The 70,345-nt window shown below is 50.9% G+C and overlaps 1 protein-coding gene and 1 long non-coding RNA gene across 5 annotated transcripts; one reads left to right on the plus strand and one right to left on the minus strand.

Moving 5' to 3' along the window:
- Positions 1 to 3,339: 3,339 nt before the first annotated feature.
- Positions 3,340 to 13,910, minus strand: LOC125915771 (uncharacterized). 3 transcript variants are annotated; one of them, XR_007455737.1, is made up of 3 exons: positions 13,621 to 13,910; positions 8,516 to 8,582; positions 3,340 to 3,618 (listed from the first exon to the last, which is right to left on the minus strand). It is a non-coding gene; the product is annotated as an uncharacterized LOC125915771 (long non-coding RNA). The 3 variants fall into 3 exon arrangements; XR_007455739.1 differs by lacking the exon at positions 13,621 to 13,910 and adding an exon at positions 13,471 to 13,579; XR_007455738.1 differs by lacking the exon at positions 13,621 to 13,910 and adding an exon at positions 13,345 to 13,454.
- Positions 13,911 to 14,067: 157 nt separating this feature from the next.
- On the plus strand, positions 14,068 to 36,909 carry IRX5 (iroquois homeobox 5). 2 transcript variants are annotated; one of them, XM_049621773.1, is made up of 5 exons: positions 14,068 to 16,291; positions 17,358 to 17,763; positions 17,933 to 18,712; positions 35,150 to 35,233; positions 36,705 to 36,909. In XM_049621773.1, exons 1-4 carry the CDS (start codon positions 16,043 to 16,045, stop codon positions 35,212 to 35,214), a joined length of 1,500 nt encoding a protein of 499 aa, XP_049477730.1. In that variant the 5' UTR covers positions 14,068 to 16,042; the 3' UTR covers positions 35,215 to 35,233; positions 36,705 to 36,909. The 2 variants fall into 2 exon arrangements, with proteins under 2 accessions (XP_049477730.1, XP_049477731.1); XM_049621774.1 differs by lacking the exons at positions 35,150 to 35,233; positions 36,705 to 36,909 and having other exon boundaries at positions 17,933 to 18,797.
- Positions 36,910 to 70,345: the final 33,436 nt, after the last annotated feature.

The following is a 70,345-nucleotide window of genomic DNA, read 5'->3' on the forward strand; positions in this document are numbered from 1 at the left end:
CTTAAAAAAAAAAAAAAATGATGCACAGAAAGACTTGTATTTGCTTAGCTTACTCAAAAGAGTCCCTGGGTAAAGCCGTCATTTCTCTCTGCGTTACAAATCTTTTCTTTAGGTAATGTTTTATCTATATGTGATCTTGCAGTTTTCATTTTGGAACTCTTCCAAAAGAACTTTAAGTTCTTTTGTTATTTGAAGCCTAAAACAAACTAATACTCTAAGAAGTAGGATAGTTTTATAGATTACGCATTTCAGACACCGGAAAAGTATCAAACCTCTGATTCCTTATCAAACACAAAGGGAGGACAATAAAATATTGTTTTACACGTACACACCCACAAACAGATGGAGGCCTACACGCTAAAACGTAGGTCCAAGCCCATTTTAGGAGGAAGAGTATCCATTTGCTTTTCCCCTCAAACCCACATCTTTAAATTTAAATATTACTCTTTAAAAAAAAAGAAAAAGAAAAGCATGCCTCATTTCTGGCCAGTTCCTAAAACATAGGAAGCTGTTAAACAGACTTTTGGGCAGTGACGTACCCGTCCGATGCCCCGGGAAATTCTAGCCAGACCAGATTCCACCCCACGTTCAACAAACCACACAAGAGCTCATTTCCGTCTCCTTGCCGATACCCTCCTCCGCGTGTACAATACATGCGCCTTCGAAGTTCAAGTCCGCCATCTTCTGTGAGGCCCGCGCCAGCAGTTCCGGCGGTCTTGGGCCTTCTCCCGAGTTCCGAAGGTTCTGGATTTCTAGGCATGCACGGGCATGTTGGTCTTTTTACTTTTTCCTCTGTCCCCACCCCCTAATCGATGCACTATGAGAACCAGACTAAGAGAAGCGGGGGGAGGGGGGGCGGGGGGGGGGCGTTATATTGCCTTCTTTACTGTCAAGGTCCCAGTGCTAGAACGCGAGGCGTGTCATTAGCTGCTTGATGATGAGTGACTACTGGTATTTAAAGACTGCACGTGCGCATGCTCTCTTTTTTCCAGGTCATTTTTAAGGGCAAGGACTACTTTATTGTCTTAGGTCATTTATATCACTGTGGTCATGAACATGAGGGCTGAAGAGAGAAACTGTATTTAGAAGCATTGAAAGATTGGGGTCCCCTGAGCCTAGTGCCTCACTCGAAAAAGCTAAACATTTGTAATACTGACTTTCGTTAGCAGGATCATTGTAACCAGTGCGTGACCCCCAACGTTGCTACAGAAGGAAATGGAGCTCCGTCTTCGGTGACAGTTCTAAAGTCCACATGTATAATGGTGGCAAATCAGAGTAAGAATCGTCCTGGGAAACCTTCTCATTGGCTCACCCCCAAAACATAGCATCCGTGGTTTTGTACATGTCTCACTACGTCAAGGTAAGTATACTAGAACAGTGTAATTTCCACCAGCGCTGGGACGAGGGCGGTTTCTTCCAGTTAGCACCGTATAAAGTAGCTGGGATTTTTAGGGGTCGTGTATTAGGAAAGGGCACGTTTTGGTTTTCATTTCCTTCTTTTTCTTCCCACACCAGTCTTGGAGTTGAATTAAACGATCGTGAAATGCAATGCCAATGAATACAAACGGTTAAGATGATGAATTGATTCTACAACTAAAAACTGCAGGCAAGGTCGCAGTTTTTGCACAAAAGTTCAAGTGTATCAATTCGGAAGCTGTTACGACACATCCTCGAGCGCCAAGTTTCTGCTAACACTTGGAACCCCCCGCCCCGCAATTTCTCCAAATGACCCGTCAGCTTTGCGGCACCTTCTCTAGACTATATACTTATCTTCATCCCTTTACATATGAATTGTTCGCAAAAAAAAAAAAAAAAAAAAAAAAAAGGGGGGGGGGGGCAGCAACTTTTTTCGAAAGTATTTCTCTCAAAATAAGAGCAAAATCTAGGTTGTGGAAAAATGCTTTTGACATCTGGCTAAAGGTTATTCAAGAGAGTCTGCATATTTTTCAAGTCAGACGCAAACCCAGTTAAAGCAAAAACACCGCAAAAATGTCGATCTCTGCCTGGTCTCTCCTTCCACACACACACAAAATCAAGTCTAGTCACAAAAAGAAATGCTCTATGTAATTATCGTATGACCCACAATTGCACTACTGGGCATTTATCCCAGGAAAAATGAAAACTGATGTTCACACAAAAACCTGTACACGAATGTTTGTAGCGGTTTTATTCAAAAAGGTCAGAAACCGGAAACCACCCCGAAGTCCTGACTGGTGGTTAGACAATGTGCGGGACTGCCGCACCACGGAACACTACCCAACAATAAAACAGAACTACTGATTCGTGCGAGTTGAATCTCTAGGAAAAATGTGCTGAGTGAGAGAAGCCAGGCCCAGAGGGTAACATACTATATAATTCCACTTCTAGAACATTCTCGAACAGACAAAATTATAGGAACGGAGAACAGATGAGCGGTTGCTAGGGTTGAGAGGGGCAGGAGACGAGGAGATTGGATATGAAATGGTACCATGGTGGCTCCCTGTAGTGATGGAAATGTTAGGTACCTTGACTCTATCGATGTTAATGCCCACGTTGTGTGATGTTACGCTGCATGTTATAAATGTCACTATTGGGGAAAACGGGATAAAAAGTACAAGGGGCCCCTCCCTTAAGTAGGACACCCACATGTGACATCTATTATCTCATAAAATAAAGTTTTATTAAAAATTTGAGAAAAAGAAATTGTTCTAGCCTAATAAATTTACTTTGCGCTATCGAGAGCTCTGATTCTTGGTAAAAACTACGGAAAGTGGATGAAGTACGAACTGGGTCAGTTGCAAAAGAGTAACTGCCCACATTTCCACGGGGGTCACCGGCATCCGTGAATCTCCCCAGTTCCCCCCGCGGAGGACACTCTCTGATCAGACTACACCCTCACACACCGCAGAGGCCAGAGGAATCCTCCCACTGTCCTACCGCTGCCCCAGACCACAACAAGGAATTTCCCAATGGCAAGGCCACCCGTTATTATTTGGTCCACGCAGATACCTCTGAGAAAGCACCGGATGGCACCTTTCTTTACGTAAATCAAATATTCAAACAATGTAACAAATGATCTGCCAGTTAAGGCGGCATCTTCTGGTATCCGAGTTGAGCTAATTTATTTTGGAGGAGAATGTTCCATTCCAGGGGGACTAATATAGAGCAGTGAAATATATGTATGGATACCCTGCAAGCCTTTTTTTTTTTTTTCCTCCCCTCAGCGTAATAGAGTCACATTAGAAACTGATGTTGGACTGCTGGGAGAGTCGCTATGATGGAGACAGGGATTTTTCTTGGAACCTTCTTTTTCAAGTAGAAACATCCATTCAATCCAAGAAAGACATTTTGGAAAAGAAGTCAACGTACAGAATTGATTTTATTCTCTCTATGCTCGGATGAAAACAGAAACTGTTTGGTGATACTCTACAATACTAAGCATTTCAAGTAAAATGGATGGACCAAGAAGAGAATAACCTTCTTCTGCATGACAGCTGAAGGTCTTAACCGGAAAAATACCGCAGTCTATCAAGGGGAACACCCAAAACACGCTTGGACCTCTTGCGTACTTGACTGCTCCATGTCCTTTGCATCCAGGTTGAACAGACCACAGGAAATTTCAAAGACCGACAGCTGAATCTAAAAGAAAAAAAAAAAAAAATCCATTTAGTTGTCATGATCATTGTCCCTGTCAATGTCTAGTATCCCAAACTTCACCCACCGCACTGAACTTTGCCATACTGCTTTGTGCTTGGGAGAAGACAAATCGCTAATCAATTATGTATACTAGTTAAAAAACGCTACCTTTGGGGCGCCTGGGTGGCTCAGTCGGTTAAGCGTCTGACATCGGCTCAGGGCATGATCTCACAGTCCGTGAGTTCGAGCCCCGCGTCGGGCTCTGTGCTGACAGACAGCTCAGAGCCTGGAGCCTGCTTCGGATTCTGTGTCTCCCTCTCTCTCTCTGACCCTCCCTCGTGTTCTGTCGTTCTCTGTCTCAAAAATAAATAAAAACATTAAAAAATTTTTTTTTAAATATGCTACCTTTAGGAGGCGTTTTAATACCGTAGTAATAAGGGTGAGTATTTCCTCTAACTGCCAACTTTGACACTTTCGATATCACGTTAGCCAGGATGCGTTGGACATTTGCAAACACTTAATGCTACACTCCACGTATGCTATCGAATTGCCCTCCAAAAGTGGTGGTATGGTTCTGCAACTGGTTGAGGTCACATGGAAAATAGAATTATATGCTAATTTGTTCCTACATTAAGTTATCATAGAAGGTCAGACCAAACATGGCAAAATGAATTCTGGAAAAAAAAAAAAAATTAACTAAGTAGATTGGTATGCACCGTAGCAAAGTAAACTGTTTATCTTAATAGATACAAATACGAGAAAGATTTTTTTTTTAAATCTTTCAAAAAATAAAGGCTTTAGCCAACCCCAGGCAATGACTTGCATGATTTAAAAACACTCTACGGAAATAATTTTTCCCTAAAGAAGAACAACGGCAGGGTATTTTTTTTAAGGGAAATAAACATGGAGAAGGGCCTAGTATCCAGAAGAGAGTAATTTCCCCAGAAAAAGCTCCACTCTACCTACATATTTATCAGAACTTCATTCACGTAAGTAGCTATACCCACACACTGTAAGATGAACACAACGTTTAAACTACACGATGGGGTCAAGAGGTGCTGAATACAATACCTTTATTATTTAACTCCAAAATAAACTAACCAACAATATAGATGTTTTCCTTAGCCTCGATTTGTCCGAAAAAAATACGCTTTCTTTAAAAAAAATTACTGAGGGAAAAATAAAATCTATATTCATTTCTTTTTCTGGAAGGCATACCTACAGGCATCGCCTTGTCTATGGGTAAGTTGATCAGATGCTCCATCAACTTCAAAAAAAGTACAGAGCAAATTAGTGATTGAAGAATCTGGGCTACCAGTTTCATATATGATGATGGTGTAGCCCTCACATTTCTATTTTCAAAGGTCTGTTTATAGAAAGAGGGAAAGAATTGGGGGGCGGGGATGGAGAAATCCAATCTTACAGCATCCGAAACCATGGGGTGAGTATTTTCTAAAGCATCGCGTCTACTGTAGAGCATACTGAGACAGATGACAAAGATCATCTCTTTTCCACGCCCTTAGGTAAATTCTTGGGGCGGGGGGGGGGGGGGGGACGACGATAAATTTTTGTTCCAGAGTCTATCCTTTTTTCCATCGAAAGAGATGTTTATATTTTTCCTTTTATTGTAACGTTTCCAATGGCATCCTGCAAGAGAACTAGCAGTCCCCAAGAGCCATCTGAATTTTCTTTCAATCGGAACTCATTTCTACTTTTTAAAGGGACTTTGCCTACTGCTTTTAATAAGATTCTATTACTATTAATTCTCCCGAAAATACATTGGATTTCCATGAGTATCAGTTTGACGTCTTGTTCAAGTACTGACTTTTCCGCTATGTATTACCAGCAATGTTTACCCTATTTTCTCCTTACCAAGTTAGATATGAAGATACTTATTCAGGCACCCAGTCTTCAGGCTCCTTGATGGACTACAAAATACAGCTATATACTTCGCTACTATTATTGCTGATTTGAAAGACCTTATGTAATGGGATCTTCATCCATAAAAAGTTGAGAATTCCATTTAAAAAAAGGGGGGGGGGGAGTCGGACAAAAACGAAAATATGCACTGATGCCTGAGTAAATTAATCTTCATTCCCAATGAAAGCAAGCTGATGTCCAGGGACCGGGAATTATTCTACCATAAAATACGGCACATTAAATACTACAATAACCCATTTGAAATGTCTTAAGATAATTATTATGTCATCCACGAATGATTGTACACATAGTTATATTTTAATATTCGGTACTGGAGGTGCCCATGCAAAATTTGTCGCCATTGTGAAAATACGAAGTCGGGTAAAACAGAAGATCAAGCAAATCAAATTCCATGACTAAAGGTAAGACTCCAAATAAGATGTGAAAAACGGATCGATAAGAGGAAGGGCAAAATATTTGGCCCCTGGTTGTTATCACAAACAAACACTATCACTCCTGAAGGTTTGCATAGAAAACTCCTTATCTCCACGAGCTCGTTGAAAAGAATGGAAAGCTTCTTACAACCAGCTAAAAAGAAAGTCTTTACCAGGCTCCTGGAAAAAGCTCATTTTCACATTACTCAGGCTTCATTATGCTAAATCAATATTCGTTTAGTCACTGGGGTTATTGACATATTTTAAAATAAAAGTATACCCTTCAGCTACTGCACTCATTACAGGTAATTTGTCTTGTCAGAGAGCAGGGAATATTATCCCAGTCTTTCAAGGGCTGACAGCCCATGGAAATACCTCCCCATGGTTACAACTGTAAATAATTTTAAGGTAAAATATTGAAAAATCAATGACTGTTTCCTGCAATCTGTCACAAACAAATCAATCATAATCTGTACTGCCAGAGAGTATGATTTGAAGGAGATGGGAGCAGATGTAATTCTTGGCTGAAATCTCTCATTTCAAAATCACTTCACATAATGGTGTCATCATTTAAACACTTAACAGTCAGTGCAACTGCCACTGTAACATCTAGTTGGACAAAACCACAAGGAGGAGGAGGAGAAAACGCCATCGCTGTTATGTTAACAAACATTTAATTTAAATGGTTGCTGCATTAGTAAATTTCAGCTGAAAACACTTTCACCTGCCCTCTTTCACAGGCCTACATTAATCAAGGCGGCTTTTCTCCGTACTAATGCTTAATAAAAAATTAGCCTATGCCTCAAAATCTGACTCTCCCACCTACACCTTTTATTCCAAATGTCCGTTATGGAGAATAAAATTTAGCATTAATAAATAAGACATCTGGATTGATTGTAGAACATCCATAATTCTACCCATATAACAAAGACAAAAAATAGTGTCATAGATGTCAAGATTATACTTTTAAAGTAGGTTTAGAGGTCTCCGTTGCCCGGATATTAAATTTTATATTTTCGTTCTATTAATACATATTACATTTCAACTTTGTGATACTGTAGCTGATTTTAAGACGACCAGCACGACCTAGTCAATTCAAAAATACCCTTGCGTTCTGCACACAAGCTATAGACTGATATTTTAAAAATGGAAGGAATAACCCGAGTGTCTGAAGTGTAAAAGTTGGTCAAGGTCATAATAGTGAATCGCTTTGTAAATGTAAACTGCTTTCCAAGTAATCACTTTGATATCACCATTTTTTTCCAGGCGGCATTTTAACGGCTTCCTTGGCTTACAACCTCTACCTAGGCATCAATACAAGAATCTGAGATTGGTATACTTCCCTTTCTTGTTGTGTTAACCAAATACATCGTATGATTTAAAGATTAAAGAGCCTTCTTTCTGCAGGTTTTTTTTTTTTAAATGCACACTAGCCCCTTTCATGGAAGAACTTGATTTTAGCTACCACACTGCTTACGGATTTCCTAATTATATAATCGGACGGACACCATGAAACCCCTTATTGTCCCATTAATATCCTTCCATAGGTATAATTCAGGAAGTAGATATTTTTGGTGACTAGAAAAGTGTATCGTTTGTCTTAAGAAGGAAAGAAAACAGATAGAAATACCATTCCACAACTTAAGCCTATATAAACATTCTCAGACACAGTCACTGGTCTTTTATAAAGGGGTTTTACCCCGTTTTTAATTTCACCTGCATATTCCACATGGCAACCCAGCTCGAGAAGACAGAAGCTTTTCTTATTGATACAAACCGAGCACAAATTTTGTTCTTCGAGGATCTTAGATTCGTCCTTTAACCCTAACATTGGATGTTTGAGAATGACAAAAAAAACCACACGGGTCAATTATCAAAGATACCATCCAGAACACAACCCAGGCCTCCATTCCGTGTGAATTTCTGCAACAGCTGCAGAGGAAGCAGCAAGCCAACCTAGTGAGAGGAAAAGGAAAATGTGACCCGTAGCCCGGGATTACGAGGAAAATGCAAAGGGACGGAAAGCGGTGAACGAGGAACAGGACCCGTGTGCGTGTGTGCGTGTGTGTGTGTGCGCGCGCGCACCCCTGCACTGGAGCGGCCCAGGTTGGGCCCAGCTCGCTCCCTGGCAGAGCTCTGGAGCCACTTGTCAACCGCCAAGTCTCCCGCTCCGAGTTTGGTCGAGGCTGGCAGCATATCGCCCTGCAGAGAAGGCAACACGGAAGACGGCGAAGCAACACGCTGAACGCACGCACACCAGCCACAAACCAGAATGATGTCTGCTTGCGCTGGGGAGGCCACCATCACGGCTCTAATTCTCAGAAAGAAGCTATTTTAAGGGTGCTGAGTATGCCTGGCTGAGATTTCTCAGCTCTGCCGGCACAGCCCGCAGCCCTGGGAGCGGCAGCTCACAACTCAGCACGGGCAAATCAGATCCTTCCATACCCCGCATTTAAAGACTTTGCTGTCTGGTAGATAAAGTTCTTATATGTAATAAAGGCTCAGGATTACAGAGGAAAGTATTCTTTTAAAAGAGATAATATTACCTCCCTATCTTCAGAATCTCCTCCTTCCGACAGCCAGTACAGTTAGCTCCATTATGAACTGCGGATTCTTAAAAAGAAAAACAGCAATAGTTAGCTGCGTCTTTCCCGCCACTTCCTTCCTTCATGGAATTACAGTTTAATTACCAATACTTCAATTGATTTTGTTCCTGAATGACACATCTCTCAGAAAGCATACCCTCGCTATTTCCACTGGAGGTCACTTAGTACAACCTTCTCAATGAATCAACCAGAACTCATTACTGTTGAAAGGACGTGTTTTCTTCGTAGTTTTTTTTTTTTTAAACAGGGGATTCCCCCCCCCCCCCCACACCTATGTGATATAAAAGGGATACGAGTTTCAGGACATCTGGACAGCACTAATATACATGAAATACGAATCTTCATAATAAATCTTGGCTGGCAACAGAAAACAAAACCAATGTGCATATATGTTTAGATTTTTCCTATTTTAGGCTGGGGGCGGGGGGGAACTCGCCCAATCTCTGGCTTTTAAATTCAACAACTTTACACGTGGATAAAAACAACCACACAAAAGTTTAGGCTTTAAAGGCAAACAGAGAGGAGTAATCAGGCTGCCCACTGCTTAACATTTTCCTTACATATGGGTTGTGTATTTTCGAATTTGTTGTGACGCGTCCCCTTTTGGTCATACCTGACACCTCGTCTCTGTAAGACCCAATCAGAGATAGGGGAATGCACTGTGTTATTTAAAAATAATTGTATAGTGCTTTATCTTCTGTTAAAAGTCACTTTACCCTCTCTGAAAGTTTTCAGAGAAGCATTTGTTGTACTAAGTAGGGTTGCCTTCTGTTTAGTCTTTTTTTCTTTGGTCATACAACCATTTTTCTTACTTGATTAACAAAATGTTCTTTATCACTGAATCCAGTCCCTTGCTCTCCCCAACAGACGACACAAATATTCTGCAAAATAATTTTTTCCCCTACTTTTCTCATCTGCTTGTATTCAGCAGCCCCTATTTTGATGAGAAATGACAAGTTTTACACACACCTCGCATTAAAGGGGTTTAGTATTCATGCCTGGAGCTGATACTCCCATAAAATTTATTCTTAAAAGAGCTGGGTAATGAAAATAATCAAAAAACTCTAATTTGGCATAAACAGATCATTTCCTTTAAATAACGATTCCATTTCTATCAAATAGAAGCTCAGTCTTGACTTCCAAGAAAAGCACCGAGTTTATAAATGTCCCCATCCAATGACATCATTAAAAATAAATTACTCAGTGTATTTCCACGAACCAAACATTTTTCTATTTTACTGAATGTTTAATGCATTTAGTAAAATTTTAATAATCAAAGGCCTCAAGTGACATTCTTTGTATTCTGACTTAGTTCCTATTACCAATATAAATACTTTGGTAAAACCAACGCGGAGGCTATTTTGGGTTTACTTCACGCACACACTGTGTTGCAGACATTCACTTGCAGATGAGCTTGGGGATATGTAAGGAAAAAATTCAGCCAACATTTGGAGGAAACCCATAGTTCAGAAGTCAACTTGGCTGAAAACATCCGAATGTATTAGGGAAGCATCATACTTATAACCTGCACACAAAAATGGAAATGATTCTGTTTCAAGAAACACAGCAGGCTAGTTAAATACTTTGGGGATATTAGGTATGAATACCTAATCTAATTTCCTCCAAGGTATCACTCCATATTATGCCAAATAAACAAATAAAGGCTGTATCAAGGTGTGGAATATCATTAGCCCGAGAAAAGGCTGGAAAAAATGAATTACGTAAATGACAACTGCAGGAGAAAATTACATTTCCTTCTCCTGAACAAATGTTAAGTGCATCCTTACTAATAAAGATTTAAACCCAAACTACATTAGAATATACTGGTTTTCAATTTTGAAGCATCTAAGTTAATTTGCCAAGCTAAACTGGTGCTTAGGTATACTCTAGCTATAAAAATCCTGCACATTTATGTGGAAATAAGTTAGAAGTATCACACTTCAGAACTGTGTTGTGACAGCAAACCACAGTCATTACTGAACAAGCAAAAAACAATTCCGGGATTGTACGTCTTCCTGGAGGTACCTCGGTTGCATCTTTTAAGCAGAATTGTTCTCTACAAAACAGCTAATAATATACCAAAAAGGTGTTAGAAATAAAGGAGCCAATAAAATGTAGAAATTGTAGGGAAATACACACAGATAGTGAGCTGTTAACACCACAAAAAAGGCCACGCTATCTCAGAGTTAATTCGTATTTCTATTTTTAAAGGCCACATTTAATTTAATTCACTTACGACTACATGATTGCATTTACTTGCATGTTATCAACTTACATTTTTCCTAAGGTTTCTATAATGCAGAAATATGTGAGCAAGTATTTGGTGTTGTTCATTGCAACAGACAATAGGCAATTAGCTCCCACTTGTACTTGATTTCTTTTAATACAGCATATAAAATTTGAAAAGAATACACGGACAACAGCACAGGGATGCTGATCTGAGCTGCCAGAACAAAAATCTTCAGGGGGAGAGTTGGGGGATGAGGAAAGCAATTATGTCAAAATTAATGCTCTTGTTTTAGTTTTAGCAAACAAATCTAAATAAGCCTTTCTCTGATTTTAGTTTACCATGTAATTCTAGCCAGCTAATCATCCTTGGAGTCACGAAGGAGCTGTGACTCCACCTGGCTTCTCCGATCATATGCCTATGGCCTCCTCCACTGTCATTGCCTCTTTCCACATTGAGTTTGAATATTAAAGAAAAACACTCACACATCTTACATACACACTGATGGACAGCCAGCTTCCAGGAAATCATGAGCTACAAAGGGGGGGGGCGGGGATCTTAATGCAATACTTATGTTAAAGGGTATTAGGTGCTGGGTAAGCCAAGGGTAATATAATCAGCAGCATCCGTCTTGCTATTGTTTTTGCATTCAGAAATTGGAAGTAAAGGAGAGTAATATTATTTTAGTGGTCACCCAGGTTATGGTCCAGATCCTTAAGCTAATAAGAGGCTAAACGCACTATTTCCACTGGCTCATAATTCGAATTTGCGGACAACATTTTGGAAGAAACAAAACAGTTGTTTGTTTGTTTGTTTTTTCTATTTCTGGAAATTAAAAAAAAAAAGGCATTCCATAAACAACTAAGGTAAGTACTTGATAATATGAAGAGAGAAACTCTTTTACACCATGAAAACATTCTAGGAGACGGTTTTCCCCAAATATAAAGTGGCATGAATTTCTCATATATTTACAGTTCAATTAGATCCTTGATTGTGCACATTAAGCGCGCCTCCATCTATAGATTGATTCTGCACACTAATAAATGTGTGCTTCACACGAGGCTGTCCCATGTATGCTTTTCTTTCTAAATTAGCAACCATCACTCCACAAAGATGGAGCACAAAGAAAGCTGACAAAGGCACTGGCCAAAAAGCCACAAGTAGCACTGCCACATGCCAGAGCACTTAACACGAACCTACCCTTTCTCTCTAAAACTTCTGTTGCCAAAGTGCTCACAAAATCTGGAAGCTCAAAGACGGGTTTCAAGTGCAATTAAATTCTCCCAAAGCAAAACTGTACCAAAACATGCCGCCCTTCTTATGTCACCATTTTATAGACAACGTGTTCTCAGGATCTTAATGAAGATAACGATGCACACCTGTGTCAACATTCACTGGCAAGACAGCCTTATCAATCATAATCCCTTAAGTACACTCCAAAACAGCAAAGCGATATGACAGAAGCAATCTGTTGCCTTTCCTGGTGCCGGTGTCGTGTCTCTCCCCATAAGAATGATGAGATCTTTAAAATACAGCAGACCTACTTTTAGGAGTCTTTAAAGTTTTAACTGTAAACAGCTATTACACTAAATAAACAGGAATAACCTCTTTTGCACTTCATTTGCACAAGGACAACTGTATAGCCAAAACTCGAAAAACAAGGTCTGCGGCCACGTCCTGGCAATACAATTGTGGATCTTATTTTAAAAGCTTTAAATGTTAAGAGTGAGGCATAACTGGATCCGTGCGGACACGACAAACCAATAAACCTTTAGGGAGGCTTAAAGGCAGAATTTCTTTTAAGTCCTACGTCAAAAAAACAATCAGGGCATATCTACCCCTAGTGTGAGTTAAATGCTCAGGAAAGGTACAAACGCAAGAGTAATCCCCCCCACGCCCTGCCCCGTAAGAAAAAGAGTCATCTTGGTAATCTGAAATAAGAGGGAGATAGCTCCCACCTCTGCTGGGGGAGAAGGCTTCAGTGACCAGAGACTAGTGAAACTACAGCTAACAAGTAAGCAGGTTCCCAAACGGGAGAAGAAAGGGAGGGGAGAGGGGACCTTAACCGTCACCACGACCAAGATCAAAAGGTAAAAACCTCGTGTTTGTCAGCAAAAACGTGAAAACTTTCACATGAACTCCAAGAACACCCGCCAGATGCTATCTGAATCCCATCTGCCTGCTAATGATCAGTTCTTCCATTTCACGTATTAACACAAGTCTGAGACGCCGGGCCAGGCGGCTGTGGTCAGCCGAGCAGCAGAGCCATCAATGTGCAAATAAAGCAGAAAATAGAGACATCCTTAAAGAAATGAGTCTTAAATTTGACGCAGAGCGGAGGTGACAACCACAGCAACAGAACCATAAATTCCAAATGCTTCAAAATCTTTCAGGATTCTCTCCAGTCCTTGACACCAAAAACAAGACAGTAAAAGGAAAGGGGGGTGGGGGTGGGGGGGGCGGAGAGCCTAGCAGCCCAGAGTGGCAGAATGATGTAATGAGGTTGTCTGTGTGACAGACTCCGATTCTCGGTGGCACAAACCTTCAGAAAACGGCATCCTGGACGAGAGCCGAGAAGGGTGAAGGGGCCGCGCGTGGGTGAAGGGGATACGCCCACGCGCGCCCGCCCGCGGACCGGGACCTCAGGAGAGGCCAGCCCGACACTCACCCGGCCCATGCCCGCCGGGGGCCCGGCGGCGCGCGGGGCGCCGCCGCGTCCATCCGGTCCACGAAGGGACGCGGACGCCGCTCGAGGGGCAGGAGTCCCCGGCCGCGACCGGGGGCGGGCACTCGGCGGGATGGAGGACCCGGGACTCACCTCGCCTCCGCCGCGCGGGCGCGCGGGCCGCGGACGCTCCCTCGTGGCTGGCGCGAGCCCCCGGCGGGCGGCGCGCGCGGGCCGCTACCGACCGTTAGTTAGCGCGAGGGGCTGCGGCGGCGGCGGCGGCGGCGGGCGGAGTCGGGGGCGGGCGCTAAGGAGCACCAGAGCCGCGAGAGGCGGGAGCGAAGGGAGCGGGGCGGGGACGCTCCCCGCGACCACCCGGCCTAGTTGGAGCCCGAGAGGACAGCTCCCTTGCCTGCCCGCAAAGCCACCACTGGCCAGCTGCGCGCTCCCTCCCGATCGAGCGGGCCCGGCCGCTCGGCCTCAGTCTCAGCCGGCTCGCAGGCAACCGAGCCCGGGTGCGCCAGCCTCCGCCGCCGTCGGCTTCTCGTCTCCATGACAATAGGGAGCCGACGCCCCGCCCAACCCCACCCCCTCGGCGCTGTGACTCGGAGGGAAGCGGGACCGCGTCGCCGAGGGGAGGAGCCAATAGAGGCCAGCGTCCAATTAGGGATGGAGGCATGGAGGGATTGGGCGGGGCTGACCGAGAGATTCGCCGAATGTCCACTTGAGGGGCGGAGCCAGGGGGAGAGCTGACGGAGGGGAGGAGTTAGCGCGCGTGCGTGAAGTCCAGCCGCCAAGTGTGTCCGAGGGTACAGAGTGGGTTAGTGTGCGGGGACTGAAGCTCCGGAAATAAAGTGTATCCTACTTGTGAAAGTCATCGCGGGAAGCTGTGTAGTTGTGCTTCGGATTGCGTGTGGCCCAATTTTATATAAGGCCACGAAGTCCCTGACATACTGAGTTCCAGTGGGGTGCCCAACACTGTGCCTGCCCCTGTTTTAGTTCACCAGCGCCCCTGTCTGTCCCAGAGTTCGAGTGCGTCTGTGGCTTGTGGCGGCGCGGGGTGGAGAGACAGGCAGGGGGTCTGTTTTGTATTCTGTGTGGCCGTCGTGGGCAAGAATTCTGCCTGTGACTCAGTTGTGTGTGTTTGCCTTGCCAGCGCCTCGCTGAACAAACAGGGGTTGGGTTGGGCAATGCGGAGCGTTTACAATGGAGCGTGGGCGGGTGCTAAAGTGCGTGCTAAGAGTAAGGGGACCCGCACAGTCCACCACCACCACCGGCCTGGCAGGGGGGGCTGCGGATGGAAAGCCGGGAGAAGGAGGCGGCCATTCATGGCCGGGGGCGGGAAGGGGTGTAGTGGGGTCCGGAGACCGACTCCGGTATAGCTGCTTCTCCGTCTGGCAGCTCTCGCCCACTACCTCTGCTCTAGAGAAAGGCTACCCCCGTCGTCCCGCCTCCCCCTTCCCTCGCCGTTTGGCAGGGAGTTAGTTGGTGGAAGGGAGGCCGGGCCGGAGACGTGCAGATGTCCAAGGCCTGTCTCTCGCCCACCTGCTGCTGCTGGCGGAAAGGGACAATCATCTCGCACTCCCTGCGCCCTGGACGCGGGCATCCCTCCGTCTCTCCCGGGGACCTCCATTTCAGGTCTCCAAACTCGCTCTCTGGTTCCCTGGCTGGGGGGAGAAGCCAGGGGAGAGTAGGCGGCGATCCGCCTCGGAACCCAGCTTCTTGGCGAACAAGAAATCCGCTAACTTCGCGGCTTACTGTGGCAAGCACAGAGCAAAGCGTTCGCCGGCTCGCCTTCCGCCGCCTGGTCGCCTTTTGTGCTTCGGGGCGGCCGGACTGGCCCACCGGGGCCCGCCTTGTGTCGGAACTGCCACTCCACCCCGACTTAGCAGGGAAGGAAAGTTGGAAGAGATCGGCGCGCCTGGGATGTGATTGTCATCCTGGGGCCGGCGCTCGAGAGTCTGAGAAAGAGAGAGAGAGAGGGAGAGAGACCCGCGAGAGGAGGGGGGAGAAAAAGAGGAGGGGGGAGAGGAGGGCCGCGGTGGAGAGGCGGGCGCGAGGGAGGGGCGAGGGGAGCGCCAGCGAGCGGGAGAGGGAGCCGGGGAGGAAGAGGGAGAGGGCGAGGCGCGCCTGGCGGCCGGGTTGGCTGCGGCCGCCCAGAGGTTCCTGCCAGTCCTCCCACCGACTACACCCCGGGAAGGAGGAGCTTCAGGCGCGCACAAGGCGTCAGAATCCTCAATTTCCAACTTAGCATCTTGGCAGGACCTTTGCGAAGCCAAAAGCAGAGCCCCCCAGTGCAAAGAGCGAGGGGGAAAAAGAGAAAGCAGCAAGGGAGGGCGGGGGGGAAACCCAGCCGGGGCGAGCGAGGCGCGCAGAGGAGCGGGCTCGGCAGTCGCAGCCGGAGGCGCGCGGGAAGCCAGCGAGGAGGCGCCGCGGGCCGGAGCCCGGGAGCCGGGGCCCGAGAAGCGACAGCCGGGGGCAGCCGGAGGCCAGGTGCCCGCCCGCTCGCCCTCGCAGGGCGCCGCCCGGCTCGTTGGCGGCCGCGGCGCGGCGCGCCCCATGCCCGTGTGTGGCCATGTCCTACCCGCAGGGCTACTTGTACCAGCCGTCCGCCTCGCTGGCGCTCTACTCGTGCCCGGCGTACAGCACCAGCGTCATCTCGGGGCCCCGCACGGATGAGCTCGGCCGCTCGTCGTCGGGCTCCGCGTTCTCGCCCTACGCCGGCTCCACCGCCTTCACGGCGCCCTCGCCGGGCTACAACTCGCACCTCCAGTACGGTGCCGACCCCGCGGCAGCCGCCGCCGCCGCCTTCTCTTCGTACGTGGTGAGTGAGCGGGAGCCGCGGCGGGCAAGGGCAGCTGGGGCCGCGCGGGGCGGGCGGGGGCTGCGGGGGACACGGGCCTCGGCGCCACCGCGGACTGCCCCCGCCAAGCTTCGCGGCCCCTGCAAACTTGGGAGAGACTGTCTCGGTCGGCTTCGCCCGGGCCTCCGGCTCAGGAGTTGCTCGGAGAGCAGAGCCGCCTCCTGCTTGGGTCGCGGGGCTGGCGACGAGGGTTTTTCGGGGGAGAGGTCGCTGCAATTAAAGAGCAGCATTTGGTTCAAACGTGAGCTCCAGGCCGTCCTGCACATTTTATTTCATTTTGTGTTTTTGGTTTTGCCGTTTTGGAAAAGTAGTTCAAAAGAAATGGACCAGAAATCTGAGCAGAAGCGTGCTAAGTCTATGTAAATGTGTTTGGCCTCGCCTTTAATTAGTCCTCCAAAATGTTGCAAATCCGTAATCCTATCTTCGCAATCCGATTTGGAGGTATTAAATTTCTGAAAAGTCGGCCGAGCTGCGGTGCATCCGGGATTTTTCGGCCGGGTGCACTTTTCTGGAAAAGCGCCGTGGCTTCGGTTTGGGGTAACATTTTTGGAGGGGTGGGAGTGCCGGGGCAAGGCTTGGCTTTTCGTTTGCCTTTCTCTGTGGGGGTAAAAATGCCCTGACTTCCCGTGCTCTCCCTCTCTGCGCCTAGCGCGCAGCCACCCGGGCACGAAGTGGGGAGTCGCCACTGCTGCCCAGGCCTCTGGGTGGAGGGCCTGGCCACGGCGGCCGGCTCTGCGCCTGGGGGGCGGACTTGCCCCGGCAGACGGGGGCCTACAGGGTGCCACCGAGGCCAGGACGGCTTCAAGGGCTCCCTAAGGACCGGAGTCAGGAGTTGGCGCCCCCGCTGCCTTCCGAGGAGGAGGAGTTGCCCCTGGGTCTGAGCCCGCCAGCCCTACCCCAGGGAAAGCCCGGAGTTCGGGCCTCGCAGCTCGCGGACCCCTGGGCGCAGGGAGAGTGTGCTTCGGTCCTCTAGGTGGTACTGGGAACCAAGGCCCACTCTCACCTTCTCTCTGCCTGTTCCTCGCAGGGCTCTCCCTACGATCACACACCGGGCATGGCAGGCTCCTTGGGGTACCACCCATACGCGGCGCCGCTGGGCTCCTACCCGTATGGGGACCCCGCGTACCGGAAGAACGCCACGCGAGACGCCACCGCCACGCTCAAGGCCTGGCTGAACGAGCACCGCAAGAACCCCTACCCCACCAAGGGCGAGAAGATCATGCTGGCCATCATCACCAAGATGACCCTCACCCAGGTGTCCACCTGGTTCGCCAACGCGCGCCGGCGCCTCAAGAAGGAGAACAAGATGACGTGGACGCCGCGGAACCGCAGCGAGGACGAGGAGGAGGAGGAGAACATTGATCTGGAGAAGAACGACGAGGATGAGCCCCAGAAGCCGGAGGACAAGGGAGACTCCGAGGGCCCCGAAGCAGGTTGGTGGACGCGGGGAAGGATGTGTTGAGCTGGAGTAAGGAGGAAAGTGGGGGGGTGGGGGGGGAGCCTGGAGGTGGGGGGCAAGGGTCTCTCTGCCTTTGCGGCCGGGCACCTGGGCCCCGCCGCTGGGCCTCCGCGCCCCTTGACGGCCTGGGGTTTCTCCCGCAGGAGGAGCGGAGCAGAAGGCGGCTTCGGGCTGCGAGCGGCTGCAGGGGCCGCCCACCCCCGCCGGCAAGGAGACTGAGGGCAGCCTCAGCGACTCGGATTTTAAGGAGCCGCCATCCGAGGGCCGTCTCGACGCCCTGCCTGGGCCCCCCCGCGCCGGCGGGCCCTCCCCGGCCGGGCCAGCGGCAGCGCGGCTGGCGGAGGACCCGGCCCCTCACTACCCCTCGGGCGCGCCGGCTCCGGGCCCGCACCCGGCCGCGGGAGAGCTGCCCCCCGGTCCCGGCGGGCCCTCGGTCATACACTCTCCGCCACCGCCGCCGCCGCAGGCGGTGCTCGCCAAGCCCAAACTGTGGTCTCTGGCAGAGATCGCCACATCCTCGGACAAGGTCAAGGACGGGGGCGGCGGAAGCGAAGGCTCCCCATGCCCACCGTGCCCCGGGCCGGTAGCGGGGCAAGCCTTAGGAGGCAGCCGCGCGTCGCCGGCCCCGGCGCCATCGCGTTCCCCCTCGGCGCAGTGTCCCTTTCCAGGCGGGACGGTGCTGTCCCGGCCTCTCTACTACACGGCGCCCTTCTATCCCGGCTACACGAACTATGGCTCCTTCGGACACCTTCACGGCCACCCAGGGCCAGGGCCAGGCCCCACAACCGGTCCGGGCTCGCATTTCAATGGATTAAACCAGACCGTGTTGAACCGAGCGGACGCTTTGGCTAAAGACCCGAAAATGTTGCGGAGCCAGTCCCAGCTAGATCTGTGCAAAGACTCTCCCTATGAATTGAAGAAAGGTATGTCCGACATTTAACGCGGGCTGCGTCGGTCCCGGACTTTCCTAATTTATTAAGAAACATGGCCTTGGCAGTTATTTTTTTCCATCACCAAGAGAGAGAAACAAAACTACCCCTCCTATTAAAAAGTTTATAGTTCTTGGAGATGGGTAACATAAAAATGTAAACATCTCCACACACAAAAATGTCTTAACCAACCGAAAAGAAAAATTTAAAAAGGATTTGTATTAAATCTTATTCTGTATATTTAATGTAGCATTTTTGTATTTAAATTGATAATTCAATATCTTTGAAGTAAATTATGAAATTAAGACACCTGTACAGGCATTTAATGTTTTTTTTTGTAATATAAATATATACATTTGTGTTTCCCCTGAAACTGTTTCATAGTTTAAAAATACAAGTTTAATTTAATTTTTTACACCTATTGATTTTTCTGGATATGAGCTAAAGTATTATTACAGAAAGGAAACAGGTTATACTCTTAGATTTAAAAAAAGTAAAAGAAACTGCAGCCGCCTTTGTAAAATGCAAAATATTTAATTAAAAGAGATTTTAACATAATCAGAGCCACTCATTACTTTTTAGAAGCCTCAATAAACTGTCCATCGCCTTGGACAAAAGGTGGAGACTGCAACTTCCCCCCCCCCACCCCCCAAGTGGGCAATGAAAGGTTCCATAGAACTTCGGCGTGCCAGGGGGGAAACCGTAATTAGGCGGCAAGCCCCGGGGACCCTGGCCCTGAGGGGAATGCAGATTTGGATCACTGATGCGGGCGGTTTGGGGGAGATTGGACCCTGGAGGAAGGAGGAGAGCGACCCAAGTGTGTGCCCAGAAGGGAGAAAGGATCGCAAAGCCTGCTAGAGACACGCACCATCCGAGCTCCATCGCTTAACCTAATTACTTCCAATCAGTGTCGTGTTTTATGCAAAGCAATCAGCTGGTGAACTTTGCTAATGAGTTCGATTTTATGCCGGATTTAGCCCTTATTACTATTTCAAAGGTGCTATGGGCTAATGGCGGGAGGGGAGCGTAAGGGGATGCCAAGGAGAAGGCTTTCCCAAGTCACTCTTTTCCCTACCCCTTCAAGACTGGGCATTGATCTCTTCCTTGGATTTGATTAAATTAGTAAGTGTTCCAGCCGCGCCAGTGCGGGTGGGAGGCGGCCCCGTAGATCCCCGCGCAGCAGCGAGGCTGGGGCCGCGGGACCGTCTAGGGGACGGTTCCCCCCTTTCACAGGTAGGTGTCACACTTGTCCTGAATTACAAGCCTGCACTTTGCAGAGTCGGAGACTGGAAGAGAGTGGGCGGAGTGGGGGAGGGAGCACCACAGTCGCTTGGGGACAGTGAGGGGAGCCCCGAAGGGCCCGGAGGGCGTCCCTACTCCCCCCCTCCCCCCCTCCCGCACGAGCCCCCTTTCTGGACGAGTGGCCTTCAAAAGTTCGAGGACACTTGCCTAGATAATGAGGCTGTTGTGGACTCGATCGGGCTTGTCGCGTTAGCACTTTTCCTGTCGCTGATTCAAGAGTCCAAGTAGCTACAAAAGTATTTCTGAGGTTTTATTTTCTCGTTTGAATCCCGCATATTTCATCGCAAAATGAAACATCAGGATGAGTCTCAATCCCAAATGAGGAAGAGACACCGCCCTGTGCCCGAGGCCCGCCAACACTGTCGGTGTTATGGTCTCCGTTTTGCGAGGGAGAGTTGGAACCGCGGACGTGTTTTTACTTCGTGGGAAATTTTCGGTGGTCGGGGGAGGGGAGGGTTTATAGCAAAAACATACTCCAGCGAGGGGAATTAATTTGCTCTATTAAGCCCAAGCCTGAGTGTAGAGACAATGTGTTTGCACATAACACCGGTTTAATTAGGCTAAATCAGAATGCACATATTTGCATTTCTGCTCAAGATTACTTGAACCCTGCTTGTTTTTTTTTTTTTTTAACACACCCCAAACTTTCACCGGAGTTTTAACTTTTGCTATGTTTTTTTGGTTTTTTTGTTTTGTTTTGTTTTGTTTTAACGTGTGACGGGGCTCCATTAGCTTATTCGAATTTAAAACAAGTTTGAAAACTGCCTTGTCCAGATGTTTTTGCAAACAGCGGTCGACTTAGGAGTTTAAATTAGTGAGAAGATTCACGCAGGGAAAGTGGTTTCAAAGCTGGAAGTGTGAATGATTAAATATGCATGAGACGATCGTATTTTATTTTGTCCCTTTAATTATAAATGATTTTTTTTAAACAATCGAATTCCAGAGATGACTAGCCCCACGACCGCCACCCCCGCCCCCCGCGCCCCAGCCCCCTCCACCCACCCCGCCGACAGCCCGGTTCACAATCAGCTTTTCCCCCCTGTTGAATATGCAGCCCCAGGAGCCACCTTGTCTTCTAAAAAAGTCAGAAGAATAGGCCAGTCCCCTTCTCTTAAGAGAGAGTTTAAGGACGACATCAACTCTGCGGGGTTTTGGAAGCGCTGGCCCTAAACCCTGCCCAACGATTTTAAAAAGAAAATTACAGGCCTCCTTGTGTTCCCGGGAATATGCAAATGGCGCGGCGCGGGCCTCCCAAGTCTGATCGCGGAGGCTCGGGGCTGGGAGCCGAATGCCCGCGGGGCTGCCTGGGAACGGGAACCGCGCACCGGGGAGCCCGCGGCGTTTCTCCCCAACGAGGGGCGGTGCGAGGAGCCTCCCGGCCGGGGAGCGAAGCCACCAGCGGCTGGAAGGCTGGTGCCCGAGCCGTTGCCCCCGGTCCGTATCCCTCCTGCCCTTGGCCTCTGCAGGGTCCACGGGTGTCTTTGCGCCCTTCATCTTGAATACAAGCCTCCAATTAAAGTCTGGGGTTTTCTCCTTGCACAGCTGGGTTTCGTGGCCAGTGGTTTTTCTGGTGTCCGGAGACTTTCCAGGGTGGGGGAGCCTGCCCGGCAGTCCGAGGTTTAGGTATTTAGGAGCTGTCTCCCGCGCTTAATCCCCGAAGTCATTTCGTGTCTTTACTGTCCCACGTGCCTCCTCGAGCCCCGCTTGGCCGTCTCAAAGGCACAGAGTCTTGGAGGCGCTGGGGCGAGGGGGGAATTTCCGGCGTTGCAGTGGGGTCGAGGTTTGTTCGCAGGCTTGGACTGGGGCGCGGAAGTTGCGCGAGGCCGCACCAAAGACACCTGGGCGCTGGGGCCGCGCGGGCGTTTGCCACCTGCGCGGGACTGCGCTGGTTCTGGCCCCCTCGAGGAGCGTTTAGCTTGGCACTTAGGGGCTAGGAGGGCTGAACCCCAGGCGGCGAGGGCAGCGGGATCACCGCGTGGGGTCTAGGCAGTCAGCCCCCTGAAGCAGCGCCAAACCGGAACGAGCTGGGTCCCTTTCCTTACCCCTCTATGGGGGCCAAATCAATTCATGGGACTTGGGGGTGGAAGAGACAACAGCCCAGTCAATCCCGGAGGGCACATAAGCGCATACTGAGGAGAGACCGCAGAAAGGGGACCTTCTTGCTTCCCTTCCTGCTCCTCGGCTGGGGGTGCTAGGGCCCGAAATGTTGTTCCCTGGCCTGGGTACTGTAGGGCCTGCGTCGAGGCCTTCTAGTTTGCAAGCTTTTCGGGGCCTGTCCTTCTGCGAGGGGTGCGCAACTCTTGGAGCCTGGAAGGTTGAGGGGAGGGTCGTACGTGCATTTTCAGAACCGGCCGTGCCTCCCAGCCCACTTGTCCCCCACAACTAGCTGCCAACGCCGGCAGAGGCAAGGAACAGCGCTCTGCAAAGCGCCCAAAGTGAAAGGAATGTGATTGCTCTCCCGAGAGGGAGCCGGACGCGGATGCAGTTTAGGAAGGGCGCCGCCTACTGGTCCCCGGGCGCCACACGGTTCACAGAGAGGAGGAGTTAGGCAAGACCCGGCTGTGCCCCCCACCCCCAGCAGGGTCTTAGCTCTGAACCCCAAGCGGGTCAAACTGAAACTGTTCCTCCACGCCACTCTCTGCGGCGCGGGTCCCACGACCCAGTTAGCATTGGAGATCTGGAGAGCAGGGCCCGCAACCAGAACACTTTTAACCCTCCAGATGCCCGCCACGGTTTGGGCACAGTCCCGGAAACCAGGCAGCAGGCAATTGAGAAATATGCCGACGGCTGAAACAAGTGTGCGGGTGGGGGGGCCGCAGCAGTGCGCGGCCCAGGCAGTGAGCCAGTGTCCCCGCTCCGCTTCAGGTGCGCCCTTCCGCTTCTGCGGGCCTTTCCACGTCGGGGCTCTGCACGCCGCGCGGTTTTGTTTCACCTGCGGTTTGGCATACCTGGGGTCTACCCCGCAACCGCACCCCCCCCCCAAAACCGTTTCTGCCCTTTGACCTGGGGGTTGGACATCCATACGAAAATGAAAAGCAAACAAAACTACCTTCTCATTCTCAAAAGCCTCCTATTTCGAAAGCATCTTTCATGAGGTCGGCGTGGCCAAGCAAGGGGCGCTCGCCTGGGCGTCCCCTGTCGCCCCTCCAGAAGCGCTAAGCGGCAGTATTGACTGGTCTCACCCTGGTGCAGAGATCTTGGGGGAAAGCGGAGGCGCGTCCTCGGCCTGGCTCTTGGAATCCCTTTTCACTTCGGCCACCGAATAGGAAAATCGGGCCTGAGTGAGACCTTGCCACCTGCCCGCCTTCCAAACTGGCCAAAGCTGCGGGACTGTCCCTAGACCTACTCCGCAGGTCACCCGCCGGGACCAGGCCAGAGTTGCTCTCCTTTTCGTTTTCGTTTAAATGCGACTTGAGTCCAGGGCCAGAGGCGGGGCCCAGGTTGTGGCCTAACGGAGGATCGCCTCTGGGGAGGGGTTGGAGCTCTGGCTGCACCCCCTGCCCAGGCCGACCCCTTCGGACCTTGAGAGGGTCTCTGGCCTCCTGTCGGCCGCAGGCCCCAGCTCCGGGTTCCCAAGGCCGCCCTCCGGGCTGCGCTCGTTTCCCGCGCCCGGACGAGCCCAGCGCGCCCAGACGCCACTTTTCCCAGTGAAATCTGCTTTTATTTGCTCCGAGCAAACCCCGGGCTCTCAGCGCTCCCGCCTGATGGATGCAAATGTAAATGTGCACTTATTTAATTGGATCAGGCCCCAAGATAAAAGAGATAAACGGCTCCCCGTTTGCTAACTTATTTTCCGAGGCATGCAGCGCCGCGGAGGGGAAGCTAATGAAGGAGCTGCGCGTCGCTCGGCGCTCCAGCTCTCCACGGTCATAGTGCGCCGGCCGGTAGGCTCCGCTTGGCCTGCGGCTCCTCGTCGACCTCCTTTCCACGGGCCCTGCCCGCTGGGTAGGGCGCCCGTGGGACCTTCTGTGCTCCAGGATCAGAAAGTGAGAAGGCGCGGCGCTGGCTTCGCGTTTCCAAATACCCCACTCCTCGCCACAATTTTCTCCGGCTCTTTCCCCTCTCCTCTCTTACCCTACTCTCCGTGCTGGAGTCAAACCGGCCCGGCCCACTCGATAGAAAATCCTTTCTTGCTCTCCTCCCCTGGCGTTATCTTTCATTCCAGGAGGCGGTTTCGGAGAGAAAGACGCCAGGGCCACGCGAAAGGCTAGGCGAGCCCCACCCCCATCCCCGCCACCAGGGTCCGGCGGAGCCGCCCTTTATACAGAAGGACCCCCTTTTCTGTTCCCAGATGGCTCTCTTTTGGAGCCTGGAATTTCTTTCAGAATCGTCAGGAATGGATTGGGGCCATGGATTACCCCCGCCCCCCCCAAACATGCGCATGCAATACCCACAGCCCTTCAATAATTTCAAGGAGTCAGGGGTCCCCGACATCTAGACATTGGGGTGGGGGGGAAGGGGCCGTTTGGCTCTCCCCTCCCCGGGGCTGGAGTTCGGAACTTCAGCGCCAGCTCATCCTCCTCAGCCATCCTTGGTTCGTTACCCAATTTGGGGCCTGGGGATTTTTTCCCTCCGCCAAATTTCTCTTCTGTTCAGAAGGGCTGGGGAGGAGATCGAGGTGGCTGAGGACTGGAGGCCGGACGCCCCAGCCTGCGGTGCATGGGTGTAAAGGAGCCAGGGAAAGGGGCGCCCTAGTCGGAGACCTTCGCCAGGTAGCCCCGGGAGGCGAGGCTGGGCAGGGCTGGGAGGCCGAAGCAGGGGAGGCTGGCCGGGGCTGGGCCGGGTGAGGCTGGGCGGCCCGGCCGCGCCCCATCCCCGACGCGCTGATGGATTGGCTTGTCAGGAGGGCTCTGTGCGCGAAGCCCATCAGAAAGCACTTACCTCGCTATACTGAAATTACTGTCTTTTCAGGGGCTAATTTGTGTAACTCCCATGGAGGGGCTTGGAGGGGGTTTGATGAGGCATAAAATGATGATTAATGAATTTATTGGCCGCTGCTCATCAAACAAGGGCTGGAGAGCTCGCGTCCGCACTGGCGGCCTGGCGGCGGCGCTCGACACAGCTGGGGTTCGGTCTTCGGGGGGCAGGTGGTGGAGGGGGGTGCTCAGCGCTGCAAGGGTTTCCCCCGGCGCCTGGCCCTGGCCCTGGGCGCCCTCCTTGACCTTAGCTGCTTTCTGCTGGCCAAACCTGCATTCCGGGAGACTCCAGTCTTGCCACCATCGTCCCCAGCAGGTGGGCTTCTCAGGCCTTCGGGGGAGGCCCAGCTCCTGTGGATGCAGGCCCAGAGAGGGTGTCGGCTTCTCCAGCTTCAGGCTCTTAATAGCTGGGAAGAGTGTGACCAGGGAGTCCCAGGCATCGTGGGGTTGGAGGGGTAGGCTGTTGCAGCTTCCTGGTTGGGTGCTTGGGCCTTAGTGGCTCAGTACTACCCTGCAACTTACTAAGTTGCATGTCTTAGATCAGATAACCTCTCTGAACCTCAGTGGCCTCATCCGTCAAAGGAGGCCTGCATCACCCCTGGTTTTGTGAGGATTCTAGTGAGTGGCACATAGATGTCCTTCAGTATGTCACCCCTCCCGAGAGTCCGCTCTGCCTTTGGTTCCCCAGGACATCCTGCCCTGGGGAAATAGTGCAGGAGAGACCTTGGCATTGACCTCTTCAGTGGAATGCTTAGGTTAGCCTCCAGGTCAGTGTAGTTCTGCTTCAACTATTCTGTTCCCTTCCTCCGATGGATGCTAATTGAGCACCTACAATATTCCAGATGTCCCGTTCCAGGGGCTGATGATGCAGCTGTGAACAAAACAAAGCCCCTGCTGTCCTGGAGCGTAGACCCTGGAGGGGGAGACAGGAAGTGAACAAATGCCTGTGATGCTGGCTTCTCACAGTGTCCCGGTGATGAGCATTAGCAGAAAAATTAAGTAAGGGGAGGACCCAGAAGGGAGTGTGCTCTCCTAGAGAGGGCAGTCTGGGAAGCCTCTTTTGCAAGGCATGCTTGAGCAGACACGGAAAGAGGTTGGGGCCTAGGCCATGATGATATTGGAGGGGGGGGGATTTCTAGGCAGAAGGGATATAGCAAGTGCAAAGATCCTGAGGCAGGAACAGGCCTGAGCCACAGCCAGGAGATCTTTGTGGGAGATGATGAGGCTGAGGCAAAGCCGGGTTCAGGTTATACGGGGCTTTATTGGTCCTGGTGAGATCTTTGGGTTAGAAGCAAGGTCCAGCGAGGGGGCTGCTGGAGAATCCAAGGGGAGGTAGCACTGTCATGGACCATGTTGGTAGCCAGAGAAGTGGGGAGAAGTGATCAGGTCTAGGCTATTTTTTGTAAGTAGAGTCAACAGGCTTTGCTGATGGACTGAAGGCGAGGGGTGGTGAGCAGAAGGGAGTTCTGGATGCCTCCAGAGATTTGGGCCTGAGCCCCCAGAAGCTTGGGGATGCCATTTGCTGAGATGTCGTATATAAGAGAGGAACAGGGATTTTTCTTTTTTTCTTTTTTTTTAGAGAGGGGGAAAGTGGACACTATTCGACCTGACTTCCAAGCATTTTGACCCAAAAGAATGGCTCTAGGGGACAGTGGCAAAGCGCAGAGTCGAGGGCAAATCCTAAAATGAACAGACCCTCCTTCCAGAAAGCAGACACTTCTGAGTTCTCTGACCACCACCTCTCCCCTTTTATTTCTGTCTTTTTTCTTGTTTTTTTTTTTTTTTTTTTTTTTCAATCAGTGGAGACACTGAGGTTCGGAGAGTGAAAACGACTCGCCCAAGCTCACAAGGTGAGTTTCCAGGCAGCACCGAGCTGGAAATCCAGGTCGTTTCACACGTAGGCGGTGTTCCGTCGGTGCCTCGCCCGAGCTAAATTCTCTGGGATATCTGTATTTTAACAGAGAACTGGAAACAAAATGCCTTAACAGAGAGGAATGAATTCATAATGGTGCAATCTCAGACACGGTGACAGGCTGTCAAGGGAGATATTTTTAGGCTGGGCCAGGAAACATCTTAGCCCTCCTCCGATGCTGCTGGAGGACAGCTGCCTCTTCAGGACTCCCTTTGTGAAGTAAGGATGAGGGAGAAGCTAGGAATGTGCTCTCTCTCCCAGACACTCAACGACAAGGAGGACCTAAGACTGCTGCCCCCCCCACCACCACCACCGAGGAAGGTTTTCTTCCCTAAATAATTGCTATCTGAAAAGATTTGCTCGTTTCTTCTGTTGGAAGTGACTCTGCCCGCCCACCATTATCCAGATAATTCAAGCAAAAACGTATGTTCCCGTGCCCATAGGTTTACAGACCAACTTCTATCAAATAGAGATTTTTGAGTGGGGGGCAAGGCCCTGAATCTCGTGGATCTTTCGCGCGTTTATTTTTGCATTCCTTCCTTCCTTCCTTCTCTCTTTCCTTATGTCTCAGCTTGACTGCCTCTTGTTTGTTTGTTTTCAATTCTTTTCTTGATTCCTTGTAGTAGATATATGGTCGTCAGCGGGGGCATTTTTTTTTCTTTTTCTGTAAAACTACCAGTGGCTTTGTCCCCAAGGGAACCCACAGGCCCCTAAGAACAGCGTCTTGACATCTTTCAAGCAGAGTGAGACATCTGTTAGCCCTAGATTCCAAATACCCTCACAGTTCCATAGCATCCCAGACACCTTCCCAGCTAACTCGGTTTGACATCAGACTCACCGCATAGTTGTCATTTCTGAGACTTTTTTTTTTAGATCCCAAACCACGAGGTTTTTTTGTTTGTTTGTTAGTTTTGTTTGCTCTCTATTTGTATCCACCTTCTAAATCCCAACCCTGTGGTAATAGGTGACTCTTCTCCAAATACTCATACGTGCAGAGACGTTCATTGGCCGTCGAGGACCGATTTTCCTGGATCACATAAAAGCGCGGATTAGTGGCAACTTGGAGAAAAGGGCTCATTTAGAATAAACACCACCTCTCTGCTCTCCTGAAGAGTGCGGTAGAAAAACCATTGGCCTGGTTTATTTTGGTCGGTGGAGTTGTTTTTCTCTCCAGATTTTTTTCCCCCCTTCCTTTCTTTTTCCTTTTTAATTTTCCCTTCTAATCTGGTAAACACTTGACAGGTCCTAGACCAGGTAGAAGGGATGTCTGAGAAGGCTCCACAGGACTTGGGTCTGTAAGGAATGAGCCCTTGCTTTTGCCCAGTGCTCCTCAAAACCCTCGGTGCTCCCACCCTCCAGTCCTTGTCATAACCTCTGACACTTGCAACTACTGTGAATGTAATAACTTCCTTTGGGTTCTGTCTCCACTGACTTATTTTGAGAGGAATATTTATACCACCGCTGTAATGGAAAAACAAGTGTCATTTGCCATCGACAGAAGACAATTATAAAAAGCGAATTCATTCAATGAAGTCCTTGGTCCCCTGGGCTTTGAAGGTGACCAGCATCTCTCAGGCTCTCGGGCTGCTCCCAGGGGCTCCCCCAACCCCACGCGACTCCTTTGCGGGCTGCCTTCAAAGTGATGTGGGCCACATGAGCGTCGCGTCGCCCTAACTAACGTCATCTCGCGTGGCCCCAGAGATGGGCTTACCGCCCTTTGGAAAATTCTAAGTGTTCATTTTATAGAACGGAGGCCCTGACTTGTTCAGCGTGCTCGAGCTCACGAAGCTGGTTGGTGACAGAACCAGGGATGGCTACCTCCCCGTGCCCACCCTGCTTCCCCCCTCTCCCCCCTCTCCCTCCCCGTGCTCCTTTCTTAATAAATCCCTTGGGCTGCCACCCACATCTCCACCCCTGCTTTGGAGGAGGCGAGACCAAAACCTGGAGGATGTTTGCAAACCTGCTGAACCGTTTCCTTCTAAGCCACCGGAACTGCAAGGCCTAAGCCCCTTTTCTCTTGAGCGTGGGTCACTCTTTTTGGGGGGTGGTGAATGGCCAAGGCCAACAACCCACTATACCCTCCCATACCACAAAAGACTCTGGACCTTCTTTCCTTCTTCAGGGAAAGAAGAGGGGGCCGGGCCCTCCAGCTTTGAACAAAGTTGTGGGGGTCGGTGGACTTGAGGGGGGTAGATGCCGCCCCTCTTTGACAGGTTCCTGCCCCTAGCAGTCCCAACGTGCCCTTTTTCTCCAGCTGCTCTCAAGTGGGAGGCTCCCATCCCACTCTCCTCTTTCCTGAAGCCACCCACGGTGACACACAGTAACCCCGTTTACTGCTGCTAAGTGGGGGACTGTTGGGACCTCGCTGTACTGTCACTCAAAGGCGAGGCTCCCCACCACATTTCGCCCCTCCCCCTTTTTCTCCCGGTGTTGGGGGGGAGGACCCTCAGCACAGCTTGCTCACCAGGCCCACCCTCCCCTCTCCCCTTCCCTCCTTGGAAGGACTTACCCAACATACCTCTCTTTCCTCTTATGCCCTCCCTCTCCAGGTCCAATAGATCCTTCCAGGGGATCTCATTCAACCGCCTCCTGTCTACTGCTCTGGTCTGAGCCTTCATCATCTGTTGCACGGACTATCACATATGATCCTGAGGGTCCCCCCACCTCCCCTGCCCCGGCCCCAGTCCCCTTCATAGCACCCACCTAGAGCCTAAAGCCTCGTGTGTCCAGAGTATTCCATGTTAGTGGAAATGAAAACAGATGAGTGGATCCCATGCCCACGCGCTGGTTTGCACTTTCCCACACACGTGGGAATTTTGAAACAGCTCTGGGGCCAGACAGATGTGAGTTCAGATCCTGGCGGCGCTCCGTTACCTTGAGTGTATCCGCGAGCCGGATTAAACGGCTGAGAAATCTAAACAGCGAGGCTCAGGAGGCGCGGTGGTGATTGAACGGGTGGGCTCCGGGGCCAGCCTGCCTGGCCTCCGTTGCCTTCCGTGCCGTTTGCCTACTGTGCAACCCTGTGAAACGTCCTGAACCTCTCTGAAATTCAGTGCCGTCGCCTCTAAAACAGGGATAACAGCAGAATCTACCTCAGAGGCGGGGGTTAAATGAGATCATGTGGGCCAAGCTCCCCGAAGCACATGGTTGACGCTCCATGAACGTAACCTTCACCTCACATTACTCAATAAATATGGTGTCTTTTAATGGCAAGCGACTCCACCTGGGAATTTCTAAAATCGCGGGGTGTGGTTTTCCCACGGCTTAACTGCTTCCCCTCTTTTTGCTGCCCAGCAATGGTTAAGATGTCTAGAGTTACGGAGGAAAAAGAAAAAAAAAAAAAAACCACCTTATTTTAAGAATCGCTCCTCGGAACATTATTTCATTACTTAAACTTTCTGCTGACTCATCTCGTCTTTGGTAACTGAGTCTTTCTTTACCAATAACCTTAATTACATCAATCACTCATTCCAAAAACCGCTGAGTAATGAAAAACTTTAGAGGTGACACTGGACCTCTGTCACACAAGCAGAGGCTTGCGGAGGGGGAGCCGGTTTTCCTTCCATTTTTTCTTCCTTCCTTTCTTTCTTTCTTTCTTTCTTTCTTTCCTTTTTTTATTTATTTTTATTTTTTTATTTTTTTCTCTCTGTAAACTTCCTTCCTTTTTTTTTTATAGCAATCAGTACTTCAAAGAGAGAAAGCATATTTAGCTTTCGTGATTCACTCTCTGTCCATCTATCTCCCCATCCATTTATAATTAGCAATCTCCACGGCAGGAAGAATGACAATTCATAGCTTCTTGAATGGAATGGAATGGAATGCGTTTCATCTTCTGACATATTTTTTTTTTTTTAAGTCGTAAGGCCCGTGCCCCCACCTTGCAGGGGAAGGGCTATAAAATACATGATGTTTGAGATTTTGACACCAACTCTTTTGCTGAAAGCCGCTAATCACATGGTTGAGAGGCTAACATATTCCCTAAACAATTATTTTGTTATCAACAATAATAGCTACCTTACTGAGCTCCTAGTATACGCCAGTTATTATGCTAAAGGTTTTACATACGTGATCTCAGGGGAGCCTCACCAAACCTATGGAATGGGTACTATTATTATCCCCATTTTACAGATGAAGACACTAAGGCATTGAAAGGTTTATTTGCCTGAGCAGGTGTCAAAGTGCGATACGAGCCCCCAGGAGTGCCTGACCCTTATTTTCTGTGGCTAGATGGAACCAGGAGGGAGTTGAGATGGAACCGGGAGGGAGTTGTTGGCTGCTTTTTTGCTGCTTTAGGCAGTAGATGTTTTCCCGGCTATCCACGGCTCACTTCTGTGGGTAGAAGAAGGCACCTGCTCATCGCTAAACTTGAAATGTTGTCTGCTGCTGCAGGGAAGCGGTGACCCTTAATTTGATGAGGGTAGTAGGATGCCAGTGGGGGGGGGGGGTAGGGGACTTCACACAAAATCCTGTCCCAAAATGCACGCTCTTCCTTTCTCGTTCCCCTGCACACCGTGTGCTCTCCCTCCTGGACTGTGACGTCTAGTAGGTCTCTCTCTCTCCAGTCTTTCCCCACATCTGCATACTCTTCCCTTCTTAGCCAAGAGACCGTAGCCAGGGGAGCTACAGAAGGTTGTAGAGCAGGAGAGCGACTTCAAAAGTCTCATCTCCTCTCTGTCATTTGGGACTCTTCATCAGTCTGAACCCTCTCTTCTGTGTGGGCTCCATCTCCCAAGACCCATCACGAGTATCCTGTGCTGTGGTCCCACTGGCTAAATGAACCCTCACTTCCCCAAGCCCTTTTCCTGGCTGGTTTCTTTGGCTCAGAACAATCCATCCCGGTCACCTGCCTAAATCCACTCATGCTTCAGAGATTGAGCTCCAGGGCTTCTAGAAGCTTCTAGGCTCTCTCAATGGCTCCAGCCCATACTACTTTCTGTCCACGTGAGGCTGTTGCTGAGGAAGAGACAGCAGAGCGTATTGGCTCTGGGCTTAGAGAAAGCTGGGTTGGCCTCCCACCTCTGCCACGCCCTAGCTGTGTGACCTTGGGCAAAGGTCTTAACTTCTCAGAGCCTGAGTTGCCCCACAGTAAAGTAATGATGATGGTATCTGTGTCCCAGAAGGAGTCTGGCTGGAATAAGTGGGAGCCTGTCTGCAGGGTGTTTTAGGAAGTCACTCATTCTAGCACTGCCTATAAGACCGACACGTTCGTTAGTCACCTACGCGATTCCAGAAAGCCCACACTTCTGTGAGCTTTGAGCTGGCTTTTCATCTTGCACGTATGCTTCCGTAAACACGGAGTGGGTCTAGTCTCTCGTGGTCTATTTGTCTTTTTTTTTTTAATTTTTTTTTTAACGTTTATTTATTTTTGAGACAGAGACAGAGCATGAACGGGGGAGGGCCAGAGAGAGAGGGAGACACAGAATCCGAAACAGGCTCCAGGCTCTGAGCTGTCCGCACAGAGCCCGACGCGGGGCTCGAACTCACGGACTGCGAGGTCATGACCTGAGCCGAAGTCGGCCGCTTAACCGACTGAGCCACCCAGGCGCCCCTCGTGGTCTATTTGTCTTAAGCAAGTACTGTGCCCTTGGTCTTACTATGGCTTTGCAGTGTCCGTGACGGCTTGGGAAGTCCAGCATCCCCGTATCCAGTGAGAGAGGTTTCCTCACTTTGATCAGGGTTCCCTGAAGGCCCCTGGCCCAGGCCTGAGTCCCGAGTCCGGAGCACGTCGTGATTAAGAATGCGCGCCTGGGTTCCAGGCCGCCTGGGTTCCAGTCCTCCCCGTTTACCTCCCCCCCCCCCCCCCCCCCCCGCGTAAATGGCACCACCATCTAGAAAGCTGTGACGCAGCCTCAGCTTTTCCCAACTTCTCCAAATTGTCACCTCCAGTTAGCAAATCTGGATTCAGATTTGGGATTCCACATCTCCGGTTGTTCCCTTGAATCTCTACTTCCCTTCATTTCTGCCACCAGCGCTGTGGTCCAGGCCACTGATCACTGCCACCTCCCAAAGGCCCCCCGGCTCTCGTCCTGGTCCTACAGTTAGTTGATCTTCCCCCACTGAAGATAGATTGCATATGGGATGATATAATTCCCCACCTAAAATATTTGGTGGCTCTCTATGGGCCTCACACGAGGCTCAAACTCCTAAGTACGACGCTCCTTCAGACTTTATACTCTAAACCTGTAAAACTGTTTTCCATTTCTATGCACTGTTTGGCCACTGGGCCTTTGCACATGCTGTTCCTTCTGCCTGGCGTGCCCACATCCTCACTCTGTCCCCACCTTTCTATAGTCAATCCCTATGTAGTAAAAGGTCTGTGTTTGAAGCTCTCCCCTCCCTCAGCACTCTGTCTCTCTCTGTGCTAAAGGCATATGGTAAAGGGTCAGCAAAATATACTAGCTGTGTGACCTTGAGTATGCAATTCATTTCTACAGGTCAGTTTGTCCATCTGTAAAAGGGACGCAATCAGTGATAAGTCCATTGCAGGTGGACACTTTATTTATTTTTAATTTGTTACTTTTTTTAAAAGTTTATTTATGTTGAGAGAGAGAGGGAGGGAGAGGGAGAGGGAGAGAGAGAATCCTAAGCAGGCTCTGTGCTGTCAGTGAGAGCCCGATGTGGGGCTCGAACTCACAAACTGTGAGATCACGACCTGAGCCGAAACCGAGAGTTGGTCGCTTAACCAGTTGAGCCACCTAGATGCGCCTGTTGCTTTTGTAAAGTCAAGTCTATTCCCAATGTGTGGCTCGAACTCACTGCCCTGAGATCAAGAGCCCCACACCCTACTGGCTGAGCCAGCCGGGTGCCCCTGGGTGGACACTTTAAAAGTCAATGTATGATTCATCATCTCGTAGGATTTGGGGGGAGAAATGAAGGAGACAATTGCAGGCAAATTTCATAGATCAGTGAAGGAATAAACAGAGGCACATGGGTCAGCTGTAGCCTGAAGGAATTGTCAGTGAGATCAGGCTCATGCCTCCATAGCTGACAGCTCCTTGAGGACCATTTCCTTCCTTCTTTTTTCCTGAAGGAACCCCAACTTTGTTTGGGGGTGGCAATGTGCCCAGCCTTAGGGGATAAGCTATTTATGACTAGGCCGGTTGCGGTCATCTCATTCCCCTTTGCTAGATGCTTACTTTCCCAGCATTCCTCGCGGCTAGGTGCCCATGTGACTAGTTCTGGCCAATGAGACATGAGGAGAAATCTAATCTTTCTGGATCTCCGTCTCTTCTAAAATGAGGAGGTGGGATCAAAAAGCAGTAATGTTTGATCTCCTCTCCTCCCCCCCTTTTAAGCAGAAGCCCTCTTATTTTGGCTCTAAACACAGTTTTAGGTGGAATCCTAATATCTATAGCAAATAAAGCACAATTGCTTGGATTGAAAGGGAAATGAACAGAGCGCAGGAACCCCATCCTAGCCTTCATAGGCAGTGCGTGAAGCGCGTCTACAAACCATTTGGAAAACCACCGGGTGGGGGCATCTCCACATCCTGCAGTGGGCGCGTATTGTTTCATTTGTTTATGTCTTTGAACACCCATTCTAGCCCAGCATCCTGAGTTTTCCTCAAGAACCACCCCACCCCTCCCCTCGGTCCATACAATTCTGATGAAGTGAATCCGAGTCTCGTTCCCGGGCTGGCCATAGGATGTGGGTCATTCCAAACATTCCATCCCCCTGGATACAGTGACTGGTTCAGCTGTGTGCCCATGACCCAGTGTGGTCCAACGAGATTGAGGCCTAGGATTAAATACTAAAATGGAAGCGAGGCAGAAGCACTCTTTTCCCATTGGACTTGAACCCCGGTACCATGAAACCCGAGAACAGAGTCCACGTGGAAGGGAACGGAGCTGGGAGATGGAAAGCGAACAGACTTTAGAGACTGTGAACCCTTGGATTAAGCTTTGCCTGAAGGCAAACAGACCTACTGCTGGATTTGGGGGTTTGTGACTTCAATTCCCTCCTACGTAGTTTGAATTTCACCTTCAGTGCAACCCAAAGCAGTTGCCATAGGGGACCCAACCATGCAACCCAACTAGTACACATCTTTTCCAGACTCAGACTCCCCGAAACTCTGAGAGCTACCCTTCAGAGGAGGCTGTTCACAGACTCTCCAGTTTTCCTCCTGGGCAGGCGGTAGGATTGCGCTCGTTCCGGGCATTCTGAGCGAGGTGTGGCGCAAGGTTGCCTTGGCCAACGAAACGTGCAGAGAAGCGATGCGTCTCACTTCTAGGTGGGGTTCCTGAAAAGTCAGTGCATGATTTACCATTCTCTCTCTCTTTCCTTCCCATGATGACGTCCCAGATGGCGGAGGCTCCATCAGCCTGGGTCCCAGACTGAGGACAATGTGGAGCAGAGAGCCCTGCTGACCCTCGATGGATCTGTACCGTGAGCAAGAAATAAACCTTTGTTGATTCCACCCGTTGAGATTTGGGGGTCATTTGTTGTAACAGCGTACCTTGGCGTATCCCAGCCAGTATACTCAGAACTATTCTCCTTCTCTTCCCCGCCCAGCTCCCTCCCTCTTTCTCTCTCCCTTCCACTGCCGCCCTGCTCCGCCCGGCAGTCTTACATAACTCTATTTCTTAACTTACCATCTGTCAACAGACCTGTAAAGGTTTCCATGATTGTTCGTCTACTGCCTTCCCGGTGACATCCAAGTGGACATTGGCGGGAGATAACCAGCCTGCCCCAACAAAGCCCTGCCCCCTGGCCTCAGTGCCAGCACCAATCAATTACAGCAGTCAGCCAGCCATCCTCCCTGGCGCTGGCCTCAGCAGGCCAGCCTCCTAATCATATTACTGAACTCACACGGCTCTGAAGCAGGCCTTCTCCCTTCATTATATTACGAAAACTGACAAACCCCTGAAGTTTGCGCTGTGGTATTCATCGCATAACGCTCTGCCACGATTTAAAACGTCAACAATTAAGAAAAAATTATATACGTTGGCCCTCGTTGTTTCATAAGCCATTTCTAGAGCCGATCGGTTAATTAGGCCAAGGCACAAGATCCTGTAGCCGGGGTGGAGGAGGCTTGGCAATGCCTTCGTTCTTTGGGAAGCAGGAGAGTGGGAGGAAAACATTCCTGCAGCTCGAGCGTGATCATCGGCATCGGCATGCACGACGCTCGGATTGCTCAGGAGTCTCAAACTCACCTGCCAACAGGGGCCAGACAGCGCGGAAATGAGCAAAGCGGACCCCACAGGAGGGGTGGGGACTGTAGGATGCCTCTTCAACATTCAGTTCTAGCCGATGGCCGCCATACACGAATCCGGGTCCAGTGTTGCTAGCTCCTTCAATATCGCCCCCCCCCCCCCCCCCCCCCCCCCCCCCCCCCCCCCCGTCCAAATCCATGTACATTATCAACTCCATCACATTGTCCCGAGAATACTGTTATATCCAAACTTACTGGGCAACTGCAGGTGGAATGTTCGATAGCCTCTGACACGGTCACGCTGACGATCCCTTCCCATTCTGCCTTAGCTCCACTTTACAGATTAGGCCACTGAGCCTCTCAGAGGTAAAAGGGTTCGCCCAAAAGGACACAGCCAGACTCTGAAAGCCAAATCTGTACCTTCTGTCTCCAACTCAGCCTAGATCCCCGCTGTCTCCTCACAGCTCAAGGATGTGGCAGAGAGGTTGATTGTCCCCCTCCGCCCCCAGATCCACGCTTCCATTTCCCTGGTCTAGGCGGTCCCTGGCGGCAGCCACAAGCCGGAATTACATTTCCCAGCCCGGCCTCTAGGCGGCGTCACCTGCCGAGTGCTTGTTCACGGACTCTGATAGGAAGCGATACCTCCGAGAGCTCGTTGTTAAGAAGTGACTGTGCCCTCCCCGCCCTCTCTTTCTCCTTTCACAGCTTGTTGCGGATGAACACAACCACCTTGGGAACCAAGAACCTTGGGAACCAAGAACCTTGGAAACCAAGAACCTTGGAAAATAAAAGCACCTCAAGACAAGGAATCTGCGGATTCCTGAGTCATCTTTTGGAGGAAAAGCCACCTTCGACCAGGAGCATCCATTTTGGACGTGACGTCAGGAATAAATAAACTTCCATTGTATCTGAGCCGCTATACATTTCTGGTTTTATTCGTTACAGCAACTAGCATGGCCCTAACTGTACAGAAATGAATGGATTTTCAAAAATCGATTCTTCTTTCTCCTTTCTATTCGGTGGGAGGAGTTTATAACGGACAGGGCCACCCACTCCAATCCAGCGGGTCTTGGGTGAGAAAGTGAGTTTGGTTTCTGGGGATGGGGGTGTAGTGGCCCCAAGTGTCACCGAATCTTGCCCACCCCTCCACCCCAACCTGTCTTTGAAGAGGGACTTGTTCAGATTTCAGCTGGAGGTGAACATACTATCACGGAGCCCTCCTGGAGGAAAACGAAAGACAAAACAAGCATTTGGCCTGTCTGGGCCACACACCCTCCAACAAGATAGGAGTCAACATGTTTGGGAACATCAAAGACAGGGTGATATCTTAAGCATAAGGAGATTAACATTTACAAAGGTTTGCCCCTCGGCCTGTTCCCAGGAATCCAGCAGACAGAGCCAGAAGGGACAATTAACGTCACCCATCTGCACTGGGGTCTTCTGGCGTTTTGTATTCACGTTTTTCGGTTTTGGGTTTTTTTTTTTTTTTTTTTTTTTGAGCCTCCTACTGGATGGGGTAGAGGCAGGAGGTGAAGTCTGGCGTCATAGTTGGGCAAGAACCCTTTGGCATTCAGGGAAATGCTAACACAGACGAAAAAAATGACAGCCCAGGCCCTGAGTCCTGGGGGAGAATTCTGCCCCGACAGGTACCAAGCCACTCACACTCAGGAGGAGAAGGAGAGGGAGAATCTCTGCACATGTTCTTACAGTCGGGAGCAGTCAGGGCCTCCCAAGCCAGCCAGCCGGTACAAACCGGGGCTGAGACAGTCTGCAGGAATGGGGGAGGCGGGCGGAGTGGGGGGGGGGGGTGCGGTGAGGCACTGGTTCGTCTCTTTGAAGCCAGAGGCCAACAATATCTCAACACACTCCAAGTACAGCAACGGTAGGCAATGGATGGGGACCAAAATCCCTTACAGCTGTTGGAAACCATACCCTATTCAGAGATAATTGGCAATTAGTTAAACAACTCCTGTTTAAAACACTCCTCCTCCCCACCCTCAAAGACAGCTGTGTTTAAAAAGGGGCGGGGAGAGAGTCCTCCAGAAACGTGGAAACCTAATCTTCAAGTCAATAAAACAAAACAGGGCCCTGGGAGTAAATGGGTTAGAGGCTTTAAAAAATACGGGTAGGCGGCGGAAGGCCTTTTTGAAAACCCGTTGGCTCTCCGTTTCGCCGGCGGTGTAACCCGTGGTCGGGTGCGCACGCCTTGGGGGCGGCGAGGCCTAGGTGTGAGGAGCCCCTCTGCCATTTTCTGGCCATGGGAGCCTGGCACGGGTCTTCCACGTTCTCGGGCTTCAGTTTTCTCGTCTGCAGAATGGGGCAAGACAGTCGTTGCCCCGCGAAGATCCCGCGAGGGGGTGCCTGAAGCCTGGCACCCAGTAAGCGCCCCGATGTGTTAGCTCTGGGGCATCCACGCTTATTTGGATCTAGATGCCTTAGCCTGGCATTCAAGGCTCTCTGCAGCTTGTCCTCAACCTACCCCTCAGAACTCTTGCCCCTTTTCCCATTCCCTGTTAACTGGAAGCCCAAAGGAACCAGTCCCCTGGGCCTCGGCTTAATGGTCTGAGAAATGAAATGGATTCCCTCTAGGGTCCCTGTAAGCCTGTCCTGACATGTCACACATCACTCTTACCACGTCCTCAAGGTCAGGCTCCCCCACCAACCGTGAAGCCTTCCCTGGGAAGGAGTTGATTTCTTCTTGCAAAGCTCAAAGCAGGGTTGCAAACTGGTTGCCCTTTTGTTTGACTTGCGCTCTGTTTTTAAAAATCGGAAAAGATGGCAACAAAATCCGGATTTCCCGCTTCTCCAGAAAGAAGTCAGAAGGCTCGGTGATCCCGGCCCTGCTACCGTTCCCCAACAAAAGCAATTGCCCGGAGATGGCTCACTGCTGCCCCCTGCAGGTGGGGCAGGCATTTCTAGATTTTTTTTTTCCACCTCTGATTGACTTTAACAGCCTGAGCCCTGAAGGCAACTGAGATCTCTCCTCCCCCGCCTTATCCTCCCCTGCCTCCTCCTCTTCCGTCTATTTTTATCTTGCAAGGGCTATTTCTTGCTTTCCACCTTAGGCTGGAATTATTGATGTTTACAGACATCTTCATTTCCCCTGCTGCAGACTGTGAGATCCTTGGGAGGGGGCTCTTTTATTCATCTGCGAGGCCCAAAGGCCCTGGCCCAGGGTCAGGCTTCAGAAAGGGAAGGAGCGGGACGCCTGGGTGGCTCAGTCGGTTGAGCGTCCGACTTGGGCTCAGGTCATGCATGAGCTTGCGGTTTGTGAGTTAGAGTCCCACATTGGGCTCTGTGCTGACGGCTCAGAGCCTGGAGCCTGCTTCTGATTCTGTGCCTCCCTCTCTATGCCCCTCCCCTGCTCATGCTCTCTCTCTCTGTCTCTCAAATATAAAATAAAACATTAAAAAAAAATTAAAAAAAAAAAAGAGAATGAGCAAGGCCCCTGATACATATAAGGGTCATCCCCTGGTGTTGTGCAAACCAGTGCTGTGACTGAGTAGCGAGTGAGTCGAATGATGAATACATGATGCAGACGTGCACTTACATAGCACCTACTGTATGCCAGGCGCTGTGCCAAGTAATTTGCAGATACTAATTACTCGCGAAATGAGTGTGCCTACGGATGACTATCAAATGCATGAGTGCCTGGGCTTGGTTCTCAGCTCCCGGCCGGAGACCCCTCGTCCCTGCGAGACGCGGACAGATATGGTCAGCTCTGAGCTTGGTAGGTCTGGGGACTGTGTCCATTAGAGACACTACTCACAGCAGTGGAATGGGGATCGGGGCGACTGTGATTGTTCCCAGGCTGGAAACATTGTTCGTTGTCCAAGGAGCTGCCCCGGGCCTCAGTGGAACCCCGGGAACCAGTAGACAGGTGACTATCACCTAGCAGAGCCAGATTATCTTCCCGATTTCCTTTTTAGCGTCACCCAGAGCGTCAGTTAGAGTCCTGTTCCCCCGAGTGGGAATAAAACGCTGCACGTTTGAAAATATTTGTAGCCATCTGTTTCGCGTGTCGGTGTTTTAGAGCTTCAAATTTTTCGAGTCCCTGGTTAATCCACTTTGATCTTGAAGAATGACCCATTTCTCTCCCTCCTCATCGTGTCCATCAAGAGGCACATAAAACATCCATGACTTCATACCCGTTTCACAGATGAGAAAACTGAGGTGAAAATGGAGGGAAGGACCTGCTCTGGGCCCGGATTTCTGGCTCAGAGCCCTTTCTGTGTTTCATTGCCAAAATGTACTTAGGTGGGGAAAACAGACCAATCCATTGGGCGCCGTTGTCATACCAACGCATAACTCATGGTGGTTATGTAGATTGAAGTGGCAAGCAGGTGTAGGAAAGGGGGTCCTGATGGGACTGTAGCTGGGGAAGGCCCCGAGGGCAGGGGGCGGGGAAGGAAGAGCGCAGAGCCCATGGGAACAGATTCTAAGAAATCAAAGAGGAGGAGAACAGGAAGGGGCCTTGGGACCCACAAGGGGAGCGGGACCGAGGGACCAAGAGCACAGTCTCTGGAGCTGGGCGGGTCTGGGTTTAGATCTCCCTCACTTCTAGCTGTGTGATCGTGGGCCACCGACTCAACCTCTCTGAACTCGGTTGGCTCCTCTGTAAACAGGGATTGTGACTGTCCCCATGCTGTTGTAAAGATGGACTGAGGCAGTACATAGTAAGTGCTCGATAATTGCTAGCTGTCACAAATACCAGCCACTTTGATCTCCTGCCTATGCCTTTGAGGGAAGGGAACGGGCTTGTCCCCGGTCACACAGCAAATAAGAGACAGAGACTGGACCTCCTGCCTTCCAGCCCACTGCTCGTTTTTTGTTTTTTTTTTTTTAACTTTTTTTTTTTTTGGGAAAGGGGGGGGGGGGGGGGGGGGAGGGGGAGGGGGAGAGAGAGGGAACCCAGGCAGGCTCCACGCTGTCAGCGCGGAGCCTGATGCGGGGCTTGAACTCGCCACCTGAGTTGAGATGGGACGTTTAACCCGCTGAGCCACCCGGGTTCCCCGGAGCCACTGCTGTTCTAACATACCGGGCAGCACTCTGGGTGGCTTCTCCGGAGGCTCCTGAGCGAGGGGGGCCCACTGCCCAGCAAAGCGATGCTGTGCCCACTGTCTTCACTACTGACGCCTTACCCCCATCTCGGCACAATTTCCCGCTGGCATAAAAGCCAGGGCAGAAGACCCATTTCGCGTGACCCTCCGTTCCTTCCTGCTCCCCCAGAAATATGTTCCTTCTTCCCAGGTGGCGAAAATGGCCCCTGATGGCCCCCTGCCCCCTGGAAACACCCCAGGACAGCTCAGAACCCCCCTGAGCCCCAGCCCACGCCCCCCCCCCCACCCCTTCTGGCTGGCAGCGGCCGCGTCCCTCTCCTCTCATTACCACCCCTCTTCCTGAGCCCGCTGCCCCGACCCACGTCCTCGCTGAAGTTCAACCGCACCCCTGCTTCTGAGGCTGGGAAGAGTCAACCGTCGCAGGGCCACGGACGCGTGCAATAGAAATCAGCCGGAGCCAGAGAGAGAGGCAGATACATAATTTATGGTCTGGCGGAGTGTGAGTGACAGGCCGCAGCGGGGGGCCTCAGCACCTTATCGATCCTTTCAAAAAACCTGAGAAAGGGCCCCGTGCTGAGGGCCAGGGGAGGCATGGAAGGTGCAGGCGGGGGCAAGGCCATTAAGGACGCACTGCGACCAGGCCCGCTGCCGGGGTGGGCGGGGGGCTCCGGCAGGTGGGGCACACACGCGTGCCTCCGATCGATGACGCCATGTCAAAACATAAAATGTATGCTTCGGCTCTTAAGCCACATGTGCGTGAGATTTTTTAAAAGCATTGATTCAGGATGGATCAATGGAAATCGAGGCATATATTTTTTTTTTCCTCGTGCAAAAAGGGGGTTATAGCACTTTGCAGAGAGGCCCCCGCCAGGGCTGGCAAGAATAAATGTTCTGCGAGGAGTGCCTTCTTCTCCACTGGCCACCAGAGAGCTCCGGGGGGGAAGGTCAAGGTGTTCTCTCCCACCGTGGAGGCGCCCGCCTAGCTAGGGGGTGAGGGCTTCCACTTCTGCACCCCCGGGTGGGGACCTGCCTGCCCTTCACCCAGCGCTCACTGGGTCATCTTTCAAAGATAAGTCTAGGGGCGCCTGGGTGGCTCGGTCAGTTAAGCGCCAGACTCTTGGTTTGGGCTCAGGTCATGATCTTGGGGTTTGTGAGTTCGAGCCCCGCACGGGCTCTATGCTGACAGCTCAGAGCCTGCTTAGGATTTTTCTCTCCCCCCTTCCCTGCCCCTCCTGGGTTCTCTCTCTCTCTCTCTCTCTCTCTCAAAAACAAATGAACAAACACAAAAAAAGATAATTCTACTCTTTCTCTAATTTCTAAACAAATCTGACCAACTCTACTTTCAGAACCTAGCCAGGCCCCCCCTTCCCCCCGTTTACCATCTCCAGCTGGCGCACGGCTCACCTGGGTCCTCTTCCCACCCAGCAGCCAAAGACCGTCACCCTGAGTCGCACTGGTCCCCCACGAACCTACCCTGCGTCTTGCCACCCCGACCTCACCTCCCACCCACCATCCGCCTCACGGACGCCCACCGAGATGCCTTCCCTACTGCCCAGCCTTGTCGGGCGCCAGCCCCCCCCCCCGCCCCACCCATGACCCCCCCTTTTTTAAATAAATAGCACCGAACACTATTTATGCTGTTGTCTGTGGGTTTATTTATGGTCTGTCATTTCTTACAGGATACAAACGACATGAAGGCGGGGGCCTCGTTCGTCTTCACCGCTACGTTCTCAGACCTTGGGACAGGGTTCGGCAGAGCAGGTGCTCAGTAAATGCTCGCTGAAACACGGGAGGGAGGGAGGAAGGAAGGAAGGAAGGAAGGAAGGAGGGAAGGAAGGAGCCATACGCGCCGTGTGAAGCTTCTGTTAGGACAAAAGCCAAAAGACATCCCAGCAGTCACGATCTGCAAAGACTTTCACAGGAGCTGGTCACCTGTAGCTAGGAGTTCTAACCAGAAGGTCTGCCTTTGGGATTTCGAGTCATGGAAGAAAGCCTGTTATCCAAGTTGCTCTTCTGGGGGTTGGGGGTGGGGGGACGGGCTTATCTTTTGATCACATGAAACTCACGGAGTGTCAAAACCCTGGCATCTCCCCTGCCCAGCTTTTTTGGAACAGGGGCGCCATTAAGGGTGAGCCTCTCTCTCCTGGGGTCCAGAAGAGTCGCAGAGGCTCCTGGCTCTAAAACGGTGGGGCAAAGGGCCACAGAATCTGTGGGGGTCTCAGGGGACCCTCCTGGGCTCCCTGTCATCCCGGGTGCTGGCCGCTGGGCTCCCACTCTGGGATGGAGGCTGGAGACCTGCCTTTTTTTCTCCGCTGCCCTTTTCGAAGCCACATATCATTTTTCACTGTCGTGAGCACTTACCTGGCCAGGACAGCCAGACCCGATGATGAGATAAAATGAATCTTCACCACCCAGGAGAGAGCCTGAGAGGTAATTCCGCCAGCAGGTCTGTGACCTGGTTCCCCTTCTCTTTCCCCCCACCACCCCAGCCCCATCCTGGGCAGGAAAGGCTGGAGAGAATCGTTGTAATTCGGCCCCCGTGCTCGCGAAGACAATTATGTAATCATTTCCCTCAATCATCCGCCAGGTCGCCAGTCTCATTCTGTTTGTTATTTATAGGATGACGGTCACCAACTTCAGTGGGGGGAGGAAAAGAGGGATGGGATGAGAGGCATGGGGGAGGGGGAGATGGAAAAGTGCTCGCTCACAATTACTCTCTCCCCTTCTGCTTCCCCCCCAGTTGCTTCAATGTGCCTCTCTCCTCTTCCCCCTCTCTCTGAATCTCACTCCCGCCCCCTCCCTGCTCCCCCCTCTTCTGTCTGCTTCTCTTTCTGCTTTAATAGCTCCCTCTCATCTTCCCGCTCCCCTGCCCCGGCCCCCAGCCTGGCTCACAGACAAACCTGACCCCTAATGGTTTCTGACGGTGAGATCACCCCTGTGCAGAGCAAGAGGCCTACCTTCCCCATCAGCCACATCTTCCGTTGGGTACACCCTGTGGGTTTCCATTAGTGACCCCGGCCCCTGGGGCGGAGGCCGGGGGTGGGGGGGTGGGCGTCAGACACGAGCGTCTCATTCTTGAGTCCCTCGCTGTCCCAGCTGAGAGTGCCCCCTGCCCCTTGATCTGGGCTCCCCGCTATTTATCTGGTGTGGTTCAGAGTCGAGGAGGCCAGTGTTCCCCCTAGGTCCCTCCCCCCATCCCTAGATGCTGTTCTTGTACAGCGTTCAGGGCCCCTCGGGCCTCAAGGGGGCTCTTGTCTAGGAGATAAGACAGAAAAGTAGAAGGACTCTGGACCAGACCACACCACTTACCAGCTGTGTGATCCTGGGCAAACCACCTAACCTCTCTGGGCCTCATCTGTGATGGCAGTTAAGTCGTACCTTCTTCATGGGGTTCGTGTAAGGATTACATGTGTTAATACTTGTAAAGCACTTAGAACAGTAGCTGATGCATTTACAAGTACACATCCTGTATTTGTTGTCGTTATATCTGTCATCTCATGTCTCAACCTGGGGATGCGGATGTGAGGCATGGGAGGTGCCATCTGGCCGGGACCCAAATAGAACAAGCCTCTTAACCTGCCGCTAACAAGTCTTAAACCTTGGGCAAACCACATTTCCTCCTTGGATCTCAGTCTTACTATCTATCTCTGCAGTACTGAGAGTACCTGGTTACGGGAGTGCCGGGAAGCTGAAATGAGCTAATGAACGTTACGAACAAAGCTTCTAAAGCCAGGCCTTCTGAGGTCAAGTCCCAGCTCTATGACTTAGTAGCTGTGTGAACTTGGACAAGTTCCTTAGCCTCTCTGAGCCTCAGATACTCCGTCTCCCTATAATACTGTCACCTCTGCCCCCCTCCCCCCCCCCACCGCCAACCTCATAGGGTTATGGGGAGGATGAAGGGAGTTAATTTAAGTAATTTAGCACCAAGCACGACCCGGGCAGGGGTTGGTCATTATTGGTTACTTCCAGAAAATGCTTCTTTCCTGCCTCCTGTCTCTGAAGGGTTTCGTCTCCTCTCCTCACTCCTTGTGTTGGGTGGCTTGAGGCAGGAGCTCTTACTTTTTGACCAAACCCAAGCCCTTCTGACGGACTCAGGCTAGCAGCGCCACCTCCGGAAGCAGAAGGGGACTTGAGCGCCTTGGAGGGAGCTCACGGTAGCGATACCCTGGGCAAGGCGATGAGGAGCGAAGTCCTAGAACCGGGCCTCACGGGGCAGGTCCTGGTTAGGCCAGCAACTCCCTGTGTGACCTTGGACAAACTCCCTCTTTTCGGCCTCAGCTTTCCCATCTGCCAAGTGGGAATGGCTGCTTGCCCGCTTCCCGCATGATCGCAGAACTCCAAGAAAATAATCAGGAAGCAGACGTCCTGAGATCAGAAGTGCGACAGAGCTCGAAGTTGCTTGTCCCATTTGGATTCTACTGGTGGCAAGAAAGTGCCTCGCTCAAGGGGCCTCATGCTGTGGAGGGCACCCAGGCAAAAACCAGAGAAAGAAGGACAGCTTCCAGAAGGGCAGGAATCGAAGCGAGGCTCCCGCCTTTAGTCACGAACGCGTGGGTTATATCTCTATGGCTTTGCCACCGTTGAAGCCTTGCGGACGGGCTATTTCTTCAGCCTCCCAGGAAGTTGTTCCCCTGCTCTCAGACCTGCTTTCTCAGAGCGTTTGCTGTCTTACAACATCAACTCGCCCTTGCTTGGCGTCTAGGCCCTTTCTCAACGCCGTGGGTCACAGACGCACTTGCCTGTGGGTCCAGGCAGCTAACGTAACGGGTGCCGTGGGCCAGGTGGCAGGCGGCTAACACCTCTGCCCTTGGAAGAGTGGGTTGGTCATTCGCCTGTTTGCTCTCAGACGGGTCCCCCTTCCCTTTCCGGCCGGGTGCTGCATCGCAGGGTGGATCCCTGTAAACTACATTTCCCATGATCCTTTAACAACCGGCTTCCAGCTAGGTTCAGCCAATGGGAGGTGCTGGTGGGAGACTGGGGGGGGGGCGCGGTTGAGAAAAAGGGAGAAGTCAGGGTATTTCTCCCCTTCTCTCTCTTGCGGATAACTCCTCCTCCTTCTGGCTCGCGACCTCTCTCCACAGGCCTCACTTCTGTAGGGCAGGCCCTCCATAGTTCTAGATTCTCCCAGGAGTCTCTATGCCTGAGCTGTGATAACATCGCCTCCTCCCTCTGTCTCTTTTGTCCCAGTTGCTAGTCTCAGGATTGCGTCACCTTCTCCTCATTGATTTTTTAGCTCTTCTAACACCTTCCTAGTTAAATACCTGCATTAATTCCCTCCGCTGAATCCCTAGCGTGGGTTTGGTCTTCCTGGATGCTCTCTGAGTGACAGATACAAGGAGCAGTCGCTGCTCAGTGCCTGCCAATGGTGGCCCGACAGGCATGTGGGTCTGTCTGATCTGCTCTCTCCAGCAAAGGCAGGTATCCAGATTTCTCTATGATGTCTGCTTTTCACATGTTAGCCGCTAATCTCAGTTCTAAGCTTTTATTCTGAAGGCCGAATGAAACAAGTTTGCACGTCCTAGTCTGTGGCTCTGCTCTTTATCATGACCCGGTGTTGCCGCAACGCTTCCTTCCCCTGGTGTTTCCTGGGTCACATCCTCGGGAAGGACACGGGACTGGTTTAGCTCATGTGCTTAGACAGGGTTACTGCCCCCGCAGTGGATTTGCAGCTTTGGGATCAGTTACCCTCTTTTAACCAAGCAGCCGAGGTTGGGGGGTGGTCACGTGGGACAAAGGCAAGTTGACTCAGGAATATGAGGCTAGATACGTGAATGGGTATAAGAGGCCATTCGGCAAAATGCTTGAGTCTCACTCCGGTCCTCCTTCTGCTTTATTACTTGGACCTCCTCTGGTTCGTCAGCTTTTTGTTTGGTCCAGAATCAAAAGCATTACTGTAAGCCGGGTTTCTGGGCTTGGATGAGTCAATTCTGGTCTCAGGACTTTAGCTTCTCGAGACCTGGTAGTCTATGGTTCTTCAGTTGCTTTTTCCGTGACACCCATCAATGTATGTCCTCATCTTTCTATCCATCCAGCCATCCATCCATCCATCCATTCACCTACGCATCCATTCATTCAACGATTATTCATCGTCTCCTGTGGACCAGATACTGTAGCAGGGGCTGGATAAAATAAGACGGACTAGGCCTGCCCTCGTGGAACTACATTCTAGTCAGGGGAGAGAGATGATAAACAAATAAATACATACAGCAGATAATTTTTCATAGTTACGGGTGCTGGATGGATCGACAGGATTCAGAATGGAGGGACAGTTTTGGCTGGCCGGTCAGGGAAAGCCTGTGTGAGAGGTGACGTTTGAGCTCAGATTTGAAAAAGGATCTGTGGGGAGACTATTCTAGATAGGGGATGTGCTAGGTGGAGGGTTCAGGGAGCTCAAAGGTCTTGAGAAGAAAGGCAGTAGCCTAAAGGAGGCCAGAGTGGCCGAAGCAAAGAAGAGGGAGAGTGCTGGGAGAGAGGGTTGGAGATAGAGCGGGGGCCAAATTTCCAGAGCCTTGCGGGCCACAGAAAGGACGGGCGGTTTGACCTGAGCCCAACGGGAAGCCATTTCTGACCAGTGCCCCTCGGGTAGCTGTGACCAGCGTGAGGGCATCATTTCTTCTGGGACCGACCAAGGCCAGCAGCTGCTGATGTTGCCAGGACAGTTCCCAGAAGTGGCCGTGTCAGGAATGAGGGAGGCCCCGGGCGTCCTGCCACTGAATGCTGGCCAGAGCCAGACTGACTTAGGCCAGTCTAGAGCTGAAGAGGGGGTGTGCGGGGTCCACAGGGCTCTAGACATCCAAGTTGACCCAAGTGAAGTTCTGGAAACTCCCCCGTTTCACAGGCCCCGCGCTTCAGGGCTGGGGAGGGATATAACACCCGGCAAACACGGAGTGAGCCAAGGCTCAGCTAGCCTGCTGCGCTACTGACTAACTGATGACCTTGCACAAGGTACCTCCCTCCCTGAGCCGGTTTTCCCATCCGTAGCAAGGACACAATCGCAGCGCCCTCCTATGGCCATCAAAAGAATCCGGCGACAATGCCAAGAAAAGCAGAAGACGTGAGAGCCCAGTACATCTTAGCTATTTTTCTTCTTCTTCTAGCCTTGTATCATCACCAAGCCCCGGCCACGCTAGACAATGTCAGGAATAAAATATTCTTCCCCATTTCGACCTGTGAGTCGGTGACCTTGTAATTTTCTTCCCACACTGGGGCAGGGGACAAAAGATGTCAACGGAGACCTATAAGGTCCTATAGGATCTGGCCCCCACCGACCTCTCTAATCTAATTTCTTGGCGCCTTCTACCTCATTTAAACTAAATGGCCCACTCCTGGCTCCACAGACGTTCCGAGTTTTTTCCTACATTGGGATACTGCCCGAGACTTGGAGGATAGGCCTTGTCTGGGGCAGGGGGGGTGGGGGGGGGGCTGGGCGCTCCAAGCACTTCCCCTGGCCCTCATCCAAGGCCACAGGAACTCCTCAGAGTCTTGGATTAAGTCCTCGGGGGCCCTCCCTGCAACCAAGCCTAGAGCAGAACAAGGTCTCTTTTACATTGTTCTTTCTCTACACATCTTTTATTACAAGGGCGATTGTCCTGTGATCCATGTGATTGCTATTTTCTGACCCTCTTCCCAGAGGGCTCGGAGTCCCGTGATGTCAGAGATCATGCCTGATTCACTCGCGTGTATACCCTCGACACCTCACACGGTGCCGGCACACAGTAGGTGCCCACTAAGTATTGATCGAGCGGATGGGTGGGTGCCTGATGGAGCTGAGATCCCAGACCAGCCTATGCTCTTCCCACAGCCTCATTCTGACACCACCAGCCCGGGTTGGCGACGCGGATCGTATGCAGGCTAGAGAAGCTCCTCGTCAAAGGCAAGGCCAAGATCAGCGGGAAAGGACCAGGTCAAAGCAAAGGATCCAGATGTGCAAATTCCCTTCAACGAGGCAGATGTGACCCGGCGATTCCACACCAGGCACAACCTGGTTGCATCTGATCCCTCGTTTCCATTAAAGGAATTGTAGCAGGTGCAAAAACTGGAGATTATCCCAAGAATTAAGATATGAAAAGCATGTTAGATCACTAAATTCCAATTAGGGAAATTAAATTGTGCACACTCCCCTCCTGACGCAATATCAGGAGCTTGCATTAGCTCTGGGCTGTGGTTCTAATAAAATTAGAGAATAACACTTTAATTGAATTGTGCTTAAAAGGATCACGCTGACAAATGTGATTGTATCTGGCTGGGATGCACACCTTCTCCGGCAATCATTAAATCCGATGAAATGCCAGTCTCGGGATCTTGACAGTTTTCTGAGACAATCTGTGAACCGTGCTGTATCTTGGAGTATCTAATCAATTTAGAGCCGCCTCATTAGGACTTGGCTGCTAACGGATACTTAAAAATCAAAGCAAATTACTGCACTCCGTGGATAACTAGCTAATCATATCGATACAACATGGCTAGATTGTGTTGCAACAATTCATTTCCTCTTTAAGAAGCCACTGTCACCCATAATTTAGGGATTGAGATTCATAAGCCTGGCGCAGACAGCTCCGATGTCAAGGATTTTCCTGAGCTCAGCACCAAGGAAGGGGCAGATGACACCCCGAGTCCTGGGGTGAGCCAAAGCCAACCCCTTGACTCTTTTGCTTCACGTCCCACGAACGCCAGGCTCATTCTCCGGCAGCAAGGCCAGGAGCGTTATTGCACAAAAGAGGAATCAGATGATCAGAGACAGACGGCGTCTTTCCTAAGATCACACAGTAACTTGGTGGGAGCGCCAGGATTTACCCTTTCTGGACGGCACATCAGATTTTCTCATGTCATTTTCATAGCAGTTTACAACGGCGCTTGTACCTTCCTCGATCGCTTCCTGGGGTCCTTTTTTAATATTCTGACTACTGAGAAACCCCGCGACCACCACCGTTATCCCCAAACAGTCAGCCTATACTTCTGGAGAACTTACTGTGAGTTTAAATCATTTGCTATTCTCAACGACCCTAGAAGCACATCCTCTGATTGGTGCGTAGGCACGAATGCTGGCCACCGGGTATTTTGGACTTTCCCCCTCTAGGACACACGGGGGGACTACACTTCCTGGCTCCCTGTGGTTGGATGGGTCAGGGGACGGGTTCCGGCTAACGAGTGTGGACAGAAGGGACACGGGTTATTCACCGACTAGAGCAAGACCTTCGCCGTTCTTTGTCCCTCCAGGTCAGCAACCAGCAACCTTTGAGCTCGTAGCTGTTCCGAATACCGCGAGCAAAGACTCCTGGCTGACCCGCAACGGACTTGGGGCACGAGCGAGAATGAGACCCATGTGGTCGGAAGCCTCTGAGCTTTTGGGGTGGTTTGTGGTTTCAGGATGATCTGGCTTGTCCTGACTGGTAGAGTTTTCACCCCCGTTTTACGGGCGAGGAACGAAAGCGACGATTAGGTCGGATTCAGGCGCTCCCAGTGGATCTCTCGACAGCCTAGAAGTTTCCTTGGCTCCCGCTCTGTCTACTTCCCAGCCTCTCTCCTCATTCCAGGGTACCTCCTTGACACCAGTTTCTGGGCCTGCGAGGTGTACAGTGGGGGTGTGGGGGGGGGGGAGTTGTGTGTGCCAAGAACTGCTTTTCAGAGACCCAGGTCAGGCCTGTCCCGATCCCCATTGCCCGCCACTCAGCTCATGCCCGGACAGATATACTTTTGAACACGTGCCTTTCCAGGCCTCTGAACCGTCGGCTTTCCGTGTAGACGTGCCCGAAAGCTTTCTTTTGGACGGAGGAAGTCCAGGCACGGTGAAGGTCTGGCCAGGGACATTCGACGGGGACTTTTCTGCGCCGTAACTCCCCCTCCTCGAGCCTGACCAATTTGGCACCGTGGATGTATTACGGGCGAGGAAGGAAGGTTCTGCAGTGATGTTCTCTTGAGCGTGCCTCACCACTGGCCTCGCAGGGTTGCTGGAGGGAGGGAGCCTGAGCCCCCCAGCCCTAGAAGAGGAGGGGGGGGGCGGGGAGAACGTTTGCAGCAATTGTATACAGCTCCGGGAAATGTCTACCCTTTGTGAACCATATCTGAGTCGGTTAAGACGGTAATTGCAGACCTACCCCGACATAGAGAGAGGGCAGGATGGCAGGGCCTGCTATTAACATGTTCTCTCAGGCACAACAGCTTGTTGACAGGAGGGCTGCGGACTGTGGGGCAATTGTCTGGTGGCTCCGGGGGCCACGGCTTCTCGCCCCACCCCCTCCCTGGCTGTTGGGTCCGTGGCCAGCAACCCTAGTGACCGGTCTTGGGGTGCCCCTTGCCAGGATGCTCAGAGGGGTGCAGGCACCTAACGAGGTTCCACTACCGGCTCCTGGTCACGGTCATGTCCGTCCCACCTGCCACAGCCCCAGAGAAGGCCAGTATGCCCCCCATCTGGGCTGCTTCGTTGGAAGACACTTGAAGCCTGAAGGCAAGCAGTCTGGGTCCTGGTCTGGGCTCACCCACCGGGGGACCCTGGCAGGTGCCTTCCTCTGTCACATCCTCAGTCTTTCTATTTTAAAAGAAAGAGTCTCCCTAGAGCAGCAGTAATCACATTTAGATCATCTAATTTGTTGGCAGGAGGCCTCTTGCGGATGTGGAGGTTTGACACAGATGATTTTTATTTTAATATGTATCACTTCAGTATTTGTGGGCAGGATGCAAACAACAGAAAAAAAATGGTGGCTCGCGAAAGGAGAAAACGCATTCATGGAAAGATGTAGAGGGGCTAAGAGACTTGCCCCGAAGACCAGAGAGTAAGAAAAGGAGTCCCCATAACATCATTAAAAAAAAGCAAAACTGGGGCGCCTGGGTGGCTCAGTCGGTTGAGCGTCCGACTTCAGCTCGGGTCACGATCTCCCGGTCCGTGGGTTCGAGCCCCGCGTGGGGCTCTGGGCTGATGGCTCAGAGCCTGGAGCCTGCTTCCGATTCTGTGTCTCCCTCTCTCTCTGCCCCTCCCCTGTTCATGCTCTGTCTCTCTCTGTCTCAAAAATAAATAAAAACGTTAAAATAAATAAATAAGTAAATAAATAAATAAAATTAAAAAAAAAAAAAAGCTTCTTAGCCAAATCTGGTGAGAGTGCATCTGATTGGTGGGCCCAGGTCATGTGATTGTCCTCTAGCTGCAAGGGAGGCCGGGAAAGCAAGTCACTGGCGGTTTCAAACTTCTCCATTTGGAAGCAGGCCCTGGCGGCAAAAGAGATCAGCAAGTGTCCCTTGCAAATTACAAATGTAAAACTACCGTGTAGCCCGCATATAGCTGTATAATGCAAATGCGCTGATGAGTTAAAGATAAACTTAGCCAAAAAAGCAGTGGCGTTCAAATTTCAAAGTATTGACATTCAAATTTTAAAATAAAAATATTTAAGAGGAAGAATAATTTTGCTTTACAGAGCCAAATCCCACCTGAAATGCGAATATGGTGCTAACGGCTACGCCAATGCTCTTCTGGAGTTCTAGAAGCATCCCATGATCTGGCGGTTGGTCCTCATTTGCAACCACTGCATCCTGAAGTTTCTCTGTGTTCTTTTCTCTTTAGCCCTCCGTGATTACAGTTGTATTTTTTCTTTTAGTTTATTTATTTATTTTGAGAGGGACAGAGACAGTGCGAGCGGCGGAAAAGTCAGAGAGACGGAGCGAGAGAGGATCCCAAGTGGGGTCTGCACTGCAGAGCCTGACGTGGGGCTCGCACTCCCGACGCGGTGAGATCTTGACCTGAGGCGGAAGCAAGGGTCGGATGCTTAACGGACTGAGCGACCCAGGCGCCCCGACAGTTGTGTTTCTTGGCACTAATGTGATCGTAAATGCAAAAATAAGCACGGCATTGGACTGTGTGGCAGTTCTCAGTTGTAAGGTGGTCATCCCTTTCAGTGACCAGAATATTCTGAGAACAGTAATGAATAGGAAAACTCTTCACAGTCTCCAAAGCCCCCTCTGATCAAAGGGATTCTCCCGCATGCTTCTCCCCAGACTCTGGTTCTTCTTTCCTTCCAGACAGATGAAGGAACTGCCCTTCCTTCTCCCCTTAGAGTTAGTGTGGCTTTGCAGCCTACCCAAACCAATGAGTGTGTCACTTCTGGGCAGAAGCATCTCAGAGTTAATTCGTAAATCTCCACATTTTGTTTCACCCTGTCATGATGGCCAGTGGTATTCCAGTCGGTGCCTCTGTCAGCCTATGTGGATGAATATGATAGGGAGCACGGCTCCTTGCCAACATGTGATGGACATGTAGTATTAGTGAGCAAATAACTCTTTCTTGTTTTAAACCACTGGGATTTCGAACCTGTTTTTTATGCAGCATGATCTAGCCTGTGCTGACTGATACACTCAGTAAGGTAGGGAGTACAATCGCTGTTATCTCATTTTTACACGACAAAGGACTCTGATACAGGGAGTTTGAGTACCTTGCTCAAAGTCAGACAGCTAGGAACATTCAGATGGAGAACTCAAGTCCCTGTCCCAGTCATTCCAAATCTTATCCTTCTCCCAGTGACTCACACAGCTGGGAATGCAGTCTCTGTGACAAGCAGGCAAGATTGGGAGAAAGCATGGCACGTCTCAGTAGCTGGAGCATAGAGTTTTTGAGCCACCGATGTGAAAGATCATTCCGAGTGCCAAGCACATTTCCACTTCAAAGTGGCCAAGTTTAAGAGTGAGCTATTCTGAATGTTTAAATTTAAAAAGTCAGTTCTCAAATTTCCCCCAACAGCCAGGGAGGTTGACAAGATGATAGATGCATTTGGAACTGTCGAGCTTCCGTTCCAAGAAGCTGTCACTGGCTGTAAACCTGTTCACAAGAGTGATGTGTGTCTCCATGTCTGTGGGTGGCCACTCGGTGTGAAGGGGAAGGACTCTACTTTCTACCTGTGGGTTCCATCCACCTCCACTTGAGCAGCAACCATCTCATCTGAAGGCAGAAAGTGTGGCTTGTGAGACAGGTGGCTCGGAAAATCACCAGGTCTTACCGCAGAGTTCACGGTCACTCCAACTATCACGGTCATGATATTAAGGGAATGTGACTGGAAGTCAGCACGGGTTGCATAATTTAGCCAGTATTTTCTCCAAAGGCAGCAGCATTCATTGGGGGTTCAGACTCCATTTAGTCTCATCTTTTGAGACTAAAATGCTTCCTGCAGGTTCCTGAGCATTTCCAACTCTCTCTCTCTCTCTAGTATACACACTATATATTTTATATGATAATATATTTATAATTATAAAATTTATTTATACATGTTTATATTATTTAAGTGTATGGATATAGATATAGATATAGATATAGACATAATCTCCAGAGAGACAGATCTATTTTAAAGAATTGGCTCACATGATTGTGGGGGGCTGGCACGTTGGCAGGCTGGAGATTCAGGGAAGAGTTGATGTTTCAACCATGAGCGCAAAAGCTAGAAAGTCAGAATTTCTATGTTGCAATCTGAAGGCAGAATTCCCGTTTTGAAAAACCTCAGTTTTTGTTCTCAGGGTCTTCAATTGATTGGATGAGGCTCATCTTCTTTACTTGATGTCAATTGAGAGCAAATGTTAATCACATCTCTCTCTCTCTCTCTCTCTATATATATATATATATATATATATATATCTTTACATCAACATCTAGACTGATGTTTGACCAAACAATCGGTCATCACAGTCTCGCCAAATTGACAAAAAACTAACCATCACACCAGGACTCATCTGAAGAACGTGCAAAGAGGAGAGGCGCGTCCATGAACAATGAAGCCAGCTGAGGTCCTACGAGCTATGACCACACACAGCGTTTTCCACTTCCGGTATCTCCACGCTCCTAGCTCCAATCCCAGCTTCGGGAATCTTCTGATGAGTAATAACATTTGATAAGGGGTACCAATAATGACAGCAGACAGTATTTGGTCCAGCAGATGTTTTGCATGCCTGCCTCCATTTAACCATTAGAACAGTCCTGCGAAATGTGGATTACTGGCATTCCATTTTACGGAAGTGGAAACTGAGACCTAGAGAGAGGGAGTTACGACAGTCAGGGCTGGCACCCAAGTTTTTCTTATCCTCTAGTCTACGTTTCCTCATAAAGTTCCCCTACAAATCACTCTGAAGGGAGTTGCCCTTTCAGTCTCCCCAGCCAGAAGCACCAATACTCTGGGACCTGCCTGTGCAGTGTCCTTCCTGTCACGTGGTACTAGGTGACCCTTGGTCCCGGATTACAGGCAACTGGGCTCAGCTTAGTTCTTCTCTGGGAATAAGACACCTGCCTGCTTATGGCTGACAGAGCTGTTAGCTCTTCCCTTTCCTCGCTTAAGCATCCTCTTACCAGCTCGGCAACCTTGGTATTCACTCTGTGCCAGCTGGTAAGGACATAGTAATGAATAATAATGCTAGCAGTGGGGTGATGATGAGGACGAAGAAGAGGAACGTCCTAGCGATGGCCCTGATGATGATACAGCAGCCCCGAAGGTGTCTTATCCGTGCTAGGCCAACGGCTCCCTCGTTCTAGATGCTTCTATACAAGCACCCTGCGCCACGTTGGGGGAGCTGATGGTGTCACTTGTTAATTTCACAGTCATACCGGCCCTTGATGGCCACTTCCTCCCGCCATGCCTCCTCATCGGTGTTTGCCACACCAAAGGCTCCAGACTAGGGTGTCAACATTTGGAGTTCCTGTTTCTCCCTGCCACCCCCCTTCTGGGCTCCTTGGTCATAAATTAACTGGCTGTATATGCGTGGGTTTATTTCTGGCCTCTCTATTCTGTTCCATTGATCTAGGTGTCTGTTTGATTCTGTTTTGATGGCTATAGCTTGGTGACATAGTTTGCCATCGGGGGCTGGGACACCTCCAGCTTTTTCTTCTTTCTCAAGATTGCTTTGGTTCTTTGGGATTTTCTCAGCTTCCACACACACGTCAGGCTTGTTTGTTCTATTTCTGTGAAAACCGCCATCAAAGTTTTGATAAGAATTGCCCTGGGTCTGTAGATACGGCTTTGGGTACCGTGAGGGCTTTTCAAACAAAATTAGTTCTTCCCAATCCGTGAGCATGGAATACCTTTCTGTTTATTTGTGGCCTCAATTTTTTTCATCAATGCCTTCTATTTTCCAGGGAGGTATTTTTTTTTTAACCTCCTTGGCTAAGTTTGTTCCTAGGCATTTTGTTCCGTTTGATGCAATTGTAAATGGGATTATTTCCTTAATTGAGGTTTCTGCTAGTTCGTTGTTAGTTTATAGAAAGGCAGCTGATTTTTTTGCATATTGCTTTGTATCCTGCAACTGTGCGGGATTCATTTATTAGTTGTAACAGTCAAGTTTCTTAATTGAGGCTCAGTTACTTCTCCGAAAAGACAAGGCAACAGAGATAAAGGTCGGGAGTAGTTAGAGTGGCCATTCCCTTATTTCATGAAGGTCCTCACAAACCTAGATCTTTACTGGGATGGTTTCTGCCTTCTCCCACCCCCCACCACCATGGATGATCTTTATCCTCCTGATTACTCTCTCTCCTAAATTTTTTTTTTAATTTTTTTTTAACGTTTATTTATTTTTGAGACAGAGAGAGACAGAGCATGAACGGGGGAGGGGCAGAGAGAGGGAGACACAGAATCTGAAACAGGCTCCAGGCTCTGAGCCATCAGCCCAGAGCCCGACGTGGGGCTCGAACTCACATACTGTGAGATCGTGACCTGAGCTGAAGTCGGCCGCTTAACCGACTGAGCCACCCAGGCGCCCCTCTCTCTTAACTTTTTTAAAAAATATTCCCATATCTGTCCACACACAGGCATTTTTGAGCTCTTCAAAATGGCGGCCATGACCCATCCTCAAGACACTCTTCTTCCCCAAAGGGAAAGGGGTTCCCTACACAGGTTGTTACCTGTGCCCCCAACAGACCCCCTTTGAGGCTTTCCCAGCTCTGTCACTACCAGCCCAAAAGGGGGGCTAGGGGTGGGATCAAGCCTCATGAATGAGGGTAAAATAAGGGGTCATGGGCTCCTACCATATACATTTTCTTGTTTGATTCTCCCAACTAAGTTGTGAGGCATGTATCATAATCTTCGCTTTGCGCCCTGGAGGAATCCACAATTCAGAGAAGCAAAGCCACCTTTCCAAGATCACACAGCAAGTAAACGAGAGTTCAAATCCAGGTAGGCGAAGGCTGTAGAGGGTAAGGTAATCCCGGCGGCTACGACACACAAACCCAGAGCCTCAGCGGTTTCATACAGAAGGTGAATTGCTCACTCGTGTCCAGTATCTCTGATTGGAAGGTTCTCCCGCGATCCAGGGACCCAGGCACCCTCCCTCTTGTAGCTCTTTGCTGTAGAGCACTTGACTTCCAATGTCACTCTGGCGTCCTTTTCTAGTCCGGCCAGCCAGAAAGGGAAAGAGCACAGAGGATCACGCAGGAGGGGGCGGGGACAGGTATGGGAGAGTCCTGTGCGCTCCTCGCCCCCCAGGTCAGACCCATTTCCTTCCGTGCTGAGCAACCTCAGAGTCTCCTCCACACAGCTCTCTAGTTAGCTGCTATTGATTAACTGAAACTCATCCCTAAGGTGAAATTTCCCTGCCACCTTGATCTGAGTGGCTCAAGAGACACACATTTCTTTGCTACTCTGTTTTGGAAGTGGAGGGGAGGTGCCGGGAGGGCAACGTTACTATGTCAGGAAACATTGAGAAAGGCTTTGAAAGAAACAGGAAAAAAAAAAAAAAAAAAAAAAAAAAACGCAGTGTGTCCTGTGTGGCTCATTCTTCTGGATTATCCCCGCACGTCTCGGTCTTTGAGCTATTTTTACATCTTTGAAAATTGTAGAACGTGAATAATAATTCAAATGCCTCTCGTCCATAGGAATGCAAACGAATTTTGTTTGGTCCGAATGCAGTTGATGAATGACGTATGGGTAGATTATTTTTGCATTTATTTATAAATTCATTCCAGCTGTCCCAATTGCCTGTGTCTGTGGTTCTTCGGATTTTCCATTGAGCAGTTGCAATACCTGAGAGTTGCCTCCTTAATTAATGAGTTAAATAAAATCTTTGATGCACAATTGCTTTATACTTGTATGTTGTCCTGGGACAGCTACAAGTCGTCAGAGGGAGCAGGAAAACCCTATGGTACATTACAGTCTCCTCCTTTCCAGGAACCTCACGCTCATCATGGAAGAGAGGCAGAGCAAGGATTGTTAGCTCCATTTTGCAGCCGAGAAGACTGAGACCCGCCGTGGGGACTATCAGATACCAGAGATCACGGGGCTAGAAAACGGTGGGACTGAGAATTCAAGCCCAAGTGTGTCTGTTCCTAACACCTGAGTTTCTCACCCAACCAGTTCTAGAGGCAAATGGGATAGTAACGAGATGGATATTAACACCTCCCTTATGGGGTAAATGATCAATCAAACTGATTGAAATTTGGGGGAAATTAAACGACGTTGAGGGAAGTCTGCGTCCAGAACCCGATCCCGGACCTCTGTTTTCTGGGACACTTTGATGTGATCCAAACGAGCCTACTTTTCTCGCTGAGATGTTCCTTGAACATCTGTTCTAGCGTTTTGTTTTCTTTTGTTTTGTTTTGTTTTCAAAAAGGCAGGGAAGATTGCTAGGTGGTTTTGGTTCCTAAAATGCTCTCTGAACCTTTATTCATAGAAGCAGAAGCAGGCGGCGTCTGCCTTGTAGGGCTCAGGTCTGGGCCCTGGAAAGGGCCAGGAGCAACGGAGCTGGCACGGGGTACCGCTCTGGGGCCGCGGGAAGGTCACAGTCGGCTGAGGTTCCTGCTCACAGGGCTCTGGCCAGCGTTTGCTGAGGCAGAGTGGAGTCAGAATTAAGACGTGTCTGGCACAATGTAAGACTCCTGGGTTTGGGGCCAGGCTGGCCTGAGTTCAGATCTTACCTCTGCCACTTAGCAAACATGAGCTTGAAATGCCTGACATCTCTCTGGACCTCATCTTCTTTCCCTGTAGGGTGGGAGAGAATAACCCCAACTTCACAGGGGGACCTCAGTCCGGCCTGCCTTTCGCTCACCCCCACCCTGTGCCTGTGGGCTCCTTCTGCCCAGAATTGGGCACACAGGTCACCTGCGCTGCCACTGATGGCTGGCGCGGAGGGTGGAAGGCCTTGGAACCAGCTACTTACTTTCGACACCTCTTTCCTCTCTCTCTCTCTCTGCCAGAAAAGCTTCTCCACTTCTGCAAGGTGGCTGGCAGGGCAAATTATGATTGGCATCTGCTCGCAAAGGGTAAGCGGTCCAGAGAGAGGAGAGAGGGCAGGGGAGCCGGGCAGGTGCTCCCTGAACCTGTGCTGGGGCCCCTCCCGGATAACGCTGGGCGGGTTGTGAGCCGACCCCCTTGTTTATTTCCACGTCCCAAAGAAAATCCACCCCTCAAGAAGCCCGAGGTCTGCGCCTCTCTTCCAGTCTATTCTAGCACGCTTTGCTGGGCGCTTGCGTCACCCCCAGCCCTTGTTTTCCACCCCGGCCAGCCTGCGGGAGTCCTCTGTAAACTTTACCTCTTGTCAATGGTCCCCGTTCAGGAAAATTGGCTCCTTTGACACCGTTTTAGACAAACCATAATGTGTGTGGAGCTGAAAGAGGTTCTATTTACAAGTCTGCAGGAAATAGCCCTGGGCAGAGGATGGTAATTGTAGGGTGAAGGTTCACCAGGGGCTCAGAGGGGAGAGAGGACCGCCCTGGGGAGAGGGTGCTGTGATGGAAAAGAGAGAGTACAGGGGTCACCTCCGCCCCCCCGCCCCGGGACCTGCGGGGGCAGGAGAAGGGTGGAAGAAGGGGGCAGACGCCTCGCTCCTTTCTCCCGCAGGCCTGCTGCCCTCTTAGCACCTGTGTACTTCACACCCTTTCCTGGAATGCCCTCCCCGCAGGTATCTGAGTGGCTCACACTCTCACTTCCTGGTACCCCTACGCGATCACACACACGCACGCACTCACGTACACAGGCACACCCACAGCCCCGCTCCCGATTTCTTTCACTCAGACGTGCGGATTCATTTCTTTGTGAGCCGTCGATTCCCTTCCATATGGTATGTTCTACCAGAACGTGGGGCTCCCCCCCGCCCCGGATTCCTGGAACAATGCCTCCGTGTACAAGGTGCTCACCCAGAAAGTATTTAAGGAATGAATTAGCAAATGAGCAAATGAGTGAGTGAACGAATGAATGACTACATCCCAAGGCCAAGGGCCTCTTAGGTCCTCTCCCCCGATGTGTTCCACCTCCCTGGGTAGTGGGGCTCACTCATGCAGGCAACCTTGACCTTCAGGCTGCATAAAACACAGACCCGGTTGTGAAGCTGTCATCTGGTGGGAGCCCCGCGAGGTCGCCAGGTAGCTGTTTACAAGGCGGTCAGAGCCAAACACGTGAGGCCCGGGAGGTTGGGGGGGCAGGTCCACGATCCCCCGAGATCAGGGTGTAACTGAGCCAGGGTTCAGGAGAGTTCTCCTGCAGGAGACGAGCCATCCTGGAGGAGACGACCTTGCCCGGTGGGATTCAGATGCGGAGACAAGGGGCGCTGACGGTGGGATGGCCGGGGTCTTCCAGAAGCAAGGGGAGGGCTGGTGGGGCCTGGGGGACGGTGATGTCATCATGGATGGCTTCCAAACCCCATCCTCAGCAGGATGCCACTCTGAATGGCCTGGCCTTTCCTCCACTTACTGTTTCCCAACACCCCAGACGTCTGTCCTCCACCTACCGACTGTGTGACCTCGGCAGGTCACTTAACGCCCCCGGGACCTCCTGACTAATGGTGGCCATGACTAACATTAGCCAAAACAAAAGGGCTCGCTGGTTGTTTTGAGCCCTCAGCAGCCTGTCCCCAGGAGAGAAGAGGACCAGGCTCTCCTCACCCAAGAAGGGAGGCCAGGCCCGTGAGAGGGTAGAGGCCAGTCACCCCAGTCTGGCCTCGGTATTTTTAGCATCTTCCCTCTTTCCCTCCCTCCCACAAGCCACTAGCCCACTCCTTGCCCAAATAACAGCCACCAAAATAGCCCTGGCAGTTGACCGAGGGGTACTGACAGGGTCCCCTCCCTCCTGCTGGTCAGTCAGGCATGAGCAGAGGCCCTGGGGCTGGGCGAGGCCCAAGCGGAGGCTGTTAATTGTACCTTTGGCCCGAATAAAAAATAGTTCTCCTTAGGGCTGATTGCAGCGCTCCTTCTGAGAAGCCAGGTGCCTGCCTCTCCTGGGCCCCGGGCTTGCAGAGGAGGGACACCTCGGGATCCGACCTCTGGCCTCAGCGGCAAATCAGGACAACCTGTCCCCCAACCTTGAAGGCAGCAGCAAGGTGGCCGGGCCTCCCTGTGACACACATCCTTCCTTAACCGAAGGCCAGAGAGAATCCACATGCTGGGCACTCTGTGAAAACAGTCCCCAGCCACTGGCTCCTTACCCGCCTTTGTTTTAATCATAGCGCTGGCCACTCCCCAGGGCGCTGGTTGTCTGATCTGTTTGCATGTGTATTGCTGGTCTCCTCCGGGAAAAGTCAGCTCCCCAAGGCAGGGCACTGGTCTGTCCATCCCCCTTCGTGTCACACAGACTGATGCCTGGAGCTCGATAAAGTCCACGTGACTTGGGAAATCACCGGATGAAGAAGAAAACTGCAAGGCACAGCAGATGTGGTCACTTCTCGGCTTCTGCAGTGTGGGAAAAACCAGGAGAAGGGACAGAAGGCGAGGAGCAGGGCTCCGGCCGGCACCAAATTCCCCAAACCGGTCCCCAGACACCCGCGAGATGAGGCTAGTCCCTCCCGCGTGCCCGGAACCTACCGCCTGTCCTCGCGACGGCCCTGGGCGGCAGGGATGGCGCCTGTTAGTGACAACGACACGAGCGCCCCCTGACCGCATTCTCTGTGTAACCAACACAGGTAGTTCCGGGAGTAACCCCTAAGTACACGTGACACCCATTGGTAGCTCCATTTTATAGGCGACGGAACTAAGATCCGGAGAAATCAAGCAACGTGGCCCCAGCTGCATGATCCCTGCGGATCAGCGCTGGAATTTGAGCCCGGGGTGGGATTTGAACCCCAGGGGGGCAGCCTGACCCCGGGAGGCCCTGTCTTCATCTCTGCACGTACAGTCTGTTGTTTAACGAGACCCGTGGTGCTCGGAGAGGCGGAGGCCTTCCCTCGGCCGGACTGGACTCCCTTTGCCTTGCCTCTGTTAGTAATGCCGGCTGTGGTGCCCGCGGGTCTCTTTAACGCGTTTTCTAGGGCTTCGGGCACGTCCCCCCCATCGGCTCTTCACGGCAACCCCGAGGGGCTGTATTGCTATCATCCCATTCACCCCCTATGCTTCAGAGGTGGCAGCAGAGGCCAAGAGAGGGTAAGTGACTTGCTGGATAGAAGCTCGTGACTTTCCCTGTTTTCACAGTGCACCGCCCCGTTAACCTCCCTTTGTCCCCCTGGGAGCCTCTCCCCCGTTCTGGCTAATGCGCGGGCAGCGATCTATCCCGGGTCCCAGGACGCAGCGCTGGCACTTTTTTAACTTTATATGGGCTGTGTCATCCTACCACGCCCCGAGTTGCCTTTACAGCGGCACCATTGAGGCAAATCGTCAAGATTAACAAAGAAACACACATGGGGTCGGAGGCCAGAGAGTTCTGACCGCGGCAGGTGTGGACACTATGGCAGGACGTACGTCGGCCTCGTTGCGTGTGGCCTCCAGCAGCCCACCTGCCTCTGCAAGGAAGGCTTCCCCCGAAAGTCAGGACACCCCGACCCTAGACTAGACCCCACACCCCGATGACTTCTTTTTGCCTCAGACAAGTGGTCTTGCCAATGGGGACACGCATCTGTGGTTTCGGGTCAGGCGAGGATCACAACTGACGGGACACAGGGTTTTAGGCTGTGACTGCAGGTGGACCACTCCCACCCTGGCCTCCCACAAATCTCTAGGGTTCCCAAGGCCGTCTTTCAATGTCAACATCTGCCTCTCTCTGGGCTTCCCCGAGGCTTCGATCTAGCGACCCATGTGGGCCTGGCCAACCCTGTCCAAAGTCTGGAGTTTCCTCTACTCTTTTATATGCATTTGTTCATTCATTCATTCATTCATTCCTGCTCAAATCTACCTCTTCAGTGTCCTTCCTTTTCTCCTTAACTAGTATTGCACGCTTACCTTTCTCTCTCCTTACTCTATTTTTCTTCCTTATAATGAGCGACTCCTTGACATTACTCTGTCTCTTTTACTAGAATGTCAGCTCTAAGGGCAGGACCCTTGTCCCATCGGCTCCCCTCAGTATCCCCTGAGCTCTAGCCTGACACCTGGCACAGAAGAAGAGCTCAGGAGAGATTTGTTGAACGTTAAGGTCAATTGCCCCACACACGTGGAGAGTCAGCTCACTCCATCGGAAAAATCTCCTTGCAATTCCTCTTTTGGGGTTCGCCTGTCCGCTGAAATTGTAATGCAGGCCAGGTATAGACCCCCCCACACCCCCTGCACCTCTGGTTCAGGTCGTGGGGGTCTGAGAAGGAGAGGCTATTTTCCCCTGGGGGGTTCCAGACACTCTTCTGGCTACTTGGGGGGGGGTCCACAAAGCTTCCTCATGGCTCTTACCACACTCCCACCCAACTTCACAGAACAGCCCCCTTTTGACGAGCTTTACACACGGAGAGTCCGCCCCAGGTTCTGTGTGAAGAAAGAATTTCGCCAAGTAGGAAATAAACGATTGAAAAAAAAAAAATCCTGCCGTATTTTTAATAGAGCAATAAGGCAGCATATAACGTATCAGGGCAGAGATCAGGAAACTTTTTCTGCAGGGGGTCTGATAGGAAATATTTCAGGCTCTGTGGGCCTTCTAGTCTCTGCAGAGACAATATGGAAACGGATGAGACAGAGAGAGAGAGACTGTGTTCCGGTAAAACTTTCTTTACGGGCCCGTAAATTTCATGTAGTTTTCAGGTGCCACATCATAGTCTCCTTCTTTTAATTTTTTTTTTTTTTTTAACCATTTAAACATATAAAGGCTATTCGTAGCTCACAGGCTATAAAAAAGGCAGATGGCAGGCAGGGTCGGCCCTTGGCAGTAACCGGGAAATCCGGGTTCGAACCTTGTTGGATCAGCAACCCAGCAAGTAACGTTGAGCAGTTAGCTGTGTTCGCCTCTCTGGGGCTCACTTTCCCTCCCTGGAAAAAGAGGGCCCGGGGCAGATGGGCTCCAGAGCCCTCCCTCGCTTTTAATACTTCGTGGTGGAAATCTCAGGAATTTTGCTGGCTAGGTGGAAGGACCCGGTTTCGCCAGCAGTAACTTCTGGGGGCCCTCCAGCCCCATCATCTGGGAAGAGGAGAGGGTGCCTGCTTGGCTATGCCTGGCTCCACCGGAGATTGAGTGGGTCCCGGAATCTTCGGGACCCAATGACCCAGGGACAAAGGGTTTTTGGCTGGAACATCAGAAAGCATCATCTCCATCCCTCCTTCCCATCTCCCAGCTGGGGCCCCTCACCATTCATGCCTGCCACCCCCCCCCCTTACCCCATGCCTTGCTTAACAAAGACAGAGACAGGAGCTGACAGTGTAATGTTGAAAATTGCTTGTTTCAGAACATCCCAGTAAACAAGCCAGTCTTTGTTTTAATCCCAGCCTAGCTTACTGTAGTTAATTATAGGAATTTGTGGCTATTTATGTGAACCGAGGACAGGCGAAAACATTCATTTGTCGGCTGTGTAAGTGCTGGGTGGGAATGGGCTCCAAGTACCGAGAAGACCTAGGTAGCATTTGTCCCGGGGGCCGTGCAAGGTAGTGAAGGGCCAGGTGTGTAATTATCCGCTCTGCCCCCAAAGACAGAGAAGGCTGCCATAGAAAGTGACACCTAATGACTGTTTTCAGCCCACAACGGGTAACGGGAAAGGCCCCGTGTTTAAAGCAATTGCCTGAGATGTGGGGCTTTGCACCTGCCAGGTGAGCTGAGTTATTTCTGAGCCCGTCGGCCGCCAGCCCCACGTTCCTGTCCCCGGCGGGGGGTGGCGGGAGGGGAGCAGGGCCAGAGTTTCCCAGGGGTTCGAGGAGCTGGGAGCGAGGTCGCAGAAGCTCGAGGACATGGGCGCCGCCTCTTCTCCAGCCCCGGAGGAGCCACAGTTAGCGAGGAATGTTAACAAAGAGGAGACAGAGCTGGCTAAACAGAGGCCCTACGACAATTCCCGGCCCAAACAAAGCTGCCCGGGGCCCCCACCCGGAGGAGAAAACAAGCCAGGCCTTTGTGCGCACTCAATAATTATCGCTGGAAATTACCCGAGTCGGGGCTGCCGAGCTGGGCTGGGGCAGCAGGCACGGAGGGAAGAACTTCAGAAAATTCTGGGCGACCGGGGGTATGGTACCTGCCGCTCAGACCAATTGTCTAGGACGCTGCCTGCCACAGAAACTCCGAGGGGTCCGGGTGCCCTGCTCCAGACTGCCCCTGGCCCAGACTGCTGCTCTGGGCCTGGCGATCGGGAGCCCCTCCTAGAGAGCCCAGGCCATTGGCTCAGGTCCCGTGTGCCAGAGAGCCCATATTAATGGCGGGCTCGGGCCTGCTCTCTGTACTAAAACGTCATTCCCGGGGCGCCTGGGTGGCTCAGTCGGTTAAGCCTCCGACTTCAGCTCAGGTCACGATCTCACAGTATGTGAGTTCGAGCCCCGCGTCAGGCTCTGGGCTGATGGCTCAGAGCCTGGAGCCTGCTTCTGATTCTGTGTCTCCCTCTCTCTCTGCCCCTCCCCGGTTCATGCTCTGTCTCTCTCTGTCTCAAAAACAAATAAACGTTAAAAAAAAAAAAAAATTTAAGATGTCATTCCCTTTGACTCCTGACCCCCCATCCCCATCCCTGTGCCCTCACATGTCCCTCTCTCTGTGCCCTGGCCCCCAATCTTCTACCCACTCCTTTTCCTCTCCTCCAGATCTAGATTCTGCTTCCTCCAGGAAGCCTTCCAGGACTCCTCCACCCAATGCCTATCTCTCCCTGCCAATCGTTCACAAGTTAGCGATTCACTATCCTGTATCTATCTCTACGTGAAAGCATGCACAGACAACCTTTGAGCGACACCGGGTTAGGAGTGCCGACCCCCACGCAGTCGAAAATCCACATATAACTTTTGATTCCCCCAGAACGTAACTACTAATAGCCTAATGTTGACTAATGACATAAATAGTTGATTGACACCTATTTTGTACATTACACATATTATATACTCTTATTCTTACAATAAAGCAAGCTACAGAGAAGAAAACGTTTTTAAGGAAAACATGAGGAAGGGCGCCTGGGTGGCTCAGTCGACTAAGCGTCTGACTTCGGCTCAGGTCATGATCATGCAGTCCATGGGTTCGAGCCCCCGCGTCGGGCTCTGTGCTGACAGCTCAGAGCCCGGAGCCGGCTTCGGATTCTGTGTCTCCCTCTCTCTCTGCCCCTCCCCTGACTCATGCTCTGTCTCTCTCTCTCTCAAAAATGAGTAAACAGTAAAAAAAATGAGAAAAAAAAAAAAAGAAAACCATAAGGAGAAGCAAATACATGTACAGTCCTGTCCTGTATTTATTGGAAAAAAAAAAAAAAAAACTTCGCATAGGAGAGGACCTGTGCAGTTGTTCAAGGAGCAACTGTACGTGTTCACATGTTTACACATAAGTGCTGTTCTGCCAGCACAGTCATGAACTTAATAACCACTGAGTGCTTACTATGTGCCACACACAGCCAGCGTTTTCCACGCAGTTCTCATTGAAACCTTACAATAATCTTACAGGTAAACACTATTACTATCCTCGTTTTACGCTTGAGGAAACTGAGACACAGAGAGGTTCAGTACATCGGCTGAGATCACACAGCAGCAAGCGGCAGAGCGGGAGCCGGTGGCGGCCAGGAGCTGGCAGAGAAAAGCTGGCCAGACCCGGTCATGAGCCTCGCCCCCCCAGCCCCGCGTTTAGTCACATCGCTTCCTTGTAATCGGCCACGGCCGTGATATTTATGCCACGAGAATCGCCACCAAATGCCACCGTAAGGGCCACTCCCGCCACCCCAGAGAGTCCCTTGCCAAACATTCACTGGCACTCCGTGGGATGGGGTTCACATCGTCCAGCTTCCAAGCCTGTGCTTGCTGTGTTATGATTTAGGGCGTGTTTGTATCTCCCCCGCCGACCCCCGCATCGCAGGGCACTTCTGGGTGCCTAAGAGGTGGGCTTGCTCATCTGTCCTCTCGGGAGGCAAGGAAAGTGGAGGGGGGATTTGGCCAGAGGGCTCCGGCCGAGGTGGGAACGACCCGTCACCCTCTTCCTGGGCCCCGGCTGTAGAGAGGGCCCTTTTATTCCTTTGCAAGTGCGGGACCCTGGGCCACCGAGAGCTCCATGAGAACGAGCCTCTCCCGGGCTCGAGAGCCCACACCTCTGTCCAGCTGCCAGGCAGAGCCGAGAACTACAGACACAGACCAATTAGCGGCTGGCTTTATCACTGCTTCAAAAAAGATGAGACAAGAAAAGCTGTGGGTAATGTTAGAAAGGGTCAAAGTTAGCCCTTTTTGGAGGGCCCCAGCAGGGCCAGGCCTGGATGGCTGTCTCGGGAGGTTATTTTGGTTTCCCTGCCTGGTGGCCGGGAGCGGCTGGCTGGGCACCCGGCGGCCAGAGAGGCCGAGAGGCGTTTGCCTTTGGGAGCTGCCATTTTACAGCAGGGCCACTGATGGTTTCTGGGCAAGGGAGATCAATAGGGGACAAAAATAGGCTTCTGTCACGCCTGGACGCCTGCTCCGAGTCCCTCGATGACTCAGAGGCACCCCAGAAGCAGCTGAGGTGGAAACCACTCGACGCGACAGGTCGGGGGGCGTGCCGTGGGGGCAAGGTTGTCTGTCCCAGCTCCCCGAGGTCTCAGAGCCCCCGGCCCCAAGTGCAGAGACCAGTTCGGAGAATTCAGCGTGGAGGAGGCCCTCGCGGTAGCCGCATTCTCACCCATCTTCCTCTGAGAAGGCCCCTGTCAGCTCCCACGGACCAAAGGAAGCCCAAGTTTTGTGGATACAAGGGGCGCTCTTCTGTCCTTGAGGACCTCGTGGTCCAGATAAGGAGGCAGCCAGGGGAGCAGGCAAATGTTTTACAGAAAGATAGCCCTGCAGAGGGGCCGGGAAGGCACATAGCAGGGCCCCAAAGTCGGCAACGCAAACAAATAGACACACACCGTACATGATTATTACTGTCTAGGCACCAGCCACTGGAGATGCAACATCTGACTCGATCCTCGTATCAACCCATGAAGTAGCTGCTATTATAATTATCCCGTCTTGCGGACAACTCAGCTTGAGGCTCGGAGGCCCACTGTAACACGCCCAGAGTCACCCGGGAATGCACCTTGGAGCTGGCACCCTGTCACTGGCCTCTGTCTCCTGGAGCGGCCGTTTCGACTTTCTGCCTCGCACCAGGGGTTGGCAAGCCTTGTCATCAAGGACCGGATGACAAATATCTTAAGCTGTGCAGGCCAGACAGTTTCTACAAGTACTCACCTGGGTTGTCGTGGCACGAAGGCTGCCTTAGATAAGATGTGAGCGAAGAAGATAACATGTGGCTCTGTTCCAATGAAACTTTGACACCTACAAAAGCAGGTGTCAGGCGGGATTCAGCCCACTGGCCTAACCGTCCCTACTCTAGTGCCCTGAGATATATTTGATTGTGAAACCATCTTGAGGGAATTCAACTTCTGGAGCTTGAAAGGCTCTGGTAACTTCCAGCATTTTCCACATCGTCAGATCTGGACTTCTCACTCTGTTCCTTGCTCTGGAGCAAGATTGTCTAATAAAAGTATACACAGAAGACATACGCATGCTTCACATTTTCTAGTAATTACATTAGAAAGGGAAAAAGAAACAAGTAACATTAGTTTTAATAATGTATTTGATTTAACCCAATATATCAAAATTATTATGATTTCAACAGGTAATCAATGCAATAAATTATTAGTAAGATGTTTTACTTTCTTTTTTCATACTAAGTCATCAAATTCTTTGTTTTTAAGTCTTCAAATTCTTATGTGTATTTTACCCTTACAGCACATCTCAATTCATATTTCTTTATTCAAGTGCTCAATAATCACACATATCTAGTGGGCTATCTTATGGGATAGTGCAGCTTTAAAATAAAGCTAAGTTATTTTTACTGGTAAAAGGGGAAATCCCTGTATAGGTTTAAAATGCAAGAACAGGGGCACCTGGGTGGCTCAGTCGGTTAAGCGGCCGACTTCGGCTCAGGTCGTGATCTCACGGTCCATGGGTTCGAGCCCCGCGTCGGGCTCTGTGCTGACAGCTCAGAGCCTGGAGCCTGTTTCAGATTCTGTGTCCCCGTCTCTCTGACCCTCCCCTGTTCATGCTCTGTCTCTGTCTGTCTCAAAAATAAATAAATGTTAAAAAAAAATTAAAAATAAAATAAAATAAAATAAAATGCAAGAACAACAGATTTGAGAGAAGTTCCCGGATGGATCAGTGTGTTAGTCAGCTTTCTCCAGAGAAACAGAACCAATGGGATAAATATTCATATATATACACGTATAGTCACTCATATATATTTACAGTTGACTCGTGAAAAACATAAGCTTACATGCAGGTTCTATTCCGTGCACTACAAGACTGTAAATGTATTTTCTCCTCCTTACGATTTTCTTAATAACACGTTCTTTTCTCTAGTTTACTTTTTTGTATAAATATAGTATGTAATACTTATACAAAATTTGTGCTAATCGACTATTTGTGTTATTGATAATGTTCCTGGTCACCAGTAGACTATCAGTAGTTAAATTTGGGGGAAGTCAAAAACTATACACGAGTTTTCAACTGCCCAGGGGTGTGGTGCTCCAACCCCCAAATTATTCAAGCTGACATTGGATGTCAACTACACTTCAATAATAAAAATAATTTTAAATAAGTATACATACAGATATAAGGAATATATACAGTAAAACCTTGGATTGCAAGTAACTTGTTCTGCGAGAGTTCGGCAAGACGAGCAGACATTCCTAATAAATTTTAACTCGATAAATGAGCGATGTCCTGCAATACGAGCAGTACGTGATGCTGAACGTCACGTGATCACAATGAGCCAATGGTTCTTGAAATTCACTTTGACATACAAGTGTTTTGGGTTACAAGCTTGTTTCTGGAATGAATTATGCTCGCAAACCAAGGTTTTACTGTATAAGGAATATATACATACATACATAAAGAATTGTCTCACGTGGTTGTGGGGGCTGACAAATGGTCAGCAAGCTGGAAACCTAGGACAGCCAATGGTATAGTTCTACTCTGAAAGCCAAGAGGCTGGAGACCCAGGCAGAGCTGCTATTTCAGTTCAAGTTCAGAGGCAGGAAAAAACAAGCAAACAAACAGAA

The sequence above is a fragment of the Panthera uncia genome (genome assembly GCF_023721935.1).
Source record: "Panthera uncia isolate 11264 chromosome E2 unlocalized genomic scaffold, Puncia_PCG_1.0 HiC_scaffold_19, whole genome shotgun sequence".
Classification (NCBI taxonomy): Eukaryota; Metazoa; Chordata; class Mammalia; order Carnivora; family Felidae; genus Panthera; species Panthera uncia.

What these genes read in the sequence shown, in the direction of transcription:
- IRX5 (XM_049621773.1), top strand. Translation starts at nt 16,043, where the DNA reads ATGTCCTACCCGCAGGGCTACTTGTACCAGCCGTCCGCCTCGCTGGCG. An exon ending in CCGCCTTCTCTTCGTACGTG is followed by an intron (nt 16,292 to 17,357) that starts GTGAGTGAGCGG and finishes TGTTCCTCGCAG; the next exon opens with GGCTCTCCCTACGATCACAC. An exon ending in TCCCTATGAATTGAAGAAAG is followed by an intron (nt 18,713 to 35,149) that starts GTATGTCCGACA and finishes ATGACGTCCCAG; the next exon opens with ATGGCGGAGGCTCCATCAGC.